The sequence below is a fragment of the Falco punctatus genome (assembly GCF_963210335.1).
Source record: "Falco punctatus genome assembly, contig: scaffold_128, whole genome shotgun sequence".
Lineage (NCBI taxonomy): Eukaryota > Metazoa > Chordata > Aves > Falconiformes > Falconidae > Falco > Falco punctatus.
Window position 1 is genome coordinate 132,815 of NW_027660213.1, and position 71,265 is coordinate 204,079.

Here is a 71,265-nt window from a genome sequence, read left to right on the forward strand (position 1 = left end):
GGATGCATAGCTGATTTATTTTGGAATTGTTACGGTGATATATACATTCCTGACCTATTTAATACACGACATCTTATTTTGGCTTTGCTTTGCTCTGCACTGAGTTTTCTCTCTCAGCACTGTGCTGTCCACAGAGGTGCCTGGAGTTTTTCCCTGAAATCAGCTCTAACTCAGAATATTTCATTTAAATATTAGGTCAGTGAAATATTTTTTCCAGCTTCCCTTAACTTATATTGGCACACAGAGAGCTCCATCTGCAATCACTTTGTGCCACTTACCCAACTTTTGGTTCATTCCTGCTCCCACTGAAGGCAAATGCCAAAACATGAATTAGATTTCAGAGCAGCAGCCTTTACTAGGGCCTTTTGAAGTTTTTCCCAGTCGTTCTCTATCTTACATAGATTTGGCTGCCTCACTAAACACTTCATCCTCTGGATGTGGTGCAAAAGCAAGCGGTGGTCTCGTCAATGGCGCTGAAGATTTCACCATTAAAACCAAATGAGCTGGACTCGATCATTCTTGGCTACCATATGTCTCAGCACTGATCATGGGGGATGTTCCTTCTGTGAGCCTTGCAACTCCTCTCACTGCAACACTGCTAAAAAATAGGTGCTTTCTCCTATGTTTTCTTTCACAACTTCATTTTTGTTCCTTGCTTCCTGCAGAACCAGTGCTGGTGCAATCACTGGGTATGTCTATAGATGTGTCCTCTCAGTAACTTTTTGATCTGTTTGCTGTTTTCACCAACTTCGGCAAGCAGACATTTCAAAATTAGTTCTGAAAGGTGTTTCTACACATTTCATGAAAAGTGATTTCTTTGGAAGTGCAGGGGTGATTTTATAAACATACCTAAAGGAAACAAAATCTTAGAACAATTCAATTGTTAGAAAGTTTTTGTGTTTGTACTTGCAAAATACAAATTCTTTGTATTTGCAAATAGTAGCTGTATTTTGCAAATACATGTAGGAAACAAGGCTTCATTAGTTACACTGCTTGTGGAACTGCTTATTAATCTTAGGCAAGGATTAATCCTGCAGCTGTTGCTGCCCAGTTTTCTTAACAGCCACTTGCAAAGGGCTTTATCCTTGTACCTTTGGGAAGGGCCAGTCAGTTACGTATCTGGGATTTTGCTTAGAGAAGTCTTTCCAAGAATGCTGAAAAGCTGGAGGAGAAAAAAAAATTACACTTACAGATTTGTTGATAGAATCTTGTTTACCATATTCAGACCAATATCTTAAAATACAATACCTAATTATTTTCCCAATTGTATTTGTGGGTCCTGATATAATGCTCAAGGTCCATAGTGCTGCTTTCTTTAGGTGAGATATCTGCAGTGCTGTTATTACATTATACTCAAACGTCCCTCGTTTTCCAGACTAGATGTTTTTAATGAAAAATGAAAATCATATCCTTATGTCAGAAGTTCAGCTGATTCAGTCTTCATTCTCTTAATGCCTCTGGACCTGATGAGTCTCCTCATATTACTGTTGTTGTTGTTGTTATACAATGTAGGCATAACAACTAATTATGGACAGTAGGAAAAACCATAGAGAAATAAATAATTTGGGAAGAAGGCCACAAATACTTCCAAACAGCTAACACAGTTCCCCAAAAGGGAGGTAATAACGCACAAGACCATTGCAGAAAACTCTCCAAAATTTCCAGTGAACTGAATACATCATGAGACCAACGTCTCAAAAACAGATCTCTTCTTGCATGTTTCTTCAGGCCTGCAAAGGGGAGCTCACACACTCCAGCAGCCCTTCAGCTGCCTGCCATACCGACTGTGGGAGCTCCGTGAGCGCCTAATGCTCAGCTGATGGCACTGCAAAACCCATGCTTAGATTTGGGCTTCTCCTTTTCCCTCCGAAGCCCTTCGTTGTAAGAGCTAGTTTCAGGAAGGTGGCTGTGCAGAGCTCCAGCAGAGCGGTGGGACAGAGACAACCCGCCCCACTCTGCAACACAGCTACCCCTCGCAGCCACTGAGCACTCATGCCCACCGAAAGCAAGAACAGGAGTTTTCCAGGGTAAGGATGGAGAAAAGCAGCTTGGGATCTGGCCTGTCGTAATAGCTGCTGTTACAGGATCCTCAGCAGCAATCGTTGTTATTGAGAAGGATGGAGATCGTTCTCTAGCATTTCTTTCTGCCTCAGCCAAATACTTGCTGTTAACTGCTTTTTTAGAGATTTTTTGTTAAACTAAATAAATCATTGAGTATAGACCCTCTACACATACTAATTTATATGCAGCCCTTTGTTGAAGATAAGGCCTTTGTTTCTGCCACCAATGCTTCTTCACTACATTAATGACAAATCACCCAGCATATTCTTTTCCATAAGACATTTATATCTATATTGTCCTACAAATCTTAAGACTAGTCCCTCTCTCAAGTACCTTTGGTCAGCTGCATCCTTTTTTTAAAAAAATGATTCTTGCTTTCTTTGCAAGATGATAATTTTACATGGCTTGGAGCAATGGTTGCAGGAGATATGCAATGCAATCCTAAGATTGTAAAACAACAAAAATGGGATAACTGAGCAGAGTTGAAAGTTATATCTGTACTGATTGTATGCAGTTCCCTTCTGTATAAGAAATTCCTCACGTCTGCTGGGCACCTGGGTTAGCTAAGCCAAGCCTGCAAGCCTCCACCACACTCACCTACCAAAACTCCACAGTGTGTCCAAGCCCAAAAGGGCTATCCTTCACATTACGTTCCAGGATTAACACTCCTAGCACGCAGTACAGCAGTACCCATATCCTAGAGCACAGAAAGGTCTTGTACACCCGACTTTCAGTCCATGGCCTGGCACACATGCAGGAGCTATCCCATTTTGTGCATCCAGGCTCTGAGCACAAGCTTCCAGAGCCTGCTGCCTGCCTCCCATCACCAATATCCCCAAGATTATCCCTGGGGTATCAGTGACCTAAATACACTGGTTTGGATTTGAAAGTTGCTTTTGTTTTTAATGTCGCTGAGTCTCTAAAACCAGCACGCGTAACAAACTGCCTATTTCCAAGCAGCGGTTGTGTAATTTTGCTCCCCACCCCCAGAGATGTTGCCTGCCATTCATTTAATGGGCTCAGTTTCACTAGGAAGTGCCTGGAGGAACCTCTTAGCTCCCTAATTAGCAACAGAAGGGGCCAGTCCTTGCCGGAGGTAGCAGTGAAACATTTGTGAGGTCTTCCGACAATAAGGGAGACAGAGAAGGGGCCATTTCCAGCTGGGAAAACAGTAACTTCTCTTCAGCATACAGTGCAGAGCAGAGGACTAAAGAGATGTTAGGGGGAAGGTATATTCAGCAATGAGAATGGGCTTTCTGCGCAAGAAAGGAGCATTTGTGGAGGGGGAGGAAGAGGTTGGAGAGATTGTCCTGGGCTCTCCCAAGCTGTTCATTGCTCCTGCAATCTGACTTTTATGTAATATACCATGGAGCAGCACAGAGGCCTCATGGACTGGCTACCGGTGAGGGCAGGAGCAAGGTGTTGCTGCCGTCTGCTCTCAGATGTTTGAGCTGGCTCTTGTTAGTAAGATTGAGGAACTAACAGCTTGGAGGTGCTTAGGAGCTCAGTGTTTCCTCCAGGGACGTGATCACTGAGGCTGAGCACAGAGCCTGCCATTCAGTGCCAGAGTAGACTTTGGTACCAAACAAATCTCCCACCAACCAGCTGAATGTCCTGAGACCTCACTGGAAAGGTGAAAACTTTGCTTGTCCATTGCAAGTAGGGTGATGTGCTGGGGGCTTTCCCTTAACCCCAAGGACACAGCCACACGTGGTAAGGTCTCCAGTTTTCCCCATCTAATCCCATCTCTGGGCATGGCTTTTTTCATACAATACCAGTTGGAAAGAGTTGCATGTGCATGGACAGTCCCAGCTTGGACCTGTTGGACCACGGGGACCATTTCCCTTCAGAAGTCATGCAGGGAAATACAGCATTCAGTGTCTTTGGCCTGTAGGAGCAAAGATCCGGCATAACACATGAAATCCTTGTTAGCCTTAGGACCTTCCTTAAAAGCAAAGGAAGAACATAACGTGCAAAGACAGAGTGATGCCATGGGGCAAGCAGGGTTTCGGGAACCTGGAAGAGCACAGGAGAGATCTGAAGCTTCCAGTTGTCCTGCCCTGCAACATCACTGGCCAGCAGCTCACTGGTAGTGGCCACCGACCAGAAAAAAAGAAGAGAGCTGGTCCCTGGTATAAGTCAGGAGACCATATTCACAAAGATCCCCTGTTAATGAGCACCATTTGCTTTCTAGTAATGCTTAAGACAGTGAACCTGATCTTGTGCATGCAAAAGGAAAGTTACGCAGCAATGCCTTCATGCTGTAAGATGATGGCTTGATGATCTTAAAAGGTCTTTTCCAACCTCAACAATTCCATGAATCTATGATTCTGTGAAGGGCAGTGCATTACAGTTGGGGCCATAAATCCCAGCAAGGGCCTTGCAACGGCTCCAAAGGTCAGAATAATCATTTCCAAGTTGCCACAGCATCTCAAGCTATAAAAGAGCTGCGTTCAAAGGTTTTGTGCTCCATTCTTACCCCTGTTCAATAGCCCATTTCATAATGAGAAGTCACCAGCTTTCCTCCCTGTGTTTCAGGTTTCAGTATTAATGGCATTGATGAGGCTTGGATTGTGATTACGTGAAACTGGCAACGAGAAACACATAAAGTCCAAAATAGAAAAAAGCCCAAATACACACAAAAAAAGTGTTATTACTGGTGCTGCGAGCTCCTCTTTCCCACAAGAGGGCACCCAGTGTTTGCAGAACTACTGCTTGGCCTTTGGGTGCTTTCTCCAGCAGCAGGTCACACTGTACCAGCAGTAGCGAATGGGTCTGGGAGAGCTGGCAGGTTGTGTTGTGTTTGGCTCCTCCTGCTTGTATCCAGCTGTTAAACCAGCTGAAAAAATACATTACGGTAACATTTCCATGTCTGTATTTTCTATCATTGCTGCAGGGGTGATCCTGCAGATCAGTGACAAGAGCAAGAGAAAAGCATAGGAAACAAGCTTTCTGTTAGTATGTGATTTGTGCAATGGGAACATATGAAATCCCTTTATAAAATGATGCCTGTCGCACAGGGACTGTGGGAATTTTAGACATTTGGAAGTTTAGACAGAGGTGCAATAGTGAGATTCAGTGTATCAAATTTTATTCTCTCTCCTTTTGGGTTGGTTTGTTTTTTTTTTTCCCATGCCAGAGTAGCAGCTGAACCAGCAAAAGCACAGCACTGGGACAGAGGCAGAATTTTTTCTAATAGTGCTCCGAAGGGGCTTTTTAAAAATGGGTTTGCTAAGACGTCTGTCATTAAGAATAAGGGATCCTGCCCCAATGCAGGGAGATGCTCTGAGACATTTTTGCAGGTCCTTTCCTGTGGGATTCCCCTTTCCATTTATGAGACATGCATCAAAATCTCGTGGGAGGCAGCCTTGCTGTCTCCAGCAAGCAGTTTCTGCCTGAATTTGTGCATTTTGGCCTCGAGAGGTTGTAAGAGAGGAGGGGAAAAACCCCTTGCTTTCCACTGCTGCTGCATCCCAGGATGGAATTTCCTCTGGGAACCCTTTGATCTCTGCTCACCAGCACTCACACAAAACTCCTGCACATCCCCTGCATTTCAGTAGATGGGATCCTGGCATCCCAGCTGTTCCAGATTTATCGGGGGTGAAGGTGGTGGTGAGGTGTTGCCTTTTAGCCCCAGGGTATTAGTGGCCTTGGTGTGTCACCTTGTATCTTAAGTAAAAGCCATTCTGACTTTCCCAAGCTTTTTATACAGAAAGCAGCAACTTCTGTCTTTTCTTTGTAGCTGTAACTAGCTCTGCTGGCTCTTCTCCCACATTCCTGGTATAGATAAATTCACTCACAGCTGTTTAAGCCAGTCCTTCCTCCACCAGCCTTTATGCTTTTTCCCAGTGCTAAGTAAGAAACAGAATTTCCTCGAGGTCTCTTTTGTCTACTGACGACATCACAGCCTGCAGTACCTCAACCTGGCTCTTTACAGGGTCCTCAGCTACCTTCCACATGGGTTGTAGTTCTTTCCCCTTGTTGGTAATAATTCTCTTGTCTGCTGACTATAGTCCCTCTGCAGTCAGGGATATCATCTTCCAAGAGGCCTCAAAAGAGCTGGTTTTGTTTGGGAAATAGAACCTTAAAGCTAAGTAATCCCAGACGGATGTAACCAGAAATAGCTGTGGTGTAGCAATAAACTGAACTTTGACCAAATGAAGGATTTACAAGCTTTTCTTCCTGATGACTCTTTTTTGATGGCACAGTGGCTGCATATGAAGTCACGGTATGAGACCTAACCATCACAGAGCTCACTGGTGATGGTACTTCGCTTAGAGCGTTGCATGGAGATAGGAATCATTTTCTCTCACAGTAAGATGTAGTTATTCCTGGACTGAAGCACAGCAAGGACACAATTTAGGAAAGAGAAGCCTTTACCTAGTAAGATTTTACTAACCATGAAGGAAATGAAGTCTAAAAATGAGCTAAAACAAAGCATTGATTTCTGTGGAAAATGAAAAGCAACTTTTCCTTTTTTGTTTGGGCTGCTGCAGATCACAGGTGCACATGGAATAGAGCCACACGATGCACAGGTCAGAAGGGACACATGGAGGTCAGCTCATCGCAGCTTCTGCTCAGAGCAGGTTCAGGTAGATCAGGTTGCTCAGTGCCTTGTTCCTGTCAAATTTTGATTGCCTCTAAGGATGGAGATCCCACATCCTCTCTGGGCCCCTGTCCCAGTGTCTGAAACCTCCATGGTGAACTAATTTTTCCTCACATCTAACCAGAATTTCCCTTCTTGCAATTTGCGTCCATTGCCTTTTGTTCTTGGTCCATTTTTCCTACACTCTCCACTAGGTAGATGCAGACAGCAGTAAGACCCCACCCTTTGCCTTCTCTCCTCCAGGCTGAACAAGCCCAGGTCTCTCTGTCTCTCCTGGTACATCACATGGCTCCAGCCCCCCAGCAGCCTGGTGGCCCTGACCACCGAGGGTGGGCAGCCTCACTCCAGCCCTTCCTCTGCCAGCAAGGCCAGCACTGGACATGGCACTCCAGATGTGGCCCCACAAGTGCTGAAGAGAGCGAAGGATCACCTTGCCCAGCCTGCTGGCTAACACGCTTGCTATCTAGCCCTGTACGCACCGGCCTTTGCTGCACCTTGTTGACTCAGGCTCAGCTGAGGACCTCAGGCCAGGCTCTGCAGAGCTGCTTTCTATGCATCTGGCGTCCAGCCTGTGCTGATGCACGGAGCTGTTCCCTCCCCGTGCAGGACCTGGCATTTGTCTCTTGCTGAACTTAATTTGCAAGCGCACGTTTAGGCAATAGGTGGCACTGACGGTTGATGTAGCTTGCATTGTCACCAGGAGAGTGTCGCTGCGGAAGAGAAAGCCAGCAGAGGAGACACCTGGGTTGTTTCGCTGGGAGCTGTGGCTAGGCGAGGAGGAGCGGACATGTGGCAGGAGATGCTTCCAAACGCCTGGTGAGATCTCTTTGGCACAGGGAGGAGGGACTCTAAACAGGGGTCCCCAGGGTTGGGGCAGGAGAAAGGCCCGGTGGGGTCCACCAGGCCATCGGTGGGTGGGAGCATGCAGCTGAGCTTTCCTGAGCATGGGTAGGGAGGAGGTTTTATAAGACTGAGCCTTGTTCTGTGCCACTCAGAGAGCTGTTTCTGGGACATGCTTGCTTTGTTAGCAGTGCCGAGTTTGTGCTGTTGCCGTGATAACTGGTTTCGTGCCTCTGACTCACTAAACTCCAGGATGTAAGTGCAGGGGGTTGTTATTACTTGTTGCATAAGCTACTCAGCCTCCAGGGAGGTGGAGGCTGACACTGTTTGCTCTTAGGAGCTCTTGGTCTTCTTTGTCTGGGAGTGGTTTCAGGAGATACTTCCTTAAAAATCACATAGACTGTCTCAGAGATCAATTACCCAATTGCCTTCACTACTGCTGGGGTGTCCAGTACAGGCACTGTGTTCTGCATCACAGGTAGCAGTGGGAAAGGGTACTAGGCAACAGGAAACACCCAGTGGACTTGGTTTTTCATGGAGTTTCCTGTCCTTTTTAATTTTTTTTTGTCTCAAGGCATCGTAATTATGACACCAAACAGCTCCCTCATCTAGCTGCAGAGTAACAAGACTTTCTCTGTTGCTTCTAACTTTTTGGTAGATTTTAGATTCTGCTTTTCTTGCAAGAGAATCTACCAGGCTAAAAGAGAACCAACGAGGATGTTTCCTTTTTCTTGCGGGCAGATGAGACCTAAAAGCTTGGTATCCAGTCAGGAGTAGCTGGAAGTAGCAAAGGTACAGCAGCTCACTGAACCTGAACAGGGAAGGGTCCCACAAGCTGCTCCTCATGCCAGCCCTGGGCAGGATGAGTACCACGTGGCTGGCAGCAGAGTAACCCTTGAGCTTGGAAGTCCCCTGCCAAGGCTGGGCACCTATCGCTACACAGCTGCCACAATAAACTATTTACTTGGCTGAAGTAACACAGCCCTCTGTAGGATGAAACACCGCAAGGACACCTACCCAGTTGTTCAGTGCCTTTTATCTAAATTGTGCTGAAGGCGGGAATATTATGGTGACAAACTATCTAGCTAAAACACAGCCCAGAAACACTGTCTCTGTTGCCAGCCAGCTGAACAGCTTGTGATCTCATGGCTGCGCGGTAAATGGTGCTGGCAGGGGATGTTCCTTACACCATCCCCAAGGGATGGTACCATTCAGACAACACTATCAGACCAAGAATCTTTCCCACCCCACCCCCACCCCCATTTTCTAGGGATGGCACCTTGTCCTGGATCAGGTAAGTGAAATAGCTGCTCTGTGCTGAGGAGTTCACTTTTTATTAGCACCTGGGCTGGGGCACAGCATAGTCCCTTCCATACCCTGTATGACAAAAAATCTTCATTCACAGTCTTCTTTGAGCCCCCTGCAATAGCCCCAGACAGCTCTACTAATCCCCAAGGGAAGCTGGAGAGCTTGAGGCACAGGTCAGGGGGACGGGAAGGGACACTACATTTAGGACTGATTGCTGAAGGGTTTGAACGGTTTTAAAACATTGCTGTCTGTCTGTTAAATCCAGCTCTGGCGCCTTAGCTCCTACACCTCAAGAAAGTCTGAAACTTTGCTGTCTAGGTAAGAAAAAGAGGCACCAGACAGACAAGTTGAGACCTTTACCTATGGACAGCTATGGTGGAGGGCTAGTGTTGCCCTAAAAGATGACTGAATCTGTAGGGGAGCTATGTATGTAGCACAGTCAAGGGGCATGTCTAGCACATCCAGCTGTCTCCAGCAGCTGAAAACTCTTGTCTCTGCTCCTCAGCCACTCTGTGCAGTTTTTATTCCTGAAGCTGTCCAGGTGCTACTATCCCATTCACTTCAGTACCTGCCTTAAAACAGATAGATCCAGATCCTACTGATCCTTGTCTCCCAGGGCACACCTGGTTCATAAGGAGAGGGACAGAGAAGCCTTGTGATTAACAAGTCCTGATCAGCAAAGGCTTAAGGTCCCTAAGAAACACTGGTAGATGTAACCCTGCCACAAATCCTGCCTGCGATCTTCAAAAATAACAGAAACACCCAGCCCCTGCTGACTGCATGGGGTTTGTTACTCACGTCCAACCAATGTGACTACAAGCCTCAGCATAGTCCCTTTACCCTTGACACTTCTGTTGGGCGCAAACAATTTTATGCCTCCCCAGGTCATTCGAATGTTCTCAGAGGAATGCAGTCCTGGTCCCTGTGGCCGCTCTGGGCGTTGGAGGGATGCTGGTTTACTGGCTGAGGTCTAGACACAAGATCAAGACTATTGAAATGGGCAATGGACGGTGGGGCTCAGATGAAAGACCTCTAAAAGGGAAAGAAGATGAAAGTATCTGTCCCTTCAAGACTGAAACACCTGACAAAGAAATTGAGGTGCCCGTGCCTGGGAGGTAAGGAGGGGCAGAAAGCTGCGAGGTGGAGCCAGTTCATCACCCACCTTACTGCTTTGAGGTGATGCCTTGGGGGCAATAGCCAGCGCAGGTCCGTTAGATGATGCTCTGGCTCACTGCCCTTTATGAATGGGATTTGAGCTCAGATTCACTGCAATGTCTTTACGCTTTCTGAGACCACAGACTCTCAATGCAACCTGGGGCTGCTCCTGCAGAAAGGCCATGCTTTGAGCAGCAGAATTTGACAGCAGGTCTGCAGTGGTGGAATGGGGTGGGAGGGCACCGGGATAGCAAAGGCACCAGTAGGGCAGGACTGAGGGGCTTCCGCAGAGGACAGGGTTGGAAGGGTGAAGAAGGATGGGGTCCTTCCTTCTGTCCCTACAAGCCTGTCACTAATTATCTGGCCAACTAGCAGTCGGTAGCACAGGCTGAGCTGCTTATTCTTCTCTCAGCTGGCAGTGCTGGCAAGTTCCTAGTGCCCAAAACCCTAAAGCGAGTTAGCAGTAAGGCAAGCGTAGAACCCACTACTCCTGGGTGCCCTAGGGGAACTGCTAACCTGTAGAGAAATATATTCTCCATATAAATGATTCAGGAAGTTATACAGAGTATGGCACTGCTTCAGGAGGGCTTGTGGTGTCCCAGAGAGAGACACAGAAGCCGGTGGAGCCAGGAGAGCCTGTTCATGCCTGCCTTAGCATAGGGCACATGCAGGCATCTGGCCAGCCTTGCAAGAGCTCCTGTCCGCAGGACCTGCATCGCCGCCTGGAGCAGGCCCGCTACACACCGCAGCTGGAAGGGGCTGCCTTCCGCTACGGCTTCACCTCCAGCTACCTGCAGAAGGTGGTGGCCTACTGGAGGAACCCGTTTGACCGACGCAAGCAAGTGGAAATCCTGAACAAATATCCCCATTTCCGAACCACCATTGAAGGTGAGGGGGTCTCTGTGGCTTGAGCAGGTCTCACTCTGAAATGCACAGAGAGAATGGGGGGCTTTAAGAGGTTACTCTATTAAGACAACAGTGTGCATAACAGCTTAATGAAGGATCAGTAGTGGAGGCTATGTTATTAGTAACCCTCTGTAGATTAAGATCATTGCACAGTGGTGATAAGATTAGATCTGCTTGAAGATGGGCTTCATCTGGCTCTGAACCTGCACTAAATAACAACGAGGTTTTCTTCTGCTATTGCCTTGAAGCCACCTTTGAAAACTGTAAAATTTACCCAGGCCCTGAGGTTGGAATATCCACCACCACCACCCAGTTTAGCCAGGTGAGGTTAGCCAGACTTTAGATAAGTGATCTGCAGGTTAAACTTATATCCTGCGCTTACTTTTTCCATGTTTCTCTTTTTATCACCCACACATTTTGTAATTTAGTCATGTTTTTGCACGTGTCTTAGTTGCATTATGCTATTCATTGAAGTGCAGCTGTACTTATATACTGTAAGACCAATTTCTCAGGAGGTGGATGCTCAGTCTCCTGTGACCCCAGTAACTGGGACTGGGATCAATACCTCTGTCTGTAAGTAAAAGATGAGACACAGGTAAAATACCAGGCATGTCCTTTCAGCTAGGCATCTTCTTGCCATGGGTTGATTGTGTACCTTCTGCTGTGAATGCTAATCACAGTTTTGCCACCCTCCTTCTTCAGAGTTTGGAACAGAAACTGTGATGGAACTAAGGCTTTAATTTATCTGTCTGGATGTGTGGCAGGGATTGATATCCATTTTATCCACGTGAAGCCCTCCTATGTCCCTCACAGTTGAGCTGTTCAACCTCTGCTGATGGTCCACGGCTGGCCTGGCTCCTTCTACGAGTTCTACAAGACCATCGCTCTACTCACAGAGCCAGCTGAGCATGGCCTGAATGAGGGTGACATGGTGTTTGAGGTCATCTGCCCATCCATCCCAGGATATGGCTTCTCTGAGGCACCACACCAGAAAGGTGAGCGATGAAAAGGCGCTGTTGGAATTGCCAGGTTCTTGGAGCCTCAGTCATCCCTGGCCCTCACCAGGGAATGCAGTTTGTGAATGCAGATGCTTGGCTCTGCACTAACACCCATGTGGCTGAGGCTCTGGGGCTGGCTGTGGAGATCTGGAAGGTAATGGTAGCTGGAAACCAGGTCTGCTTTCCACTTTATCCACTTTATCCACTTTCCACTGAATTTCCATCTTGTGTTCACTGTATTGCCAAGGAGCAAGGCAGAGCAGCATAGCACACTGTGCCTTTACACAGCAGCATAAACATGTGCCTCTGTCAGACCATGATCTTTGGCCAGGGGATGATACACCAAGACAAACAGGTTTCCTCTGTTTCTCTTTACCTACAGGCTTTGACAGCAAAGCAACTGCTCGGAAATTTCATAAGCTGATGAATAGATTGGGCTCCAAAGAATACTACCTACAGGGAGAAGACTGGGGATCTCTTATTACCACAAACATGGCCCAGATGCTGCCACAGTGAGTAGCAAAGGGAATCAGTGCAGAGAAGGTTTCTCCAGTTCTTACCCTACCTTCTGGCTCCACGGTCCGGGTCCTGCCTTCTGTTTGCCCTGCCTCTCATCGCCTTCTGCTTTGTTTTCTCCAGGGGTATCCCCACCCCTGTGCATTCAGTCATATTCACGTGCTTTGCATTGACAGTGGTATTTGCATTCTCACGCTTTCTAAATTTCATAGAATCATAGAAGCATTTAGGTTGGAAAAGACCTTGAAGATCATTGAGTCCAACCATAAACCTAACACTGCCAAGTCCACTGCTAAACCAGGTCCCTAAGTGCCACATCTACACACCTTTTAAATACCTCTACCACTTCCCTGGGCAGCCTGTTCCAATGCTTGACAAACCTTTTAGTGAAGAAATTTTTCCTGATATCCCATCTGAACCTCCCCTGGCACGACTTGAGGCCATTTCCTCTCATCCTCTCACTTGTTACCTGGGAAAAAGTGACCAACACCCACCTTGTTACAACCTCCTTTCCTGTAGTTTTAGAGAGCAAGAAGGTCTCCCCCAAGCCCCCTTTCCTCCAGACTAAACAAGCCCAGTTGCCTCAGCTGTTTCTCATAGGACTTGTTCTCTAGACCCTTCACCAGCTCCGTTGCTCTTCTTTGGACACATCTTTCTTGTAGTGAGAGGCCCAAAACCGAACACAGTATTCGAGGTGCAGCCACACCAGTGCTGGGTACAGCATCACTGCCCTTGTCCTGCTGGCCACGCAATTTCTGACACAAGCCAGGATGCTGTTGGCCTCCCTTATCTAGGGAAGAGTTGTACAGAGAAAAATGGAGTGCTGTTTGGCTTCTCTTTCACTAGGCATGGAAGTAAGCTCTGCTGCATTTTGATTTGAGACCTCAAGGATCATCATTCTAAATCAGGAAGGAGATAAATTTAAAATTGGCAGGGAGAAAAGGAAGGAGCTCAGCCTTTCAGCAGCTGATCAGTACCACGAAGTATAGGACTTTCCTGGATGGAGATGGCACCAGCTGTACCATTTTTAACTCTCCCAAATTTTTTTGGAAATCACGATAAATGTGAAGGGCTTATGTATTTGGCTTAGTGAAATGCTTCTATTACAGCTCCCGTCAGACTTATTTTCTAGAAAATTTGGAAACAGAAAATGGCTTGATTTAACCTTCTATTCATTAACCTGATTTCAGATCTGTGAATCTTATCTTCGCTGGCAGAGAAGGTTTGAGAAGGATGATTTCCGTGATGCTTGGGGCTTATATACCATGGCTCATAGGCTTTACTAGGGAAGATGTTCGACGTATGTATCCTTTCATCCAGAAGAATATACATGAACTATTGCGAGAGTCTGGATACTTACACATCCAAGCCACCAAACCAGACACTGCAGGTAATGAACCTTCTCTATATCACTATGAACTTTGTATACTGACTGCTTAAGGCGTATAAACACATAGTTGAACAAAAGCCAACCATGTTTGAGAAGCAATGAATTCTGGTGACTGAATGCAAGACATGGGGACAAGAGCTGTGTAAAAGGAAGTGAAAAGGAACCGCTTAAAAAAAGACGGAGACTACAAATATCACTTTTCAAGGTCTGTTAAATGGCATACCACTTCTCTATGGCAAAGAACCCCTTTGCAAAAAGCCTCTTAAAGTAAAGCACAGGACCCTGACATTGAAGCTTCTAGAAATAAATGTGGGTGAAAACAAGAAAAATACCATAAGCAAGTGCAATGTGAAACTTGCAGAAAGGTAGACACAGCCATAATACCTGAAGCCAGAAGCATGATGTAGTGGGACCAGTAGATAAGGAGTCTGAAGAAAGGTATGGCCATCTCAGAAAAGTTACATGATTTATTTGTATAATATTATCAAAGATTATGGGGTATTCCTTTATTGAAATAAACCCTCATCAGGAAAGACAGCAGAGCTGTCTCAGACTGGCATCAGGTACGGAGACCATAGAAGGAATAGCACCCCATCCTGGCATTTAACTGGAAAAGAGGAAACTCAAAGTGAAACGTCAGCTAATGCCTAGTCTGTTGCTTGAACTGATTGCAATATCAGAGAAATAAAAGGAGACAAACCAGATACCAGGTTGGGGTTTTTTGGGTTTTCTTTTCAAAAGCCAAACAATGAAGACAGCCCCCAGAAAAACAAAGACCAGTATGTCTAGTGTCTGATCAGAAAACTATCAGAAATGTTTTTAAAAGGAGAATTCATTTACAGGTGATAATATCACAGGGAAATCATGCTTCAAATATCAGAGCTCTGGCAGGATCAAGAAGCTGTGGATCTAGTAATGGAACATATTTAATTTCCAAAAAAAGTTTTGTTGAGGTTCCTTCCCCCAGTGTTCTTAAAGACATTAAACTGCCTTAAGAAAAAGATTAAGTTCATGGGTTAATAACTAGTTAACATGAGAATTCATGAATATAAATAAGTAAGCAAGTTCCAGGGGAGAGAGAGTATCACAAAAATCTGTGCTGGCACCCGTACCTTTCAATATGATCTTAATTTCTCTACAGATAAAAGTGAATGGTTAAGTGAAAATCTGACACCTATCCAGGGTTTGGTTTAATCTAAAGATAAATGGTTTTGTAACTCTCTGCAGTTAAGTGACTGGTTGATTAAACTGGCCAATAAAAACTGATGTCAACAAAGTCCAAAGCAATTTAAGCAGAGGAAGAAAATCACGATGGGCTCTAGTTTGGTTGCTGCTATGTGAGAGAATCCAAGAGTCAAGGACAGTGCTTTGAAACGTCAGCCAGCTCAGACTTTAAGAGAATCTTACAAACTCTTAAAGAAAGCAAAAAGAGAGTAAGACAAAACACTAAATCCATGATATTTAGAATCTGTTCCACCCCTGTTTCATTAATATATTTTATAATCAAAAGAATACAAGAAGGGGAGAAAAAGAACCCTAAAGTGACCAAGCAGCTTCCCTACAAGCACTGTACATAGTCTAGGACTCTTTAACCTGGAAAAAAAGAAGAGCAGGGATTTTGTAGCACACTAAAATTGTGAAAGGTAGAAAATAAATAGGGGGAAAAAATACATATTCCCTGCTTAGTCTCAAAAAATATCTATATTATCAGTTTAGTTCTCATTAGGCAGGTTTAAAGCAAAGCTACAGTATTTTCACTCACCAGAAGCTGTGGTACCTAAGATGTGTACAGGTTGAATCATTAGTAAGCTGCAAACAAGACTGGTATTTCTGAGCATCCAGTCCATGAAAGTTGAATACAGTGATTCGGAGACAGCTTTCAGCTCAGAAAATGCTCACCTCCAGACGGGTCATATGTTAGCTGGCACATTTTAGCCTGCCCTACCTTTGCTGGTCAAAGCATTTACATGACTTTGATGTGTAGCAAATCACTTTAGGCCTGACAGCACAGGGAAACTGTTGTGCCAATGCACAAACTTACTTTGCATTAACTATGTCCACTATTAAATTGAAATCACATTGTGCATCATCTTCTACGCAGTCATTCAGTGCTAAAGTCACACTAAAATACACTTGAGAGTAGGCAATTCTAAGGATACTGTAAAACTACAGCCTGGAGTGTGGTACAGGAATTTTCCCAAGGCAAGCTCTACCACTGCTGAAGTAATCCCCACCCGTTTTACAGGTTAAAACACAGATATAATATGCTGTGTTTATAATGTTTGTTAGCATTCCCCAAAGGCAGAAGCAGATAGCAGATACACAACACTCCACTGTTGTTTAAATTACATAGAAAGTGAACAGCACTCAGGGTCCCAGTTAGCCATCCTAAGCAGGACAGCGCTCCCAAACAGTTTATCTGAAATTTCTTTTCAGAGTGTAATCCCTTTACATCTGAATTTGCTCTTTCTGCCACACATTACCAAGAAGCCCAGAGGATTTTCTTAACTCCTATTTTCTTTTGTATAGGAATTGCTCAACTTTATAGTGCTGTCAGTTATAGCCAAAATTCCATTGGGGTGAACTTTTCAAGAATAAAGTACTACCAGGGCTAGTAAAACGCACTCTTTACTGAATTCTCATAGAAAACTCTGAAGAATTGATGTAAGTCCAGTTTAACTCCCACTGAAGTATTTGCAATGCCAGGCAACTGCAATGGTTCTCTTCTTCTCTTGAATTAGGTTGTGGACTGAATGACTCCCCTGGGGGGCTTGCTGCATATATATTGGAAAAATTCTCTACCTGGAGAGATAAATCATTTCTGCATAAAGATGATGGAGGCTTGGAAAGGTAAGAAAACAGGTGCTCTTCCATGAGAGGACTCATTAAAAGAATGAGCAATGGTAACTAATGAGGAGATAGGTAAAAGACTGGCCAAAGCTGAATTTTGAGCATGAAAGGTTACACATGACAAGTAGTAGTGTAAACTCACAGCAGACTGCCTGCAAACTACTGCTTCAGCACCGGGCAGTTTTGCTCTGGGCACATGGGTGCCAATTAATTTGCTGCTTGAAAACAAGTGGAGAACAAGAACAACTGTTCTTCAGGGCATGAGCCCAATATAGCGTATTGAGAAACAGCTTCCAATGAAACGTCTTCATCTTTTTCTATCAATAGCAAATACACTCTTGATGAGCTTTTGGCCAATGTGATGATTTATTGGGTGACATCCTCCATTGTGTCCTCAAAGCGATTCTACAAGGAGAACATCTCCAAGGACCCTGGTCTAACAGGTGATGCCAGGTAATGAAGTGGTAGGTGTAAGAAAGATTTGCAAATGAGATTGAACCACGTTTGCCTGTATAAACATTTAGATTACTTTAAAACAGCAAACTTAAGTTGTTAAAAAAAATAATCTAAGTTCTTATTTTCTTTTGATAAAAATAGTTGAGTCATTTTTCTTTTGAACCTGTAATTCACACAAAGTAGCTTGTAGCCAAGACAATGCAGCGGACATATCAAACTATATTCAGTCTTGTGTTCAAACTACAGGTCTATATACTTAGTCACCAAACAAATGTGATCTCTGGCTCAGTTCAGTTAAAACAAAACAGAAAATCAGGAGCATTTCCAAGAGAGACGTTTAAACTGAATTAGGAAGCATACGGCTTAGTGGTGGATAAAACTAACGACTACAAGTGTTAAGCACAAACTTGGGGAAGCAATTTGGAGAGCAGTACCTTCTAACAAACCAAGCACCTTCTAACAGCCACTGACTTTAAGATGACTATAAGAGAGGCTGACCAGAAAATGCTGCAGAACGGAATTCCATGTGATTGATCACACAAACAAATAGAAGAGTCTTTTCCTTTGTAGACCGAGCCAGCTTACCTTTCCTCAACTCATTCGTTACGCTGGTACTATAAATTCTAAAGTAAACTTGAGCAGGCTCATTTCTGACTGTCACAAAGAGGTGATGCGTCTTGCCATTTATCGCAAAACTGTAAAACAAGGTAAGTTTAAAAATAGGAAACGTTTCAAGATTGAACCGTGTGCGAAGTTGGCTCTACTTTACGTTTTTGGGTATAATATTCTCATACTCAAGGAGACTCAAATACAAGCAAAGCTTTTCAGCAGAGTACAAACCACAAAATGTGTCGCTGCGGTGAAGCTCTGCCAGCTGACTGTGGCAATTACTAGAGTCAGGAGGTTTTTATAGAATTTCCCCAGGACTTTTTTCAAAAAGGCACTTAGTTAATGTCCTCTAGGTTTGCAGTGTATGTTCCCACAGGGACTGCAGCTTTTTCCTCAGGAGCTAGTACATACACCACGGGTCTGGGCAAAGGAGGTCTTCAAGAACATCATCACTTACTCTTACATGCCACGTGGAGGGCATTTTGCTGCCTTTGAGGAACCAAAGCTTCTGGCACAAGACATCATGCACTTTGTCAGAAAGGTGGAACAGCTGTGAACATGCACTTTAGATACATATATAGAACAGAAGCAAGTTGTTCTGCCACCAGCAGAACCTTTACTTTGAGGGATCAAATAAATCCAATGTAATCACATAGAGAAAACAACATTTCATTTTGATAATCGTTACAGTACTAAAATTGTTAATGAAGCTCTAAAGCTTTTCTAAAGAATAAAAGAAAAAACCCCAAAGTAAGCAACTTGTCTTCTTTCACTCCCGGCACCGTATCATTGCTGCACTCATAGTTCAAGTGTAACAGAATACATGAACGGTTTACTGCAGAAACACTGCACTCATCTGGGGAAGAGAGTAGAAAGAAACCAGCCCCTTGATCCTTAGAACGAAGGCTTCTGTTTAAAAGCTTCTTTAAACACTCGAGTGCTAGCGTCTGAAATATGCATCACAAGCAGCTTTGGTGGAAGTGTAAAGGGTTTTGATCTCCTGAGCACAAACACTCCTACGTTCAAGTTATGTTTCATTCAAGAGACCAGGAATTACATATTCAAGTGGGCAGCTGCACACAAGGCAGCTTTCTTCATTCTAACAGGTTTTCCCCCTACGGCTAGCTTTAGCAGCTACTACACTATGTAAACAGATGTTTAATGGATAACAAGGCAGAGACAGCGTTCCTAGTGTGCTCCAAGCTCAAAAATACCAACTTAATTTCCTCTTCGTTCTTTATCATTCCATTCCAAATGGTAAAGTTAAAATATGCACCAAGCGTAGCAGGTTACTTCAACCTTTACCCTCATTTCAAACGATTCTTATCACACCATCGTGCAATTTTTGCTAGCAAGAAGCTGCAAGCAACCTTGCTACCAGTAGGCTCGAGTTTCTCTTCAAATGGGATAGAGCTGTTTGGAGCTGTTAAGCTCACTACATTACAGACACTTCTAAGTAGCTGACTGAAGGTTAAGTCCAGCAGACACCTAGTTTTGACACACTGTTCAAAGCTCTCAAGTGTTTCTCACCCTCCCTCCTTCTCCCATTCTGCACTAGACACCAGGCCAGAAGAAAGGGCTCAAGTTCTGCTCCCAAGTAATACCTTCTGACTTTGAACAGGAGTTTGACAAGTAAAGATAGTGCTGAACTTGATCACACTCGCCTCACCGCCTCTTCACATTTCATAAACATTGAAGAGTCTAAGACTTAGAAGTAAAAGCAAGCAAGAAACTAACTTTTATTGTTGTTGTCTTAAGTGAGAACAAGCTAGCATATTGGGGCAGGAGTCCTATGCAGGAGCGGGCTGGAAACTAATGGGAGAAACAGCTAGGTATTGTGAAGGAGAATAGGAAAGATAAACATGGTTATCTAGTGTTTAATAGGTGTCTGCATGCTTGTAGAGATATATAGCTGTGCAACGGCATGAATGATTCCTGCCCTGAGCCTGGTGGCGCATACAGCTGCGGTTTGTGTCCGGGCTCAGAGATGTAAATAGGGGCTTCTCTGTTTTGGTGGAAGTGTTTCTCTTTGCATAAAAAAAGAGGGAACGAAGGGAATGACCCCAGAGGTATGTTCAGAGAAGGCACACTATGTTTCGAACTTTTTGACTGAACCAGTTCTTTTTTGGTGTGCCCTTCCACCTATGTATAATGTTAATCCAAAAGAAGATGATACTGTTTACACTTTGAATGTCGATCATTGTCTTTCTGTAGATGCTATATGTAGTAGGAGGCTATGATGGGAACGTGTCGCAGCGGTTCTTCTCTTATCCGGAGTAACAGCAGGGAAAGCATTAAAGAGTTAAATCACCTTGTTTGGTAGGCAGTTAAGCATGTGAGTCAAAATTGCCACTGCTTTTTGTTGTTGGTTCAAGGACATGGCTGTGAGGATTTGGATGGTATGTGCTGCGGGGATTTTAGGCGCCCCATTGCAGCAACATGGTATCAAAATCTGAGAAAATTTCAGTCTTTTTTGGCATCCATTCACTCAACTAGCAGTATTGTTTGTTTGCTATTACCTTGGTTGCTGTCATGTTTGCAAGGGCCCTGCAGAACATGGCAAACCTGGTCCTAGCTGTTCAAAAACAAAAAGGGGCAATTGTCAAATTGTACGGAACAGAGACAGCGGGTTATTTTGACACTGATAATATGTCTCAGTTGGTTTTTTATTTGTTCTATTACTTATACCTTGTTTTTACTCGTTCGGTTTCAAAGGTTCTTTTTGTGCAACAGGAAGGGGGAGATCCAGGAGCGGGCTGGAAACTAGGACCATGCGTGGCAATCCATTTGCTGAGGGGAATGTGCTCGAGCTTGTCTGGACAAGGATTAACATGATGAGGCATGTTTGCAGAGCACAGGGGAGTGGGAGACGGATGGCGCCAAGGAAAGGTAACCCCTTGCTGTTAATTGATGGCAGCTAACCACCAATCGGGGATTGCCTAGTATGCAAGGCTTAGCTTCAAGAACCAATCTGTTTCAAACGCGCAGCTTCTGAAAGTGTATAAAACCTCGTGCTTCTGTACAATAAATTGACATTTGCTTGCATCAAGCTGCGTCCCGTCTCTTCATTCGCCGCAGTCCTACTTCCTCTGAAGAGGGTTAGAGCAGAAACCGCTTGCTTTTAGTTCTAACTGTATATCTAACTGACCGTCAAGGCTGTTGGGCTAAAGGTTAGTAAAAAAATAGGAAGACGTGCTTCCCCACTTCCACAGGGCCAATCAATCTCTTTTTGTCACTAGTACAAGACCTCCCAATTACTCAGAAGCCCCACTCTTTGTTTGGATTATTAAGTAACTGAAATTGAGTTATAGAGAATTTTATCAAATTATCAAATAATTTTATCAAATAGATAGGCAAACACTCGAGTACTCACTCAAGCCTGATCAGACTACAAAGGTCTCCTTTTACGGGTAAGAATGGCTATAGCCTTTTTAGTAAAGGCCAAGTGTATTAATAGTCATGTACATTACCCAGAGAGAGTCCCAAGCAATCAGCTAATTTAGTAATGGCCGCATTAAAACTCGGGAGGGAAAAGGTTTATCCAGTATTTGCCAGTTCAGCAAGTACACAGCAGGAAAGTTTTACTCCCAATGCGCCAATTAGTCTCCTGTACCATAACTCAGGTCCCCAAAGAATCACTGTATCTTTGTGCAGCTGTGCCTTAAAGGGTAATTGCTTTCAACAGCCATTCAGGAGATGAAAACAGATGGACACGGTTCAACTACAGGAAGGTAGTAGACACCCTGAATAAAGGATCCAGACAGACAAGAATACACAGTTGTATTTGATAAAGTTATCACTTAAAGCGGCACCAAAGGTTATTCGATATTCCATTGAAGTTCTACAGAGTGTGGGTCATTCGTGAAAGCCTTTGAGCGCCGCTGGTGCTTGAAACCAGACATAGTCCTCCCAAGTAGAGGTCACATGCTGAGGAGCCGAGGCACTTCTGTTGATGTCTCCATCGCAGGACAAGTTAACAGCTAGTTTCCTCCCTCGAGTCGGCACTTTATAGTTGAGCTTGGGCCGGAACCAATCAACACCACAATCACGGTGTCCTTGGAGCGTAACAACAGTGCCCATGACAGGGAGAGCCTTCAGCTCACTGAAGACATCCGCAACAAAGAGTGAGTGAAAGAGCTTGCTTGAATTTGCTCAGCTTGCTTGAATTTGCGCGCCCTTGGTGGAGCAGGAGACTCCCCGGCCGCCCAGCGCTGTTTTGCTTACTTGTCGCTTGCTTTAATAAATCACATTTTCTAACTGGCCAGTCTCTGGCATTTCATTGGACAGCTAAACTCTAACAATACCTCTGTCACGACCGATTTCCCTCCAACAACGAACAACGGTAATGCTGGGGAGAGGCAATACAGTTCACCGACTTACACCCAAGCTGGTATTTCTCCTGCAGATGCCTGCTCTGTTTCAATCATGATTTCATGCCATCATACCTCAAAAGCATTATTCTCCGGAAGCCAAATCACGACCAAACACACGCAAAAACTACGCTGGCCTTAACGCCGAGCGGCTCTGCCTGCCGGTAGGCAAGCTGTAGCGCTCAGGGCTGTGCCCCCCCGACCCCAGACAGCGCGGTGCCCCCCGAAAGCCGGGCTGCAGGCAGGAGCCGCCCCGGGGCCAGCAGCCACCGGCAGGCGGGCAGGAGCCTCCCTGCCTGCAGAGAGGGGCTGGGGCTCGCCCGCTCAGCGCCTCGGGGGGCAGCCAGGGCAGGGGGAGCTGAGCCCCACCGGCCTGTGAATACGGAGCCTCTGGCAGGGGCCTGCGAGCTGCTGGAAGAAAACGGGCTGCTGAAGGGGTAAGGCTCAAGGACACCGGGGTACAATCACTGTGGTGGGGGAGATCCCGACCTCCTACTCAAATGGCCCCCCGAAGAGAGTGAACCCCCCCGCCCGGGGAGCATGGGGAGGAAATTTAAAATGAACTCTACCTTTAAACTGCAGCGAGAAGGCAACTAACCCATAATTATCTCGTAGGTGTAGGCTTTGGGCAGAACTAACCAACTTCACTGTGTAAATAAGTATCGTGAGTAAAACTACGTGTGCAAGTTAGGAGGAGCGACCCCCCTTGCACCCGGCACCGCAATAAACACCCCGCTTTATAACTTACCCCGAGTTACAGAGTTTAATTCCGCACGTCAGACGGAATAAGCAGCCTTTTCACTAAGCAATTAGTTCTTCACCTACCATTTCCCCAGCTGTTCCCTCGCCTGAATACGCTCAAGTATCGACCTGCAGTAAATATCCAGTTTTCAGGCAGATACAGTTGACCAGAAAAGCTGGTCATTCAGCCTGTGCTGTGCACAGGGGAGGTGTCACAGCTCTCCTGCATCCACATCTAAGTCTTATCTTCTAAGCAAAATTGTGGTGTCCATGTTACATGATGGGAGTGATGGCGCATATCAAATTGCATGGTAGGAAGCTGCCTGCATTTTTCTGTTTGTGACCTGAGTGAACATTGGTGAAGTGACAGAAGAAGTCTGGTAAGCGTACCTTCGTGGAAGGAGAGTAGGAGGAACAACCGTTTGCTACAGCACGTGCTGGAGCTGCCTGGCTGGAGAGCTGCTTTGCTGGGAATAGCCAGAGGGTCTTGGCAGAAAGTGAGCTGCGAATGAGCCAGCAGGGTGCCCTGCCGGCTGAGAAGGTTAACGGTGTCCTGGGCTGTATGAAGAGCAGCATAGCCAGGGGACTGAGGAAGGGGATTGTACGCTGCTACCTGGCAGTCCCTGGGTTGTGTCCAGCTCCCTGGGTATAATTTTGAGGCCCCAGTGCAAGAGAGAGTGGTCTTTCATCCGTGAGCGAGTTCAGTGGAGGGCCATCAAACTTTGCCAGGAGCAGGACTACTTGCCTTTTGGGGAGAGACTGGGGGAACTAGATAGAAGAGACCCCTCTAGCAGCTCCAGGTTCCCAATATCTTATTCCCCAGGTTCGTCCTAATAGCCATCCGTGGTCATTAGGCTGCAGGATTTCTAGTACATAACAAGCTTACAGTTGCCAAGATGGGGGTCCTCTACGTGTCTATCCCAGCTAGGAGCTGGCGGATTGCATCCTCCGGGTCCCCATGTTATAGTTAAGAATCTATTTTTAATGGCTACGTCCCAGTTTGAAGCTATGGTTTCACATCCCCAGTATGCACAGTAATAGTGATTAGGGAAATTGCAATAGCTTTTCCCTGGATTCGAACTGGGGCAGAGATAAAAAGGTTTTATTGTTCTTTCTCATCGACCGGGTGGGTCTAGTTCATAAAAGACTAAATCTTCCAATTTAACTTGGAATTTTGGGGATCCGGCTGTCACGTTGTACCGAACTTCTATTGAATCTTCCCATCAACCTAAGGTCCAATTGAAGAGTAATGTTCATTTTTTTTTGTTTTTTTTTAAAGTCATGGTAATCAATACCATTAATAGGATACTAGCTTTCATTTCCCCACTGTTCAGTACCTCTCTGCCTTCCTCGTCTACTCTTTTGCAGAGAGCAACGGGATATCAGTATCTTCTCGGCAGCAGCAGGTAGTCTTGAGGGGAATTTTGCTGTTATCCTGTCAATAATTTCCAAGGTCTAAAGAGTTAGTTATCTCTTAAATATATTTCCACCTGTTTGGTTGTTGTGTCCGTTTCCAGGCGAATCTTATAGTACACTTCTTAAAACTCTGTACCAGTCTGTTTCATGTACTTCCCAAAGTTCAGGTACTGACAGTTCCCATCCACAAAATAATTTACAAATTTCCACTTGATCCTCTGGTCCCCTGGTACGTATCGAATCATTGTGACATTTCATACAGTAAGGTTGTCTCTTAAATGAAACACAGGACCAATCTCTATTACAATTTAGACATCGGCAAACAACCCAACATACATGTCTGGAAGTGGGGTGTTTTAAGCAGGGTATTCCCCGGAGATCTCCTATTCTGGGTGATTCGGGTATCTCCGTCTCTGTGTTGTTTTGCGGTCAGCCAGCAATGGTGAGACAGATAGCGATGTCCCAATAACGTCCTTCACACCGCCCCGTGGCTCAACATTGCTGCTCCGTGGGTGGCATAGATAGAGACAGAGAAAAGATTCTGCCAACTATACAAAGGAGGTTAACAATCTTTATCTAAGCATTAAACCCATTTACCATTATCAATAAACAATAACAGGCAATAACTACAAATGACTAACAAGAACTATAAATCCCTAACAAACGTTAGCTAACAACTCAAAACTCAAACATGTCATAAGCTAATTTCAAAACATTATCATAACAGGATGACATAACAAAGCACAATAAAACATTTCTTAGCATATATAAGGTTTGTTTGTGGGGGTTAAGAATCAAAAGCCAAGAGGTGGGCATTTAAAGGGGTAAATTTTCATGCCCCTTTAAGGTTAGGCTGTGCATGCATTTTCATTGTGCAGTTTTGGTCAGGGCGTTAGCCTGAATCTTGACCAGGAGGGTCACGGACCAATTTGTTTGTCTCACCACAAACAATCCTTATCATTTTGGAAAAGATGGGAGCAGGAGACGACACAGTCTGTACGGTTTTGCTGTTCAGCCTTTGTCCCATCGTGACTACAGTAACCATCAGTATGTGCTTTTGTGAGTGTTTTTGGTCACGCCGGTACAGAAGAGTGCGATCTCTTCCTCGCAATCCGCCCCGAGAAGTGGAACCCATGGGATACCAAAGCAGAGTGCGAGAGACTGTTATATAAACAAAAGAAAACTGTTGACCTCCAGCAGTTACCATGTGACTTGTTATTTGTTTCTGTTCATTTTCGTTACCTCGTGAAGAAAAATACCAAGGACCAGAGACAGACTATCGTGGAGGGAACAGATGGAGTTACCACCCCGACATTATTCAGGACCGTGCTGGACTCACGAGTGAAGAAGCCTGTTTTCACCTCACATGAGACTTTGCTGGACTGTTATTCTGTTATTCAACTTCTAGTTCATGTTTGTTAAGAAATTGTTATTTGTTGTTTACTGGTTGTCAAATGATTCATTGAATTTACTTTACATCTAACACACGGTTTTCAAAATAAATCAAAAGGGTTGGGCAATACATATAATAATAACCTACAAAAACAAAACCTAAAAACAACACTTAAAACTATACATTCCACTTAAGTAATAAATGAACTATAAATACTATAGTTTCTTTAAGCATTTTATATATATATATATATATATATATATATATATATACATACATATATGCGTCACTACCATGGCTAGACTACAGGGATTTCGCATGCGCGGTCTTTCCAGATTGTTCCAGTACATTCTGTGGGGTTTAAAATTGCGCATGCGCATGTTCAAAGGCATACACGATAAAAGATGGCTGCTGAGTGTCCAGATGAAGTCTTGGACCCATTTCCCGAGCTTACCACTCCGGTAAGTTTGTTAATGGTAACATTTATGGCACTATGGCCAAATGACAGGTCCTTGCTTTCAATGCAGTGTTTTCTCACCATCAGACCGCCATGTCACCTGCCAGGGAGGAAGGGTCTGGAGTGCGCATTTCCCCCTCTGAACATCCCGTAAGGTGAGTGTTTCTTAAACGTCTAACCTGTATGGTTCATTATAAAGGGGAATCAAACCCCCCCCCTTTTTTTTTTTTCCTCGTTGTTTAGGCAGAGGATGCGTTTTTCTGCTGTCACACGTCAAGAACTTATGGCGGAGGTGGAAAAGTATAAAAGATGTTACCACATCCCCGTCTGTGCGTTCCTGATGGTTGTTTTCTCTGCTATTCTACTTGTATTCTTCATCAGCCTACATTGTTGTATGAATTGTTAATAGTTAATTATTCCCAGATTCCTGTTTGCTGTTAAATTGTTATTGTGTTAACTATATAATCTGTATTGTCGACTGTACATTTCGGCGTACTACTAGAATTTGTTTAATGCCATTGGGTGAAATCATAATAGCAAATTGCATGTTAGTTACAACGTGTTGAATTAATCTTATAAAACATGGAACAGCACATGGCAAAAACAATAAGGTGGCTAAACCACATAACAAAATAGGATTCGTTTTACCCAGGGGCTCCCGAGAAGCCAGGAAAACAAGTCAATATTCCAGTCTTTCCGAGTTCGGACGGAACATGGGCTAACTTCCCTGTCTCTGATGTGATTTGTTTAACTCCCTCACCATTGCCATCAATTTTCAAATAACAATTGGAAACATTTAATTTACCACAAACACTTCCTTCTTCGGCTAGCAGGTAATCCAGAATCATTAGAATAGTTTGGCTCCTGATCTGTACTTACAGTTTGGATTTTACCATCTGGTATTAAGGATAATTCCTCCTTTCCTACCTCCTCTGCTGCTGCAGAGTGTCATCTGCACATCCCATAACAAGTCACCGTCATGGTAAAACACACAGATTTACATTAGTAGAACTGCTACAGAGTGTATTTTATTTGAGTTTTTCTGCCAATATTCCCCATAGCCTTGCTGAGCAAGGGATATTGTTTTACCTGAACTAGGCAGACCTTCCCCTTATCATTTTTACTGTAACAGGTAAAGCATTTTTTCCTTACCTGGAATTTATTTCCAGATATGCCTGGTTAAAGATTTCTTTTCCACTTAAAGATTTTGGTGAATTTGGCATTCTTACTTGTTTTCTTAGTTTGTACTTTAAAGGTTTCAGGATGTTTTCCTGGTGGCCAGCAGCTCCCACAACTGTAACAAATTCTTTTCACTGAAGTTTAACACCAAATAAGTTGGTTTTGTATTCACCAACTTTTCTACATCACGATTACCTTAGTAAAAATCAACTCGAACCTTTATCCAGTCCTATTCACAACTGACTTTCAAACATCTAAATTTCCCCATCAGAGATTCACCTTTACTCTCCTCAGACCCGCTGCCTGCCCTAGAGGGGCCGTTACCGGTCCTGTTGTGCTGCAAATGCTGCAGCAATCGGGGTGACATTGTCAGGTCCTTCTGCTCAATCGTCAGCAACAGCAACCCCCTCCTCCCCACCATCAGGAGGATTCGGGGCAGGAGATGCTCTTCCTGCTCTGCAGGTTACACAAGCCTGCCTCTGCAGCAGCACTTCTATTTTAACTCTTTCTTACCCTGAATGCACATCTGCTACTTGTTGCTTTAAGTCTGTGTTATTACATATCAGCCTTCGCAGGCAAATAGCAAACACCCTGCCATGCGTCCAGCGTGACTCAGCCGCACCTTCGAGAGGATACGGGGCTTTGTACAAACTCACCCCAATACTTTTAACACTTTCATAGGGTTTTTTGACTCTCCACCCCCCCCGGCTTCAGATCTTACATACATTAGCACAAGTTTTTTATCTTACAACGTGTTTCATTCTGGTTGCTCCATAGAAGGAACCACAACCTCCCCTCTGATCCTTTTCCATTGCTAATATTAAGGGATCTTGTGGAGCTAGGTTAATACCACACTCTTTTGCCACTCTGGGTGATTCCTCAGAGTGAAAAACATACCAGCATATATTACTTCATCCCATTTTTCCTCTCGCCTTAAAAATAACATTAATTTTAGCAAAACATTATAATTCAGTGTGCCGTTTAAGGGCCATTTTCTCTGTCCCCTAACTTATACAGGGGCCACCACTGATTGCAGTACTTAGCCAAAGTTCTCTTATTCACGCTTCCCCCAGCTGCCCCCCCCATTTCCTTCCAGTGACCTTTCTTACTATTATCTCAATCGCTATCCCAGCCACAGAGACTCTAATTTCACTTACAGCTCTCTCTCTTATCCCAAGGCGTCCAAACCTTACAGTCAGGGCATTCAATTTCTTGTCGCCACCATACATATAATAATTCTTTACACCATATACACTTTAAAACATACAGAGGTTCACATTCACCCCTCGGGTGTTCAAGACAATAACCACATACCAACATTTGTAATATACTGAATACAGAAATGTTCTCACATTTCCAGCATAAATGAGTATAACAATTATTAATAACCTTGTAATTATTAATTAAAAGGCCACTTTTCTCCACATTCCAGCTTATAAAGCGGCCACCATTGATTACAATATTTTATCAATGTTTTCCTATTCACATTTCCACCAGCGGATCCTCCAATATCCTTCCAATGACTCAAAACACACCCTAGTGGATTTTTCTTTAAAATCCCACCACTCTGCTTTCCTCCCATTTTTCCCAGCTTACACTCACAGAACACACTTATCACTTACAGAATTACTACTTACAAAATGCAACACACAGGTATCTTTCTACAGCAACACCAAGAGCTCACTATTATTATCAAAAATATAGCCAAAATCACAGTAACAATTATCAAAGTCAAATTCCACATTCCATAAATCCGGTAACCAAAATAAGCAACACTGCAGCAAATAAGCTTGAAACAATGAATATTCCATTAACGCCTATACATATTCATTACCTGAACCCGCCTACCCTCTCTTCGTATGCTAATTAGCTTATCAGTCTTTCACGCTTGCGCAGATTCTTCCAAAAATTGTGGGCCGGGGTCTTTAGAATGTGGGCAGTGGTCTATGGGAGGAAGGCTGTAGGTCTTCCTCATGGTGTACTTTTCACCTTTTGCTCATTTGCAGTGTTCTTATCAGTCTAAGGTAATTTATGCCCTTGCTGGCCATCTGCTTTTCTTGCTTAATTATTTCTTTCACCCTTATCTGTCCTCTCCTGCTGAAGTGTTCCGCTAAAGTTTTTCCCATGATTTTGCCACAAACTGAGTTTTGAGGAGCGCTTGCCCTAAAGGGTTGTCTGGATTTACCCCAGAGTACAGCTGAAGGGCTTTCCTCAGTCGTTCCAGCCACTCAGTGGGGCTCTCATCTTTCTTTTGCATTTCATTAAATGCTTTATTGATATTCTGGCCACGGGGTACTGCTTCTCTAATCCCCTGAATTACTATAGTTCTCAGGTCCTGCATATGAGTTCTATGCGCCGGATCCTGATTATCCCAATTAGGTCTTTGGAGTGGCCATTTAATATCTGCTTGGGGTCCCTGGGTTTCCTCGGTAGTAAATAATTGACAAAGGATAGATTGCATCTTATCCCAAGTATAAAGATTTGGTCCCAGAAATTGATCTAATCTTTCTGCCACTCCGAGTGGGTCCTCAATTAAGTGTCCCATCTCGGTCCTTTTAAAATCTCATAGGTCAGCCGAATTTAGAGGCACAGAAATATATCCGATCACAGGTTGAGGTCCCCCCCCATGGGCATTTCTCTTAGCGGGTATATTTGAGCTGCCCCTTTTTGACTTCTAGTTACGCGTTTAGGAAGAGGGGGAGACCCTTGTTCCGACTCTGGTGGGGGAGTGGGCGCTCTGGGGACCTCTGCAGGAGCAGGAGGAGAAATGTAAGGAGGGGGGGTTAGAAGGGTTTCGTCTAACTCTCCCTTCTTTTTCTTTTGTTTAGTTTTTTTATTTCATTCAGCGGGTAAAGTCTAGCTCCCGGTTTTTTAGCCACACCTCCGCATATTGACTCTCCTCCGGGTTAAGGGGTTTTTTTTATTATTAACCCAGAGGTTTAATTGCTGTCTTACCCAATCTTCTTCTGACCCATAGACTGGCCAAAAGACATTTTTAGAAATCTTCTTCCCTCCCCATATCTTAGTACAATGTTCTATCACTTTCTGCTTATCTTTCCCTAGGGTTCCAGGGAAATATCTCCAATTGTCCAAGATATATGCCAGAGGGGTATTCTTAGGTACAGTGGGTACCCTTCCCATGGGATTCGAAGGCTTGCTGCCCTTCGCCCCCATCTTCTGGAATATCCACAAACACACACTCACTCGCTCCCCTTGTTCCTGGCCCAGTCCCTCGCGGGAGATGGGAGACGCAGTACTTAAGAGTCCGCACTCGCTTGGTTCAGTATATCGAACCTCTCACTCGTTATATTCCAGGAAACCCAATCCCGCCCGAACGGCAAACCCGCGAACAACTTCGCAATATACTTACGCGTCCTGCGTCTTCGTCCGGACTCCCGTGCACAGAATTTTTATGGGATTTTACCGGTTTCTCCTTTGCTCATTATTCTAGAATTTAGGTTCGTCGGTAAGGTTGGAGTAAGCTGTTGGTCGCGGGGCCGCGAAATGTCGCGGGGCGCCTCCCCGGAGGACCAAAGCCCACTGTTCCTTATCCGAGTCATGGCACCAGAAATTGTTATAAATTGAGACCACAACGGATCATAATCCAATTAAAATTGTATTAATTATAGCAAGTAGAATATGATCAAAGACAGCGCTGGACGGCAGGGGAGTCTGCGCTCCACCAACTGCCGCCCTGAGCAGTTCAAACAGTCCCTTTTTATACATCTTTACCCGTGTTCATGAAGTAGTGGAGGTATTGACCCTTCACTCATATATCCTTATGTGGGGTTGTCTGTCTTGTTTCTGTCGGTTCCTGGACATCTGGCGGTTATCTTATCTTTCACAAGCAGTGTCTGGTAGCTGTTTGCATAAGCGTTTTCATATCTTTTGTTGCCTAAACTTTACATTGAGCTTAACATAAATCTTAATAAACAATACCCTAGTCCATAGTTTCTCACACCCACGGTGGCCACTGCCTCCCAGCAGTGCCTGCCAGGTGGCCAGGGACACTGGCCCTGAGGGATGGAGGCCAGACTTCCCAGCCCAGGGATGGATTTCACGCTCTGAACACTCCGAGGTTGCTTTTAAAGAGGACACTTCCTCAGCAGAGAACTGGGATTATTTATTGTTTGTTTTCCTCCACAGCAGCCTCCTGCGGGGACAGGCACAGCCATCCCTTGGGGTGCGTGGGGATGCCACCTCCTCAGCCTGACAGAGATGAAGTGTTGTAGGTTGCTTTCTTCAGGGTGTCCAGGAAGAACTGCTCCTTCTCTAAGAAATCATGGTCCTAAGAGAGGGATAGATGGCACGGATATCAGAGTGCCACAGAAATGGGGTCACAGGCCAGGGTGCTGCTCACGAGTGATGGGAGTATCCCAAACCCTCCTCCGTGCGGCGAGCAGCGGGCAGGTACCCATCTGTGGTAGCCCCTGGGGTGTATGGGCTCCCCACAGAGCCCATAACCTCACACCGAGTGAGGCCCACAGAGGAAGGCTCAAAGAGCATCCCTGCCTGGGGAAGGACCCAGCAGGGAAGGAGGGGGCTGAGGATGGGGACATCATGAAGCCAGAGCCCAGCAGAGCTGGCTTCTGCCACCCAGGGATGGGGCAACGCCATCAAGCCAAGGATGTTATCAACCAGCCTGAAACAAGCCGTGAGGACGCACCAACCCTTGCTGCTGGTATCACTCTTCTAGGTGCCCACGGCTTCTGCGAGCCCACCCAGCCCAGCAACGATCTCACACCCACCCTGTGGCCGTCAGGCTCAACCCAGGCTTCACCCAGCCCTGCTCCCACCCAGCTGGTCTGAAGCCCTTTCCAGCCCTGGTTTCCCACCACCTCACCTGCTGGGCCCTGTGCTTCAGCAGCAACAATGTGGCGTAGAGCTCGGTGGGGCCAGCCCCAGTGTCCCTGCTACCCCCTGGGCTATGCCAAGGGAGCGCGCTGGTGGGAAGTGGAAAACCTGGAACAAGAGCCCAACCGTGTGGTACCGCTGCCGTTAGAGGAACAGCAGACGGACAAGTGTCCCTTTTTTTGCTGCCTGCATGTCCCTGCAGCAGGGTCCTCCCCAACCTCCCACTGCAAACGGCCTTTAATCCACCTGCCTCTCCCTTCCTGCCCCCTCTGCCCCCTCCTGGCACTGCCCTGGCTCAGAGGTCTCTGCTGAGCTCCTTCAGAGGATGTGAGGAGGCCAACTCACATCTGAGTGTGTGATGAGCCCCCAGGAACATCCCAAGCCTCCTGAGAAGTGGAATACAAGTGCAACTGGCCCCCAGCATGTCCCGTCCCCCCCCTCCCCCAGCAGCGTGCAGGAAGCCTTACACGGTGTGCTGGAGAGGCCTCTCCTAGGGGCACTGAGGCCCTGGTTTGTGTTCAGCAGCATCGCAGAGTTGGTGGGCAGTTCCTCACGTATCTGTTCGAGCTGTCTCCTCTGGCGAGCCATGCTCAGCCGCTCCTGCCCCATCCCCGGGAGAAAGAGAGAGAAACTGTTGGCAAAGGTTCAGGCCCTTGGCACAGCGGCCCCAGGCCAAGAAGGAAAGGCAAGGGAGTCTTTGCCTCGTGAAGACGCTGTTCCTGCTGCTTCAGCTGCTCCAGCTGCTGCTCCATGACCTGCAGCCTCCTCTGGTGCTCGGACTCTATCCTGCACGCCTCTTGCAGGGCTTGCTCCCCTTCCTTGTACTTCTGGGATGAGAGCTGCAAGGCAGAGCAGCTGAGGAGGCTGGGGACAGGGACCCTCGCTGCCCTGGGGCAGGGCTCCTTTGTGCACCCCCTGTTCCCCTCCCAGGACAGCGCTGGGATTCAGCACTCAAGGAGGGATGTGAAACCCCAGCTGTGAATTGCAGCGCAGATGCTTCACTTACCTTGGTCGTGCTTTTAATCTGCTCCTCCTGCTGCTGGATGCGCAGTGTGGCCCTGTCCACCTTCTCCTTCTCCAGCCTCAGCTCCTGCCAGGACTTGTCCAGCAGCTCCCTGTCCCTCACCAGCTGCTCCTCCCTGGTTTTCAGCTCATGGCTCCAGATCTTCAGCTCTGCCTGCTCCTAGGATGGGCATGGGGAAAATCAATGCACTACCTGCCCTATCCTGGACACTATCTCATGTCCCCCCAAGTGATGGGAGAGATCTGCCCCTGTTTTCCTTCTTGTGTTTGCCAGTTTGGGGTGCAGAGCAACACCACCAGGTACCCAACCAATGCTCTCATCCACCCACCCTTGGGCACCAGGGTTGGCAGAGCTGGGATTGTACAGGCACACACACACACACACACTCCTTCCCCAGAAAGGACGGAGCCCCTCACCCATGCTACACACTCTAAAACATGCTCAAGGCTTGGCAGTTTGTCAGCAGTGGAAACACCCAGCCTGAATGGTTATTTTCCACCCTGGTAGCCCTCAGAAATGCAGCCCTGCCACAGTCTGTGCCACATATCTCCTCTGGACAGCTCCAGGGGGGAGAACTGGCTCCAAACATGTCCCCATGGCATGGGGAGGTTCTGTTTAACGCACCATGGGGGTTTCCTCTCACCAGACTTACAATGGAGGCGGCTGTGCCTGGTCTGGCTGCCCAAACTCCTCACAGGCAAAGGGGAGAGACAGAGGTGACTGATGCTTCAGTCAACATCTAAAACAGGCTGGTGGAGGCTGCTCCCGGAACAGCCCGATTCTCACCACCGCAGTGATGTCTCTTAAAACTTGTTTTAAACACCTGAAGGCAGGGCTGAACATCTCCCCGGTGGGCAGGACCCATCCGTGAGCTGCCAGGTGGTGCTGGAGGCCATGGAGAGGGGCTCTACTGTGGTACCTTGGCCAGGCTCATGATGGTGCCCTCTCTCTGTGAGTCCATCTTCAGGGCTCGGTCCATGTTGCGCTCCATCTGCTCCTTCCTCAGCTGCTGCTGGGTGTGAAATTCAGCCCACTCGGCTGCCAGCTTCCGTTGCTCCTGCGAGCACTTCTGCATCACGGACTTCTGCTCTTCCAGCAGAGCACTCTGGGGAGCGTTGCCAGAGAGGGAGAGAAGAAGCACTAAGTCCCATTCGCCACAGGATTTTTCTCCTTTAACCCATCTCTGCCGTGCAACATCTAGGGGCTGGTTCAAGCCCACGGTGCCTGGTGTGAACCCTGTCACCGTGAGCTCTGGTCCCGTGTTCCTCAAGAACCAGCACGTGCCATGCGCACACACCGCGGCCTCCTGCATCCGTGAGCCAGAGGGCTGGCCTGACTGCGATTCCCCCTGTGTGAGGCTGAGGAGGCAGAGAGCTGCAGAAGGATGCTGCAGCCCAGCACCCAGCTCTTGCCTCCACCACACAATGCAGTGCAGCCCTGGAGATGTCTGCCCCACCTCACCTTCGCCCTCTCCAGCTCTGCTCGCTCCATGGACAGCTGCTGGGTCATGACTCGCCGCTGCTCCTCCAGTGAGTGCTGCAGTAATTCCACTTTGGATTGCTCTGCCGTTGCCCTCCATCGCTCCTGCGTTCAGACACAGAGGTGACAGATGCTATTCACAACCTCCAGGCCAGGAACCTCCAGTTGGTGAGACACATACCCCATACCCAGACAGGAGGGCCGACCCGGGCAGAGGACACAGTGTGGGCTCACCTGCTCCAGCAGCCGAGTCTGCTCACTCAGCCTGGCCTCCATTTTAGCGATCACCTCCTGGAGTCGGCTCCGCTCCTCCTCCATGTCCCTCTGCTGCTGCGATAGCCTGTCCTGGAGCACTTGGGGAGAGGCACGAGCAGCATGAGGCGGGAAGTTCTTCCCTTCTATCCACACCATGTTCACAGAAAAACTGTGTGTGTTTGTGCTCATCACCCCTGGCACATCCCCAGGACACTGCTTTGTAAAGGGAAGACCCCGAGATGTCCAGTGACCAAGGCAGGCAAGGCTTTGCCAGCCTCAGCTCCCAGCCTCTGGCTGACTCAGAGCAACTTCTCCTTGTTTTCTGGGTACCCCCAGCTCCGGTGGAGACCCCGCAGCCGTTCCGGCACAGAGGAACAGCAGACATACCCTTGAGCTGCTCGTCCCGCTGCCGTACCCCCATGGCCAGCTCCTGGGAGGTGGTGTGGTGTGTGGCCTCCACCTTTCGCGAGAGGTCATGCAAGTTGCTGGAGAACTTCTCCATCCGCTCGATGATGCCATTCAGAGACCTGCAGAGAGAAGTGAGGGGAGGGTCACCCCTGTGGGACACACTTCATCTCACCGCAATGGAGAGGGGGATATTTGGTGGCCCAAAGGCCGGGCAGCCCTGCCCTGAACCTCTCTGGGTCACAGCAGAGCAGTAGGAAGATGCAGCTCCTGCTTCCGGGGGGCACTGACGGGTATTACACAGCTCAGCATCCCCGCAGGCAGTGGGTGGGAGAGGGGATGGCCCCTGTTGCCATGGTCCAAGCCTGGTTCGTGTAGGACAGGGAATGCTGTGGCCAGGGACCAATGTGGGAACACAACTGTCAGTACCTGGTGTACGATGTGGCGCTGGTCACTGCATCGATCTCCTGGTCTTTCAGCCGCTTCAGCCGCTGGAGCTGCTCTTCGTGGTCTTTGCGCATCTCCTGGACAGACACCCTGCGGGACACGGGGAAGGAGCCTGCCACAGGCTGGCACAAACCAGTGCTCCCCATGATAGGCATTGTGGGAGAGGCTTGGTTGTGGGGCTGAGAATCAGGTGCCAGGAGCTGAGCTGGCATGGGGGTCTGTCCTGGGGCATTCCACCGACAGGCATCCACATTTGGGATGGGCCCAATTTTGGGGTTATGAGCTCCTCTACCAAAACCTGATTTGTCATTGACCCAAACTATGTGGACATCAGTAACTCACTGAACTCACTGACCTGAATAAAAGAGATTTGGGGGAAGATAAAACATTGGGTTCAGCATCTTTCAAAATACAATGCATTCACTCTGAAACCACGTCTCCAGTCAGATCTCCCTGTGTCCACCTACAAAGCAAATCCCCGTTCCAAAAGGCACCAAGCTGCCCACAACCCAGTGCTTCTGGAGTCTGGTTTCTCCTTTCACCATGTCCCCAAACCACTCCCTGGTTCCTTCGCTGAGACTGTGGGTACCAGCCACACGTGTGTGCCACTTGTGCCACTCTCACCTCTGCAGCTCTTGCAGACGCTCCATCTCCAGCTTGTTCTGCTGCTCCAGCGTGGCCAGGCGCTGCTGGTGCTGCGCCAGCAGCTCTGCCCGTGCCCGTTCCGCATCCTGGCTCTGCAGCAGGAGCTGAGCCATCAGCTGCTCCTTCTCCAGCCGCAGCCTCTCCTCCCGCTGCCCGTAGGTGTCCTCCACCACCTTCACCTGGTTCCTGCCCCGAGAGGTCACAGCCAGGAAGAAGTGTTGCTTCCACAGCAATACCCAGCACTCCCCCCCCCCCCCCCGCAGAGCGCACACAGGGGTTTGCGAGCAGATCAGTGTTGCTGTGTGCATGGCGAAACACGCAGACCTGAGCCTTGAACCCTCCTGCTACTGCCCACTGTGCTGCCTGGTTGGGGGTGCGCTGGCAATGGGACCAGCCCCTCCTCCTTGTCACCCAGGGGACAGTGGTGGTGAGAGTGGACTCCCATGTTGGCTCACCTGTGGGGCTGCTCTCTGCCCCCACCACGTCCACATCGACATGGCTCTGCGCCCACCTGCCCCAGGGGCAGATTTGGGAAGCATCCCAGCACTCCCACCCCAGGAGAGACAGAGCTGTAGGCGAGGAGGGAAGCACAGGTGAGAGGCTGGTACCTGTGGGTGCTCTCAAGGAGATTCAGTTCCTCCTGGTGCCGCTGCTGGAGATTTTCCAGCAACAGTTTGTGCTGTGTCCGCTCCAGCTCCAGCATTCGGACCTGCCAGGCACCCGGAGAGAAAGTCCTTGTGCTGCCCTGGGGACAGAACTCCCACAGCAGCACTTGGTGGCCATAGGCGTCTCTGGACAGGGAGGTTTCACCTCTCTCCCCTGTCACCCTGATGCTATTGGGGACAGGATATGGCTCCTTCTCCTCCCTCTGGGTCACCCGTGGTCCCCCATTCAGCAGGCAATGGGGCTCACCTGGCTCTCCAGCTCTGCCACACGGGCCTGGGCGCTCAGCAGCGCTGCCTGGCAGCCTGATGCATCCTCATGGAGCTGGGCTGCGGGAGCCCCCTGCCTCCTCTCATGCTGCAAGCCCGGGGCTGAGAACTCTGCCTACAAGGATGGAGAGAGAAGATCGAGGCCCTTCAGGATCAGTGGCTTTGTGGTGCGGCCATCAGCCTCCAAAAGAAGGCACCTGCCTTACCTGCAGCTGCGGGGCAGCCTGGACATGTGCCCTGGGTGCAGGAACCTGCGGAGACACAGGGATGCTCTCAGGGAGGTAAAGCCCTGGGGAGAACATCTCTTCCTAGCCTGGAAACGGCGATCCATCTCCAGCCTACTGCAGTACCACCTCCACCCCCTCCCCAGCCCAATCCCCGTGCTGGCGTGGGTCCCTTCTCCCCAGGTGACACTCGGCAGCCCCCACCCCAGACACAAGCATGCTGCGCTCTTCCTCCTCTGGGGGCAGAATCAAGGCGGAGACCACAAGCCCTCTGGGAGACAACATGTGTCCCACCACCAGGGCAGGGCAAGGAGCCCAGCTGGATGAGAAGGAGAGGCTTCAAAGACCAAGCAAGAGCTGCCTTCTCTGTGAAAGGCTTCAATTCTCCTTCAGTTGTCTAGAAATAATCTCAGAGCATCTTCAACACTATACTGGGGAAAATCAACTGAAGAAAAAGTCCTTTATCACCTGGAGCCTCTGTTGTCTAGTTAATATAATATGTATATATGCCTGGGGAACTGTGTAAATGCTGCTCAGGCCATGCAGGGCTATAAACACACATGATTTACAAAGCATCCATAGCACCCATGCTTTGGCCTGATAAACGCAACTTGTGGCACCTCGGGGAGCTCCAAACTCTTTGCCTCCATGGACACGGCTTCCCAGAGATGCAAAGTGGGGCACATCCTTCCTCAGGCCGAGGGAGCACGGACAGAGCAGGATGGCGGCGAGTCGGCAGCGGAGGGCTCGCGATCGCTGCCCTGATCCTGCACCGCTCGGGGCACGGACCCAGCACACCTACCTGAGTGAGCGGGGCAGGGCCTGGTGCCTCCTGCTTTCCTGGGAATGAGCCTGTAGAGGCTGAAAATTGGACAAGTCCATGATTTGAATATAGCAATGGGAACCATCCCCTCCCAGCAGGATGAGGGCCTGGGTCTCCTGGGCACAGCGATGAGGGTCGCGCTCCGCTCTGGGAGCTGGCAATGAGGGCAGAGGGTCAGACAGGCTTGTCCGTGTCTGCATCCCCACTCCACACACAACGGTGGGACTCTGCTCTGCAGAGTAAATCAAGGGACAAAGCACAGCTCCTCCTCCATCTCCATCACCTAGGGAGGAGACTGGGTCCCCTAAGCCACTTTCAGCGGCCTCTGAACTGGCGCACAGCCACAGCCCAGAGCAGAAGGGGGTCTTTCCAGCACATAGCACTGGTGGGACAAGTGTGGGGGCAGCAAAGGGAAGACAGATGGGGCAGCGTGAACTTATGCACACCCATTGCTCTGGCAAAGCGAGTCCCTCACAGCCTTCCGAAACCCCAAAGGCAGCACTGCGGAGCTCAGTGTGCCCCAGCACACCAGCTGACATGGGGATGGTGGGATCCTGCAGCTCAGCAACCTGCTCCGACAATGGCTGGTCAAAGCCTGGGCAGCATTCATGTGGCCAAGGGAAGTGCTGTGGTTCCTGCCTTTTTTTGGGGGGTTGGTTTTGGTTTTTTTTCAGGGCAGGGAGACCCTTCTCCGCATACCAAACTGTACAAATCTCTGCTGCCCGAACCGTACAACCACAGGAAACGCACCCAAGGCACCGGCATTTCTGGAGGGATGCCCCTTCGCAGGATCCAATGGTTGAACCGAGGCTTGTTTCGTGGTGCTGAGCCAGGGGACCGGCTGCCTGCGTGGGCACAGAGACACAAGTGACGCACAGCAGTGTCACAGCGCAGGGAGAGGCACGCAGACATTATCCCGCTTGGCATTTTTGCAAGTTTAAAGCTTGGCTGTCGCACTGCGATCGAACAGGCAAGGGCCCGACGATCCTTCAGCGCTGCCTTCCTTCCCGGTTACACAGGTCCCAGACCAAAGTGGTCACGGCTGGCTACCAGCCCTCCCCGCTCCCCCACCTACACATGCAGCCGCTTCCCACAGGAATTCTCCCTTGTGGAGGTGTCTGAAAGGTGAAGGAGGCCTCACCTGGAGCCATCTGCACTCGCTGCCTGGTCCTGCGGGACAGCTGCCTGCTGCGGTGCTCCTGTGGGGCTGGCTGGCTGGCTGCAAGCAAAAAACATCCCATGGGGGAGAGCCCAGGAGGCAAGGAAAGACAAGATCCTTTCCCTCAACACCAGTTCCTGCCTTGCAGGTGAAAACCTATCCCACTCAGCTGCGGCAGGATTCAACCTGTTGGCTTCAGAGGGAGCAAAGACACCTCAGAACCTCCATCTCTGGAGGAACACCAGTTCCTCCTTGCTGCATCCACCCCCTTCCCCTGGGCAACATGCCCCTGCCCACGACACATGCGGCTGCTTCTCTGCAATTCACTTCTGAGTCCCATCCCAATGGCACAAGCCTGAACCTGTCTGTGCCAACTCAGCTGGAGGAGGTGGTTTTCCTGGAACTAGGAGGAACGAAGGGGAAAGAAGGCAGGAATGAGGAGCATGCGTGGAGCTCGTGGGGGTATGCTGATCCAGGACAATCCCACAGGACCTGGGGCAGCACGTGCAATCTCAGCCATGACTAGAAGGAGAGCCCAGAGGTGCGATGGCCCTGCAGGCTGCACCAGTGGGAGAAACCTCTGCGTTATTAACCCAACCCGAGGCAAGAGAGCACTTAAAATGGATTTCTTAAATCCGAGCAGAGGATTTCTGAGACGTCCTGTTGGAGCAGCTGCATGATGGGAGCCCTGTGGCCACCAGCTGTGCTTTTACCTGACAGGAGCGTGGGGATCCAGCCCTCCTTCTGGGGACTCCAAGGGCTTGGCACTTTGCTCCTGAGCCTTCGCCTGTGCTTGGGCTTTCTTGCGAGACAAGGCAGCGCTCAGCCAGTTGTCTTCCTCCAGCGGGTCAGGTTTAGCCAGCGCTGCCTCTGCAGCCGGGAGCTGGCTGGTGGGGCCGGGCTGCTGGGCTGTGCCAGGGCTGGGGTAGCTCACTGCAGGATTGGCTTTTGCTGCAGATGTTGGCTTCGCATCCATAAAATCCTCATCTTTCAAGCCCAGCCAGTCACCTCGAGTCCGGCTGCTCCGCACAGGGCTGTGCCTGGCTGAAGGAGGAGATTTGGAGCGGGGTTCTGGTTTTGGTTCGCTGCTGTTCTTGGCTGGAAACCTGCTGCAAGGAGAAGCAGTCACATACGTGCCTGTGAGAGGACCCCGGGGACCCTGCCCGGGGACCCTGCCCGGCGACCCTGCCCGGGGACCCTGCCCGGGGACCCTGCCCGCTCTGCCGCGGGGGCAGCGTGGCTGCTGGCTGGAGCTCCACACGCAGAGCACAATACCTCACAGGCTGCCTCCTCGCCGGCTGGCCCTTGGGCATGGAGGCCACCGTCGGCTGGTACGCTCCAAAGACAAAATCCTCCTTGTCCCAGCCGTCTTCCTTCTCTGTTCAGACAAGCAGCTTTGAGTCAGCGCCTAGAGGAGCGGCTGTTTGCAAAGACACCAGCCCTCCTCCTCCTCCCCTGCAATTCTCACTGCGATTGCTGCCTCTGGGAAGACACAGCTGGAAACATCTTCCCTGGAAACCTGCAAGCAACGTGTCTCCTCCACGTGGCTGGGAAAAGTTGCTTTGCTGAGAATCAGTCCATGTCCAAAGGCAACTGAGTTACAGCTGCTGTGCAAATGCCCCCAGGCTGCCTCGAAGGCAGGGTACAACACTTTTGCATCAGTCACCTTTGCCCCAGAGCTGACTGGGAGCCCATTAGCCACCCTGCTGACCACTACAGAAAGGGTATTTCCCCTTCAAGGACATTAGAAATCAATCTCGCCCTCCCAAGCCAACGCCATCACCTCTGCAGACCTTCCCAGCATCCCTGGCCACGCTCACCTGGCTGCTTTTGGTACTTCTTATCCAGTTTGAACTCTCTGCGCTCTCCTGTGCCTGGCTGTTCCAGGATTTTGGCCACGGAATTTTGTCCCAGCAACTCATCCAGCTTGGAGCGGGCTGGCCGGAGCACCTCTCTGTTGGTGACACAGTGGCAGATAGGTTTCCCTGGGAGGCAGGGCTGTTTCTTGTCACACAGCCTTGCCAGGGTGCTCTGGCTCTTCTCTGTGAAACGAGGCTGCTCTTGCCCCTTTCTGGGACCCACAGGCAGAAGCTCCAGCATCCCCCCCCCCCACAGCATGCTGGCACCATCCCAACGCACAAGCCATCCCCTGCTTTACTCTCACTGCCTCTTCATTGCCCTTACTTTTCTGCCTTCTTTCCCTGCTTCTCAGCTCCTTTTGAGCCACTGCCAAGTCCCAGCGCATGCATCAGGTCGTCATCAGTATCTTCAAAAGTGAGCTCAGCCCTCCTCTGGACCGGGGCCACGGTGTGCAGGGGCGTCTGGGGTGGAGGTGGCTCTGTGGATGGGATCACACATGGTAAAGGTTTGATCAGGGCTTTTTTTTTTTTTAAACAGGAGATCAAAGCATCCCTGCCTGCTCTTATCTCTCAGGACCATTTAAAAAGTAATTTTTAAGATCAGCGAACAGATCTCACAGCAAGTAACACAGCGGCAATGCACTACTGCCTGGTCTGCAGCCATACATCCACTGCTGGGACACTGCTGGGTGCCACTGACACTGGGGTTTCCAGCTCTGGATAACGCCAGGAGCTTCTTTAGCTTTGAAAGTTTCCAGTCAGATCTAATTCCTGTCCCCTTTTGCCTAAAGTCCCTCTCTACCAACACACCTTAGACCTTGCCCTAACCCACCAGCTGCTACTTGCATCCAGAGTAGATTTATCAGGGTGAAAGGTGATTTTAGGGGACCCTCAGACCCATTAGCATCCCTGCTGCAGGAACAAGAGGGACAAGTGCCTGTAACACAGCCACAGCTGGATCCCACCCAGAGGTGCCCCAGTTGTGGTGTGGCACGGACTGGTGCTGCTCTCAGACACGCAAATCCTGACCCAGAAAATTTGTTCTCATTTGGCAATGCGTGCAGAACGGGCTGGATGAGGTCAAAGGTAAGATCAGAGCCTCCATTCCTGGAAAGGAAAGCTCAGCTCCATAATCTGCGGCGCACTGCAAGTATCAAGCACTTGGTGAGCTGTGGCACAATTAACCCTGTTACCAAGCTGCTCTATAAATTACGTTACTGGCTAATAAGAGGTAGGACTAGGTGGCTTTCAATGTAATCATTTTGGATCTCACACAGACTAATCCATGCTGCTGATTTATGTAATACAAAGAGGATGCACTGAGCAACCCCACTTACCTTTCTCTTTGCTCTGTTCTGGTTTTTCCTCAGAGCTGCTTTTAGCACCTGTTGGAGCTGGTTTCTTGGGAGCATCCTGCTCCTCATCAGACAAAAGTCCTGCCAAAGGATCATCTAAATCTGGGAATTACCCAGCAGGTACAGGAAAAGAGAATAACAAAACAAACAAACAAACGCAACGTTATTTAGAAGAAGAGCTCTGCACTACGCCAGCCACTGTTCCCCACAACGTGCACGTGGGGACAGCAGAGTGTATCTGCCCAAAGCCATGAGCGCGGGTCCTGCAGGGACCTGGGATACCCTTGAGTCTCCCTGAACTTCAAACACTCAAAGACTTAGATTTCCGTTCAGTTTTTCCACGTTTTCATCCTCCCAGAAGAAAATAACTCCAAAATTTGGGTGCTTTAATGCCTGAACACAGCTTAGGCAAAGAAAAAGGGGAGAAAGGCCACCTAAATCACCTAAAGCCCATTAGGGTTTTTGTTTTTGTTTTTAACAGATTTTAACAGATCCTGATCTTTGTTAAAGCACAGGCTTTGAGAACCAGATTTCAGCTGTGCCAGGAAACCACTCCCCTGTTCAGAAGCTGGACAGAATCCCCCCTGACACAGGGGCTCCCAAGTGTTACAATCATTAAAAACCAAAGCACATATAAAAATGCAAATGCCCCCAGGAATCACCCCCCAGTCCTGTCCTGGGGAGGGCCTCGAATGCAGAGGTTTTTTTCCCTTTGGTCACCTCTGAAGGATTACATTTGCACTAGCATCATAGGGGTGAAGGACTCCGTATCTTATTAACCAGTCAAGCCTCCAGCTAACCGAGGAGGCAAAGAGCACGGGCAGAGCCCCCAGTGCCCCCCCGCAGCCGCGTGAAGTGAGATCCCACCTTCAAAGTTAAATTTCTTGTTGTGTCGGGGAGCGGCAGGGGATGAGAGCGCCTTCTTTTCCATCGCAGGCACTTTCTCTCCTAGAAAGAGAGGCCACGGCTCTCAGAGACAAGGTACTGCAGAAATGCCCCGGTCCCACCCTAGCTAAGGGTCGCTTTTTGGGTGGCAGCCCCCTAAAAGCACCCGCTGTGATGGACAGACCCCCCCACAGCCCTGCCAGGTGCACATCTCTCCGGAGGGGTCTCCTTGCAAGCAGAGGAGAAAAGGGCCAGGGGAAGATCAGGGCACTTTAGGGGCTGGCAGATCTGAAATGCAGCTCCTCTGGCTCTCCTTGCCCCCAGAGCAGGGGGCTCCCCACCAGAAACACTTTGCACCGCCCCAGGGAACAGCCGAGTGGTGTTTGGTGGGAGGTGGCAGCGGCTGCTGGTGTGAGTGACGTCCAGGGATCTCCTAAGGGATAACACATGGCCAGAATAACACTCCTGCAAAAAGCAACCAGGAAAAGCATTTTAGGGAACAAATCCACTTTTTGCTCCGTATCCCAGATAAGGATAGGAAAATATCCCTGCTCGTTTACAATCAGGGTGTGAAAAGAATAGCAGAATCTCCTTTTTACCTTCCTCAGGAGCTACCAGCTTCCCTGTGTTTTTTACTCCTCCTCCCAAGAAGTCACATTTCCCAGGACCTTTCACAGTTGCCTTCCCTGGCCCAGAACTGGGTTTCGGGATTCCCAGGAGATCAGCTTCCATGTCGTCCATATCCTGGAAAGCAAGAGGACAAGGATGGGGAGCAGGGTGAGAGCTGCTTCTCCCTTCGGAGGCTGGTGCTGGAGGCCATGGCAGCGCGCTGGGGCAGAGATGGAGGGGATGGATGGAGATGGAGGGGATGGATGGAGATGGAGGGGATGGATGGAGATGGAGGGGATGGATGGAGATGGAGGGGATTTAAGGACTTGCCTTCAGGGTCTGCAGCACAGCTTGTGGGTCTGTGTCGGAGACACTGGATCCCTGCATGCCAGGGAGGGGAGACATCAGAGGGGAAGAGATTTTTGGAAACTCCTCACCCCTTACCCCATATCCCTTGATATCCGTTTTATGAGATAGAAGAATACATGCCCAACTCCTCCTGGTGTCCTCCTCTCTGGAAACCCCCTGTGCCCCAATTCCTTTGCTGAGATCCTGCTGCCTCTAGGAGAAGCATCAGGAAAACCCAAGGCCGTTGCTCTGGGTGAAGGTCCTTCCTACAACACTTTACCCAAAGTGCACGCAGGAAGGCTGGGCTGCAGCAGCACGTGCCCCCCAGCTTTGCTCCATCTCACCCAAGGCACCAGGAAGCCCTTCTTCCACCACCACCCCCGCCCTGTCCTGTCTTCCCCACCCCACTGGGATGCTGGAGAGGGGTTACCTCTTCAGCCAGACATCACAGCTCATCGCTGGCACGCCACTGCTGACCTGGCCGGGGTGATACCGCCGCAACCTTGGCCCGGCTCAGCCCCAGCCCTCGGGACTCCCAGGCTCTTTCCTGAACCTTGGACTCACCTCTGCAGAATTTATGTCCTTCGCAGGGAGTCTGTCGAAGAAATCATCTTCTAAAATGGACCTATGACACAAGCCCGGGGGTTAGCAGCACCACACGTGAGCTCGGCCAGTGTGTCCAGGGACAGCCAAGCCAGGCCAGGCAGCGGGAGGCAGAGGAGACCACACAGGGCTGCCACACCAGCCGCATCGTACAACGCAGAAAATGAGGCTAAAATAGCACTGGGATAAAGGACGGCAGTGCTGGGACTGCTCTATTTAAGCAACTGTTACAAAGCAGATTTACAGAAGATGTACAAGGCTGGGGGACACCCAGCTCTTGCTGGAAAGCTTCGGGCTCTGGGCTCCCAGTTCCCAAAGGCATCGCAGAAGACAACTCGCCTTCGCAGGCAATCACTGTTGGGGCAGGGAGGGAGGTGGAAAAGCCAAGGATGGGGCAGATCAGAAGGATTTGGGGAGGACAAAGAGATCTTCAAGTGAGATCTCTCACAGGAGAGGCTGTGTCTGAAAGGCACTCACTTCTTTCTGGCCTGCAAGCCAGTGTCCTGGGCTCTCCTACTGCTGCCCACAGCCGGCTGGGAAGCTTTGGCAGATTTAACAGAGGTTTCATCTGGAAACAAGACAGGGAGAGATGAGGATGATGGACACGGGCATATTCCTGACCTAGGCACTCCAAAGGGGGATCTGCTGTCTACCCCGGGGCCACAGAGGCTTTTAATCAGAGGTGAACTTCACTTTGCCTCCCCAAAAGCTGATGTCCAGCCTATTCAATGGCCTCTGACTCCGAGAAGCCCTGCTCCCTGCTCCATCCCCTCCTCACAGCTGGAGCCCCCTTGCAGATCAATGGCTGTTGCACCAGCACCTCCTGCTCCCAGGAGGGGAGTAAGAATAGAAGGACGCTGCCCTTTCAGCTGAGAAGAAGGTTCGTTTTACCATCATAGCCCAGGAGGTCACCAAGCACATCATCGATGGAGCCTGAAATGAGACAAATTAAGCTGTTGAGGCAGGTGAGCTCACCAAGCAGGCATAGGAAAGCTCCCAGTTTCAGTATGGCTTGCTCTTTGGAAATCTGCTAGAATAAAGTTTTGGTCTTAAGCATCATCAGCGTCAGGCCTTCCTTGTCAGTCTAGAGAGAACTGCCAGGACCTGATCAGTATTTTGTGGATAAAAAATTTAGCTTCACTTAGCCAGAAATGGGGTATCTTTATCAAATGAACCAGCTGCTTTGTATTCAGTTAGTCACTGGCCACAAGCAGCACTTAACCTGTGAGCTCTCACCCCGCAGGATCTCGAGTCCCTGGGCAACCCCAAAAGCACTGCTTCAGTATCAGGGGCTGCAAGAGGCCTCCAAACAGTATCCCTCCAAACAGGGATAAGGTGATGGGAAGAACTGAAACAAATGCTTATATTCTCCCCTGAATTTGGGAAAGCCCACAAGAAAGGAATGTGGGACCTCAATAAACAAATCCGCTTGATGTGAGAGGCAGGTGAAAATTTCTGGTTCAGGAACGACATGATGATGCACTCAACCATCTGCAGCTTTCAGACAAGGATCATGAAACATTTCAGTAGCCAGGACTGCCACCTGAGAGTGTCGTCCCCCCCCCCCGCCCCAGGCATTCCCAGCAGATCAAAGCACCTACGGACAGCAAAAGGAAAGCCTGCAGCATATGTACGTACCTCTTAAACTTTTCTTGGGTTTTGTAGCCTGGGGAGAAAGAAAAATTCCCTCATTAGAAAATGAAGCAAGTCTGTCCTGGACTTTCTCAAAACACACTAAAGCCAGAGGCAGGTTTCTCCAGAGCATCCCATAAACAGCAGCGAGGCCCTCCTCCTGCCCGTGCTGTTTGGGAAATGACACGTGAAATGCAGAACTACAAAGGTATTTCCAACTTCAGAGACACGGGTGAGCACAGCCCCTCCCGACTGCCAGCTGGGCAGGACCCTCCAGCCCTTGGGATCACTTCTGCCTCCAGGCAGAGCTGCCAGAGCATCAGATCCGGATTTCCCAGCCCCGCCTCAGCCCCGCACCGCAGGGCCACGCTCACCATCAGCGTCCGTTTACGGATTCTTCTTCCACGTTGCAGGGGGACCCGGCACCACTGGTCACATCCACACCAACCTCCTGCCTGAAGGGAGAGGAGGGTTCCCCGATGTGCCACCACGGCCGGAGGCACCTCTCCCACAGAGATGTCCCTCTCCGGCTCGGGGGGCTGCAGCCTGCCAGGCTGGCTCCACGCCGCACCCACCCCCCGAGCCCCTCTCAACAAGGCTCCATTTGAGTCTGAAAAACACCCCCCCCCCGCTCCCCAAACCGGCTTCGTGCTCCTGCAGCCCGAGGGGGACATCACACCCCCCCCAGGGAACCAGGGAGGGTGAAGGTTCCGGCCGCCCCCGACCCCAGCACAGCCCGGGGGGTCCCGCTTAGCCCAGAGCCTGCGGAGCAGCCAGGGGCAGAGGGAGGGAAACCCCCCCCACCCACCCCCCCTTGGGTCCGGGGCACCCGCGGGGACCTGGGACAAGCAAAGCGCTGCTGGAGGCGAGGGGTGCGCGGCCCGGAGGCGCGGAGCCCCCCACTTACCGCTCAACCGCTCCCCGGCTCCGCCTCTGCGCATCCCGTTGCCATGGCGCCCGCTGCCCCCTGACCCCGGCGCCCCGTGCCAGCACCCGCCAGACCCCGAGCCCGCAGCCCCCCAGGGCCGAGCCCGCAGCCCCCCGAACCCGCAGCCCCCTCACCCCCAGCCCCCCGAGCCCGCAGCCCCCCAGCCCGCACCGGTAGCACGCCGGACACCCGCCCCCGGAAGGCCGCGGCTCACCCGGCACGGCACGGCCCGGCCCGGCCCCTCCCCCCCGCGGGACGATGGGATGTGTAGTCCCCGCCGGGCCCCCGGAGCTGGGGGTGCCCCCAGCGCTGCACCCCCCGCACGAGGGGCTGAGAGCGGCTGCAGTGCCCCCGGCCACCCCCAGCACGTGCCCTGGCACAAAGCGGGGCTTTAACGCCCTGGCCTGGTGTTTAATTGTTGTTAATTGGCGCCAACAAGGAGCAACGCCAGCCCTCCTTTCGAGACCCCCGGGCACCAGCGGGAGCACAAGGAGCCAGCCCCAGGCCAGGCACCGGGGGATTACAGCCCCCAGCCCCGCCATGGGGCACCCAGCGCCCAGCCCCCTGTGGAGCACAGCAGGCTGGGCGCAGGAGACCCCGGCAGCCCCCCCGTTGTTATAAATTGAGACCACAACGGATCATAATCCAATTAAAATTTTATTAATTATAGCAAGTAGAATATGAGCAAAAACAGCGCTGGACGGCAGGGGAGTCTGCGCTCCACCAACTGCCGCCCTGAGCAGTTCAAACAGTCCCTTTTTATACATCTTTACCCGTGTTCATGAAGTAGTGGAGGTATTGACCCTTCACTCATATATCCTTATGTGGGGTTGTCTGTCTTGTTTCTGTCGGTTCCTGGACATCTGGCGGTTATCTTATCTTTCACAAGCAGTGTCTGGTAGCTGTTTGCATAAGCGTTTTCATATCTTTTGTTGCCTAAACTTTACATTGAGCTTAACATAAATCTTAATAAACAATACCCTAGTCCATAGTTTCTCACAATCCCCCCTTTTTCTTTTTATCCTATTGAGCTTAACAAAAATCTTAATAAACAATACCCTAGTCCATAGTTTCTCACAATACCCCCTTTTTCTTTTTATCCTATTGTTTATTAGACGCTACTTTCATTCTCGGCACTGCAAGTAAACCTTTTTCCACAATCCCAACATTTATCATAACACTCACAAGGTAATACGTCACAATTACAATAGGCATAGCTGGGTAATACATATAATAATAACATACAAAACCAAAACTTAAAAATAAAACTTTTTCTTAACACATTCCCTTTTTTTTTTTTTTTTTAACATGCGTCACTATCATGGCTAGACTATAGGGATTTCGCATGCGCGGTCTTTCCAGATTTTTCCAACACATTCTGTGGGGCTTTAAAATCGCGCATGCACATGTTCAAAGGTATACACGGACCATTCGCGTGATCAACAATGGCTACTGCGTGCCCAGATGAAGTCCCAAACCCACTTCCCGAGCTTACCACTCCGGTAAGTCTGTTAATGGTAACATTTATGGCACTATGGCCAAATGACAGGTCCCTGTTTTCAATGTAAGGTTTTCTTACCACCAGACCACCACGTCACCTGCCAGAGAAGAAGGGTCTAGAGTGGACATTTCGCCCTCTGAACATTCTGTAAGGTGAGTGTTCTCAAAACGTTTAACCTATATGGTTCATTAGAAAGAAGATCAAAATTTTATATATATATATATTTTTTTTTTCCTGTTGCTGTTTAGGCAGAGGGTGCGTTTTTCTGTTGTCTCACGTCAAGAACTTATGGCGGAGGTGAAAAAGTATAAAAGGCGTTTCCATATCCTCGTCTTTGCGTTCCTGGCGCTTGTTTTTGTTGCTATTCTATTTTTTTTTTTTACTCAGCTTACATTGTTATCTGAATTGTTAAGAGTCAATTGTTTCCAAATTCTTGTTGGCTATTAAAATGTTATTTTGTGTGTACATTTTGTCATACTACTCGCATTTGTTTAACGCCATCGGGTGAAACCATAATAGCAAATTGCATGTTAGTTATAACGTGTTGAATTAATCTTATAAAACATGGAACAGCACATGGCAAAAACAATAAGGTGGCTAATCCACATAACAAATAAAATAGGATTCGTTTTACCCAGGGGCTCCCGAGAAGCCAGGAAAACAAGTCAATATTCGTCTTTCCAAGTTCCGACGGGAACATGGGCTAACTTCCCTGTCTCTGATGTGATTTGTTTAACTACCTCACCATTGTCATCACTTTTCAAACAACAATTGGAAACATTTACTTTATCACAAACACCTCTTTCTTCGGCTAGCAGGTAATCGAGAACCATCCTGTGTTGATAAGTTGCATTTCACGTCAAAAGCTTTAGCTGTTTGATTAGTAATAATTTCCAAGACAGCCTGTAGACGAATGATATGATTCAGGTTGTAGATAGGTTCTTGAGCACCGTTAATAAGTTCATTAGGATTCCAAGTTGCAGGTTTATAATACTGTATGATACGTTGGGGTGTCCATTCATTTAATAAATATTGGTACCCCCTCAATTCTTGGGAGTCTGGAAAAATCAACTTGCCATTGTTGCCCTGGCTAATTTTCAAACACATTTCACATCGCTGAGTCACCTGTTTTATTACAGTATACAAGTTCTGCCCTATCAATTTCTGATTTAGACTTTTATATAAATTATCAGCTCCCCAATGCATCCTATTATGTTCTATTACGGCTGTGGTCCATATTAAATTGGATGGTACCACTATACGACCATCCCTCAAATAAGTCCACTTATTTATTTTGTCATTCATGTCCTGAATGACCTTTAAGTTTTCTTTAGAATAATTTGGCTCCTGATCTGTACTTACAGTTTGGATTTTACCATCTGGTATTAAGGATAATTCCTTCTTTCCTACCTCTTCTGCTACTTGTATGGCTTCATGGTCGGCCAGGCGGTTTCCAATTTCCAAATCAGTGCCTTAATGGGCCATCTTATGTTCTTCCTTCCTGGACGACCCTCTTATAACAGAGGGGGCCATTCCTCACATCAAGGTCTGGCATGGCATATGTCCCCACCGCTCAACGCCTACTGGGTTGCAGCCAGCAGCAGAGCTCAAGATCCTTCTTGGTGGCAAACACAGAGGCCAACCCAGTCTTGCCCTTGATTGTGGTAGGAGGCACTTGACCAACCTTATTCCTTGTACTTTGTTGTCAATGCAGAGTTTCATCTGCGCATCCCATAACAAGTCACAGTCATGGTAAAACACAGATTTACATTAGTAGAACTACTACAGAGTGTATTTTATTTTAGTTTTTATGCAATATTCCCCACAGCCTTGCTGACCAAGGGATATTGTTTTACCTGAACTAGGCAGGCCTCCTGTTTATCATTTTTACTGTAACAGGGAAAGCATTTTTCCCTTTACTTGGAATTTACTTTCAGATATACCTGGTTAAAGATTTCTTTTACTTCAGGGAGGTCCTCTCTTCCACTTTTCTGTTGAATTAAATGACGTGCGGAATTAGACTCTATAACTCGAAAGTTATAAAGTAGGTATGTTTATTGCGCGCAGATGCACGGGGGATCGCTCCTCCACAAGCCTGCATACCCGAAGTGACGAACCATCCCACATTTATACAATGAAACAAATGAATATTCAATTAGCGCCTATACATATTTGTTACCTAAACCCCGCTTCGTATGTTAATTAGCTTATCAGTCCGTTTCCTGGAATGTGGTGGTCTTGCAGGTTTGTAGGTGATTCATGTTCTTGTGACCATCTAATCTTCTTCAGCAAGGAAAGGTGATTCATGTCCTTGTGACCATCCAATCTTCTCCAGCAAGGAGACTTAGCACTCCCTTCCTCTAGATAGCATTTGAATGTCTCTCATCTTCTCTCATTCTCTTTTAAATAGCCCCTTTTGTTAGAGAAAGAAGGGCAGGCGTCTCCCCGTCTCCCCTTTGTTAGAGGAAGAAGGGCAGGCATCTCCTCAAAAACTGTAGTTGTCTCCTCAGAGCCTATGTGATCAGACACCGCACCCATGACTAGTCACCATACCCACATTTCTGAGTAGACATATACAATCACAGTCGGTGTTAAGCGTCCCCATTTCACACTATTTCTCCATATCATAAAGATAAGCTCAACATCTTAGTTAATTGATCATTTTAAACTTTTGGTTTCATTTCCTCTTCTTTAAACGTCTAGATGTTCTAATAAATCTCTTCCCAACAAAGATTTTGGTGAATTTGGCATTCTTATTTGTTTTCTTAGTTTGTACTTTAAAGGTTTCAGGATATTTTCCTGGTGGCCAGCAGCTCCCACAACTGTAACAAATTCTTTTCACTGAAGTTTAACACCAAATAAGTTGGTTTTGTATTCACCAACTTTTCTACATCACGATTACCTTAGTAAAAATCAACTCGAACCTTTATCCAGTCCTATTCACAACTGACTTTCAAACATCTAAATTTCCCCATCAGAGATTCACCTTTACTCTCCTCAGACCCACTGCCTGCCCTAGAGGGGCCGTTACCGGTCCTGTTGTGCTGCAAATGCTGCAGCAATCGGGGTGACATTGTCAGGTCCTTCTGCTCAATCGTCAGCAACAGCAACCCCCTCCTCCCCACCATCAGGAGGATTCGGGGCAGGAGATGCTCTTCCTGCTCTGCAGGTTACACAAGCCTGCCTCTGCAGCAGCACTTCTATTTTAACTCTTTCTTACCCTGAATGCAAATCTGCTACTTGTTGCTTTAAGTCTGTGTTATTACATATCAGCCTTCGCAGGCAAACAGCAAACACCCTGCCATGCGTCCAGCGTGACTCAGCCGCACCTTCGAGGGGATACGGGGCTTTGTACAAACTCACCCCAATACTTTAACACATTCACAGGGTCTAGATAGCAGCGGGAGGGGAGTGAGGGAGGTGGTAAGAGCTGGGGGGGAGGAGGGCGGTGGAGGTGTATACGGAGGGGGAGAGGTAGGGATCTCATCCTCACTTCTATTCTTCTTCTTTTTCCCCCCTTGTTTTCTTTTAACGGGAACACGAGGGCCCTAGTTTCAGACCCTACCCATAAGGAAGCATACTCACTTTCCTCCAGGCAAAAGGGGTCTTTTGAATTCACATATATATTCAAAGCCTGGCATATCCAGTCTTCAGATGCCCCGAAGACCGGTCAGTAGAGGTGGTCACCCCTAATTTGTTTCCCACCCCAAACTTCCATACAGTAGTGTATCAATCTTACTTTACTCTTACCCTGCCTAGAAGGGTACGCATCCCAAAATTTTATCGTTAGTCCTAGCGGACTCTCCGGTGGTATCTGTGGGAGCCTAATCTGGACCCCAGAACCACCCATGGGATCACAGGGCTTTGCTTTTCCTCTGTCCCGTCTTCCGAGGCGCCTTCTTTCACTCACGCACTCGCTTCCCCTGGTTCGTGGCGCAGCCCCTCGCGGGGTCTGGAAACCGCACTACTGAGGGTCCGCACTCACTTCGCCCTCCCTGGGCGTCTCACACAAGCACGCTTCAGGATACCCAACCCCAACCGAACGGTTAACCGGCCTATACTCACGCGTCCTGCGTCTTCATTCAGGCTTCGTGCACAAAGATTACGGGGTAACCGGTTTTATTTGCTCACTGTCACATTTGAGGTTCGTCGGTAAAGGATTTGGCGTAGAAGCACCCCGACAAGGGCCGCTTATCCAGCGGGGCGCCTCCCCTGCCACGGACCTCAGGGCAGATTGCCCTTATCCGAGTCACGGCACCAAAATTGTTATAGTTTAGCTGTCCAATGAAATGCCAGAGACTGGCCAATTAGAAAATGTGATTTATTAAAGCAAGCGACAAGTAAGCAAAACAGCGCTGGGCGGCCGGGGAGTCTCCTGCTCCACCAACGGCGCGCAAATTCAAGCAAGCTGAGCAGCTCTTCTTGTCTTCCCCGAGGTCACTTCTGACACCCTCAGTAGCCCCTCTGCTGCTTCTGTTGTGGTGGTTTCTTGTCAGACAGGACGTTCCCATGTTTGGTGTAGCAAGATCACATTGTGGACATGTCTCTTCTTGTTAAACAGGAAGTTCTTAAGACCACCACGACGGGTTCGTTCCTCTTGCTTGCCTTGGTCGATCAGCAAATTACCTTGAGTTACTTATTACAGTACCAGCCCAGGAGAGAGGGGAGGCTGCTGCAGCCCCCGCCCCGGCTGCGGCCAAGGAAGTGTGTTCCAGTGGGCACACGCGTGCCGAGCGGGCATGCCCACCGCACACACGTGTGCATGCAGTTAGGGTCAGCGCTAGGTTATGCGGTGTGCATACCCGCACAGGCAGGCAGAGGCAGCCCCCAGCCCCCGGTGCCTGTAAGCACGCTGCAGGGGGCTGCGCTTTTCCAGCCCCGGGTGGGCACCGGGGCCCGGGGGGCAGCGATCTCCCTCGGGCTCTCGGCAGAGGAGCTCGGCAGCAGCCCGGGCTGCGAGAGGGGGGCGGCTCGGGGGGCGGGGGGCCACCCGGGGCGGGGGGCCACCCCTCCCGGCCGGCGGGCGGTCCGGCAGGTGGTGCCGCGGGCTGGAGCGACCCCGCCCGCCCCTCCCTCGGGGACAGCCGGCGGCTGGAACCCGGTGGTCGCCCCCCGCCCCCCCGCGCCGCGGTGCGCTCGCTGCGGGGTGCGCCGGCGGGGCCGCTGTGCCCGGGCCGCAGACCCCGCACGGCAGCCGGGGAGGGCTCCGCCGTCCCCCCCCGCCCTGCCCGGGGGCGGCTGCGGGAGCGGCGCGGACGAGCCGGGGGAGCTGCGGGTGACGGGCGCCCCCCGAGCGGTTGCGGAGGACGGGAACGGCCGCGGCAGAGGCCGCGAGTGCGGCGTGAAGGTGCCGGTCAGCCGGAGCCGCCTCCCGCGGGGGGCCCGGGCTCGCTGCCGGGTCTCCGCGCGGTCGGGGCTGTCGCTGCCGAGGTTCGAGACGTTTCGCCGCCGCCCCTCGCCCCGGCACGCTCCTGCGACGGCGGCGCTGGCCGTGCCCGGCTCGGGGCAGGCGTTTGCCAGCCGGAGACCGGACCCCTTTTCCGGGAGAGGCCGGAGCGAGGCGGCGAGCGCCGGGGAGCGCGCAGGGAAGGGAGCGGGCAGCCCTCCGCAGGGGGCGAGCCCGGGGGCTGCGCTGCGGCTCCGCACTCGCGGCTCCGCCTCAGCCGCAGGCAGCCCCCGCAGAGCCGCCCCCGGCCCCGCACCGCGCCGCGCCGCAGGCAGCCCCCGGCGCCCCGGGAGGCGCTGCGGACCGACGGCTTGCACATCGGTGGTCAGCAGAAGGCAGCTCTGCGCCTTAAGTGGCGACGTAGAGAAAAGATGTGTCTGCAGCGAAGCACAGGAGAGGGTCCGGAGGACAGAGCGTGTTGCAGGCGCTTGGCAGCACACGGCCTCGGGAGGGGGAACAGACGCCATGGGTCAAGCTGGGGCATAAGGTAAGCTCAAGGAGAACCAGTTGGTTAATGGGACCAAACAGAAATGACTTGAACCGTGCATGAACACTTGAGTGAAAGTTAAGACCGCTGTGCCTTTAAATGGGGACGAGGCTCGTAAGACCCAGTGAGGATTAAGTGTGACTAAAGGTCATCGTAAACGGTTTTTCCAGGTGTATAAAGTATTTTCCTGTCGCGACGAGCTGTGCTAGCTTTGTGGGTTTGCCCCCCAGCTCCCATCCCCGCAGAGACGCGTGCCTGGACCCTCGGCCGTGCGGGTGCTCGATCCGTTGCACGGCGGGCGATGGGATCCGGCCGTTCGACGGCAGCATCAGGTCCCGAGGAGACGGTCGCTGCCAGCCCCGGCCGGCCTCGGCGCTCGGCGGGGCTGCGCGACGTCCCGGTGCGACATGTCCCTTCCCGGGGCTCGCCCCCCGTCTGGGTGCGAGGGGGGTGGCGTCCCGGCGGGTGGCGGGCCTGCCGGGGTGGGAGATGCGGCTCCAGGTGCTTTGCCCGCCGGCCCGGACGGTGCTTTCGCCTCTCGTTATGCGTTCGGGGGAGGCAGGAGGGTCGCCGTTACCGTCAGCGAGCCCGTGCTGCCGCCGCTGCCCGGCGTCGGGGCTGTGTGGCATCCCGGGGTGGTGGGGAGCGGAGCGATGCGCCTCGTCTTTGCAGGGTGCTGAGCTGCCCTTCCCTGGGGCCAGGGCTCGCTGCCGCTTCCAGCTGCACAGGATTTGGTCCCGCAGCCTCAGTGTGAGGGCTGGATTTTCGCGAAACGAGGAGGAGCTGCTGGCACCTTCTGTACTGACGGGCGGCTTGATTTCTTGCTGTGCTTTTCGTATATCTTTAATAGCCCGGTGGAGTACAAATTGTAAAGGAAACTTCATACGCAGAGTTTGAGAGTTTGAAGAGAGATTATTCACCCTCTAGCTGTCGTGAGGTTTCACCTCTCCTTCCTGGCCAGACTGATCTTCCAGTTAGAAATGAAACAAGGTCAAACGGTTAAAAAAAAAGGCTTCCTTCTGTCAGGGTGAATCTAAATCAATCAAATTCCCAGGCACCAAAGTGTGTTGTGTAACAAATGGGAGTGCAAAGGTAAGCACGTAGCTTTGCGTGTGCGAGAGTGGTTGTGGGACTTCTCTGTAAGTTCTAACACCTTGCTCTTTGCGCTCTTCTGCAAATTTGCCTGGATTTTAAGTATGGACAGAAGAGGGAGAGAACGAACATATGCATTTGATTTGCTTAATAGAAAATATCTTGGCAGAAACACATGCTTGTGCTGTGTATTCTGTTAGAGCTTGGCTTTTTAAAATATTCATATGTTCTGTCTAATGAAAAGCTGGTAGTATCTCCCATTCACCTAAGAATATGTTCAAACATAGCTTGAGATATGCTGCTAATCACGTTAAGAAAAATGTATAGCTTAATATCAAACTAGCTAAAGTGCAGTCACTGGGGAATATCTCGGTGCTTGTAAACTTTAATTTAAAGAGTGCTATGAGGCTGGATTACCCGATAACCAGTACAATTGAAACAGCAGTATACCCCCTCTTTTTTGAAGGAAGACTGTAGGTCGTTTTGAACAGCATAGAATCATAGAATCATTTAGGTTGGAAAAGTCCTTTAAGATCATTGAGTCCAGCCATTAACCTGACACTGCCAAGTCCATCACTAAACTGTGTCCTTGAGCACCACATCTACACATCTTTGAAATGCCTCCAGGGATGGTGAGGCCACCCTGAAACTTCCCTGGGCAGCTGGTTCCAGTCCTTGACAACCCTTTCAGTGAAGAATTTTTTCCTAATGTCCAATCTAAACCTCCCCTGGGGCAACCTGAAGCTGTTTCCTCTTGTCCTATCCCTTGTATCCTTGTTGGATCTGGTAGAAATGATCCCCAGATGGCAGTGTGTAAAGGATTAATTTAAATTCCAGATTCTGGTTGCCTGGCATTAGCAAAAATAAAGCTTTTGTGTTATTTCTCTTAACAGTTAAAAATTAGATGCAGGAAAAATAAAGAGAAACACTAAGTACTGAATTCCCCCCCCCCCCCCCCCTCCATTTACATTTTGGTAAGAGGGAACTAATTTGCTCTCCTGTCTGCTGTGCATCCTGGTGCTGAGCTAATCTTTTCTATGCCCTAGATTGTTATTAGCCTTGCTTGCTTATTACTGAAAGATTTACTTTCTAGGACTCCTTTTAATTCCGTTTGCTGCTACACTGCCTTTTGTCTTAAATGTTATTTTTTTGTAGTGTCCTTTGAAAGATTCTTGGCCTTTTCTAACCCGGGACAAATTTATAGTAGCCTGATCGAGTTTTCCTAATCATGAATGATCTTCCCAGCAGGATATGTTCTTTGTCTTCTTCCTAACATGATTCAGGACACACTCTGTTTTAAAGTGCCCTTACCCTTGAACCATTATGCTGGGATTTAGTGTATTGACCCAAACTCTAGTAGATTTTTCTTGAGGCTTTTCTGTGTCACTTTGCACAGCACTCGTAAGATACCCGCTGTCAAAGTGCTTGCACATTAGTAATAACACCTTGGCATTGTTAAAGTAAGTATGTTTAAATTTTCCTTTGGCCGACTCATCTGTTTTAATTCCTTAAGTATTCAGATTTGTTCTGAGACTGACGCGCGGAAAGCAGACTCCACAATCTGTAAGATTGTAAAGTAGGTATGTTTATTCAGCGCTGGGCAGCACGGGGACGGGGGGTGGGGGTGGGTGGGTTAGTCCTGCCAAAACCGTGTGCGCCTGACACGAAAACTTGCTCTGTTTTTATAAGGCATCTCATTACATATTCATAATGTGTTGTAATGCGCCTATACATATGCATTACCTATCCCCGCTTCGTATTAAAATTAGTTCTGCGAGCTATTTCCATATTTTTTTCTCGACTGAGTTTGCGCAGTGTCCCCTGGTGGTGGTCGTCAGGGGTCCTGAGGATGAAGGCAGGCGAGTCTTGCTAGTTACCCCCACATCTGGCGCAGGCTCAGTAGCGTCCTGGTTTTTGTCCAAACCGCAGAACTGGCTTTAGCTTGTTCTTGCAAGGTTGTAATTGTTCTTTTGACTTATATGGTCATAAAGCTGGACTTATAAGGTCATAAGGCTCTTTACTCCCGTATACCTTATCACAACACCCAAACAAACCATGTAAGATCTGGCAAACAGCTAAGCAGACTATTATAATCGTTAAAACTTTACCCTAAACGGCCAAGCAGACTATCATTACCCTAAACAGCTAAGCAGACTATCATAATAATCGTTAAACTTTACTCTGTCTCTTAACCTCTTCTCTCTCAGTCCCCCCTTTTCAAAGAAATTAGTAAATTCTTTTACTCAGACTCGAAGTATTGATTAGATTCTAATTTTTGTCGCAGTTGATTTCTCTTCCATTCACTATAGGAATTTCCAGTTCCCTTAAGCCACCAAAATCCACAACGGATAGCTATACCAATAATTAAAAGTAGAAAGACAATCACAATGATCATTACAAATAATTGTTTTAACCATGTTAGATTGGGCAACCAGGATGTCAATTTCTCCCATAATTCAGAAAAGCCCCAAGAAGTGTTATCTTGTGTCACTTTATGTAGAATATTTACTTGTTTCCTAATTTCTTGGAGGTCCTCTGTAATTCGCCCGCTTTGATCTGCATACATGCAACAATCTACATTGATCACAGTGCATACCCCCCCTTGGAAGGCTAATAGCAAATCTAAAGCCATACGATTCTGTGACACTATTTTTGATAAGTCAGTAACTTCCTTCTGAAGTGCCAGGAGAGCATCAACTGTCCTATTTTCCACTGTTTCTATTATAGCTGAGATGTTTATTATTGCCTTTTCCAACTCACTAACCCCTAAAAACGGAATGAACCATCGCGCAAAACTGTGGAAACTCGTTGGTCTGTTTATGAGAGGGTTATTTACGATGTTCTGTTTTTTCCTTATGGGGGGTCGTGTTGACCCGTCAATGATAGTAATATTGGGGACCAGACCTCCCAGAGTGCATGCTCCTCGCCATCCTATGGGCAAGACTTTACGAGCCATTGTGCCGCACAACCAATACCACCCTGTCCCTCGTGGGGTCGGGAGACCGGTATAGTTCAATTTCAAAAATCCCAAATCTCTACCTGTCATATTTAATGTATGACTTCGGTTACAATTTGGGTGTTCTCCCACGAACAGTCCTTTTCCCGAACTTACCAGGCAGTTATCCCCCAGTGTGCTGGTCTCTTCGACAGTGATTTTTAATTCTCGTCCCCACTTAACCTGAGGGTCTGTGCTCCAGATTGTATTTCCCCAAAAGGAGCCGTCTTGGCAGTTCGTCAGGGGAACTGGCAGTGGGATGCCTATTAACGGTATCTCATAACCAGAATGTCTTGGCATTTGGGTACAGATCCAACAATCTGTCTTATTTAAAATTTTGGTGATGTTTTGAATCGCCTGAACATACCAGTTCTCTCGCCAGGCCGCTGTGTCTATCACCTGTGAAATTATCAGAATCATATTAAATTTAACCCACATCCTATCTTTTTAGCTTGAGCTTTAACGGCCCTTGAATTTCTGATGTCCAAAGCTTTTGTGGCGACTTCTTCACACGGGTATGATGAATCCAGGCATTCTGTTCTTTAATTTTGACTGCTGTGAAGGAGGTGAGGAGTACTTGGTATGGTCCTTCCCACTGTGGTTTCAAGGTTTTTTCTGCAAGAGGCTTTACATATACATAATCTCCAGGTTGGATATCATGTACAGGCCCATCCAGACCCCTTCCTCGGGTCCCAATTACATGTTTTCCAATTTTATTGAGCTGCTTGCTCAATGCCACCATATAGGAAGTCATAATTTCATCCCCAATTTGCATTGATGTCCCCTTTTGTATTCCATAGGGGCGTCCATACAGAATTTCAAAAGGGCTCAGTCCTTCCCTCGCCCTCGGTCTTGTCCCTATACGCAAAAGGGCTAAAGGGAGAGACTGAGGCCATGGCAAGTTTGCTTCTTGTCCCAACTTTACAATTTGCTGTTTGATTAAGTGGTTCATTTTCTCCACTTGGCCACTCGACTGAGGGCGATATGGGGTGTGAAGTTGCCAATCTATAACTAAATGGTGGCTGGTTTGTTGCACTATTTTTGAAACAAAGTGTGGTCCTCTGTCAGAGGATATGGTTGCTGGAACCCCAAAACGCGGTATTATTTCTTGTATTAGTATTTTAGTTACCTCCCGAGCCTTGGCAGTTCTGGTTGGGAACGCTTCTGGCCAACCTGAAAAGGTATCAGTTAATACCAGCAAATATCGGTACCCCCCTTTTCTTGGAAGTTCTGTGAAATCAACCTGCCATTGTTGTCCAGGCCCATTACCCTTTCCAATCTGGCCCATTTCTAATTTGGGAGTATTCTTTGGATTAGTCTGGAGGCAAAGGTCACACTGTTGAGTCACCTGTCTCACTGTGGTATATAAGTTTCTAGCTACAATATCTTTTATCAGATGCTTATACAGAGCCTCCATTCCCCCATGTCTCTTCCTATGTTCTTCCCGTATTAAGTGCCACAGTAAATATGAGGGGACAATTAACTTTCCCTGTGGGGTATAAGCCCATCCCTCTTCATTATATGACCCTTCTAAGTCTGAAATAAGTTTCTGATCTTCCCTAGTGTATTTTGGTTTATCTTGTAGGGAAATATGCCTATCGGGGATTAAAGACCCTGCTACTTTTATTTTCATTTTGGCTACTTGTTTTGCCTCTCTGTCCGCCAGTTCATTCCCTTTTTCCAAACCTGAGCTCACTTTCTGGTGTGCCTTAATATGTATAATTGCCACTTTCTCAGGGAGTTGGACAGCTTCTAGTAACTTCAGAATTTCTTCTGCATGTTTGATATTCTTTCCTTGGGAGTTCAATAAACGTCTTTCTTTTCAAATTGCTCCATGTGCGTGTACAACTCCAAAGGCATATTTTGTGTCTGTGTAAATGTTTACAGTTTTGCTCTGAGCCAACTCCAGGGCTCGAGTTAGGGCAATTATTTCTGCCTTTTGTGCAGAGGTGTTCATGGGCAAAGGTCCTGACTCTATTACCTCTTGACTGGTGGTGATGGCGTATCCTGCGTGTCGATTGCCATTCAGGACATAGCTGCTCCCGTCTGTGAACCAGTTTTCTCCGTTTTCTATGGGGCTATCCTTTAAGTCTGGGCGACTTGCGTATGTCGCTTCAATAGTTTCCAAGCAGTCATGATGCACTGGTTCTCCTGTGTTTCCACTGAGAAAAGAAGCTGGGTTGACAATGTTAGTAACCACGATTTCCACATCATCCTGTTCCACTATTACAGCTTGATATTGCAGGAATCTTTGTGGAGATAGCCAGTGTCCACCCTTTGCCTCCAATACTGCCGACACTGCATGGGACACAAAAACAGTCATTTTCTGGCCCAGGGTGAATTTTCGGGCTTCCTGTATATTTAGTATCACAGCCGCAACTGCCCTTAAGGCATCCAGGCCAGCCCTTTGCAGTCGCGTCTAACTGTTTAGAGAGGTAGCCAACTGCCCGACGATACGGACCTAGCTCCTGTGCCAATATTCCTAGGGCAATGCCCTGTTTCTCGTGAGAAAAGAGGAGGAACGGCTTACCCACATCCGGGAGTCCTAAAGCTGGGGCAGACATCAGAGCCTTCTTTAGTTGTTCAAAAGCTTGTTCAGCCTCTTTATTCCATTTGAGGTGTTTCTGCTCAGTCGCTGTCAGCGCATATAATGGTTTAACAAGCAGTCCATAATTGTAGATCCACAATCGACACCACCCTGTCATTCCCAGAAAGGTTCGCAATTCCTTTACCATCTGGGGTTTTTTAGTTTGGCATATCACCTCTTTGCGGGCCTGCCCCAAAGTTCTCTGTCCCGCACTGATCTCATAGCCCAAATAATTCACTTTACGCTGCATTACCTGGGCCTTCTTCTTGGACACCCTGTATCCTTGAAGCCCTAAGAAATTCAACAGACTCACCGTCCACGCCATACAATCTTCCTCTGTGTTGGTAGCAATCAGGATATCATCCACATACTGTAACAATTTTCCTTTCTCGGACAGGGCTTCCCAGGATTCCAGGTCTCTCGCAAGCTGATTGCCGAAGATGGTAGGACTATTCTTGAATCCTTGCGGCAACACCGTCCAAGTGAGCTGGGTCTTTCAACCACTTTTAGGATTTTCCCACTCGAATGCAAACAACTTTTGACTGGCTTCGTGGAGAGGGAGGTAAAAGAAAGCATCCTTTAAATCTAGAACAGTAAACCAGATTAATTCAGGTGCCAATGCAGTCAGTAGGGTATACGGGTTTGCCACGACTGGGTAGAGATCCTCAGTAATCCTGTTCACTGCGCGCAAGTCTTGAACCACCCTATATGACCCATCGGGCTTCCGAATAGGTAATATAGGAGTATTGAATTCAGACTCACATTCCTTTAATAGTCCTAGCTGCAAAAATTTTTCTATCACTGGCCGGATTCCTTCCCTGTCCTCTTTCTTTAGAGGCTATTGTTTAATCCTTACTGGTCGTTGACCTTCCTTTATCTTAACTTCAACAGGTGGAGCATTTTTCGCTCTTCCAGGCACATCAGTAGCCCAGACTCCTGGATACACTTGGTTCAGAATTTCCTCATCGATTTTCCCTTCTGAGGGGAGACTGGTTAGGACTAGACTTAATGCCTGTGTATATTGTCGATCCTTTACCTCCAGAGTAATTTCCCCTTTTTCAAACGTGATCTTTGCTCCTAATTGTTCCAACAAATCTCTCCCCAAAAGTGCCTTTGGGGAGTTGGGCATGTATAAGAACTTGTGGATACCCCATTGCTTTCCCAATTTATACTTTAAAGGTTCGCAAAAATACGCCTTTTCACTTTGACCAGTTGCTCCCTGTACTACAACGTAATCATCTCCTAAAGGCATTAAGGCTTGATTCAAAACCGAATATGTCGCTCCTGTATCTATCAAAAACTCCACTTGTTGCTGCTTTTCCCCTAGCTTAATTATAACCAGTGGATCCGCTAGGGTAGATTCCCCAGATTCCCGTCAGTCTTCTATTACATTGGCTATCTTCACATTTGCCGAGGTTTTCCGACCCCCTTCCCTGTTTCTAGGACATTCCCTTTTCCAATGACCAAAGCCCCTGCATATAGCGCACTGATCCCTTTCCAATAGAGACGAATCTCGCCTACCACCTCTCCGTTCCCCTTTTTCTTGAATGGCAGCTATCAATTTCCTTTGTCCCCGCCGATTTTCTTCTTCTCTATTACTAAACACCCTCCATGCTTCATCCAACAATATTTCCAAATTTCTACCTTCTGTAGAAAGCGGCTTTTGAAGTTTTCGCCTTATGTCCCCTGCAGATTGACCCAGGAATAAAGAAACTAATTGCTGGATCCCTACCTCAGACCCAGGGTCCAGCGGCGTGTTACGGCGCATCACATCCCTCAGCCGATCCAGGAACTCAGAAGGGGACTCAGAAGGAGTTTGCTTAACTGCATATAAAGCTGACCAGTTTATAGTTTTGGGAATTGCTCTCTCCATTCCCTTCGAAATCCATTCCTGATATTCCTGTAATCTTTGCATATGTGCCGATCTATTAGCATCCCACTTTGGGTCTTGGAGGGGGAAATGTTCCTTAACATCCCCTCCTGTAATTTTATAATGGTCTTCGGCCAAATTTCCTGCTGTTTTCAAAACTAGCTGTTTCTCAGTTTCAGTCAAATATTCCAATAATAATTGTATATCATTCCAATCGGGATTGTGTTGTTTTATGATAAATTGGAAATGCCTGGCTGCACTTATCGGGTCATTTCTATAATCCTTTGCAATCTTTCTCCACTCTCCCAAATCAGCAGTGGAGAAAGGCACTTTAAGTAGCACTGTTCCACCATCTGGCCCCACCACCTCTCGGATGGGTGCTTGTAAAATAGACTTCTGCCGAGTGTGGGAAGATACAGGGCTATCAGGAGGATTTGAAACTCCTTCCGAGTCCGCATCCTGGTCCCGTGCCCAGGGGGGAGGTTTAAACAAGTCATTTAAGTTCTGGGGCTTGGTGAACTTTGTCTGCCTTTGTACACCTCTGCCCAATGCTGCAGGAAGAACAGCATCTTTTCAGTTTACTTCTACCCCCTTTATTTTCTCGCTCCAATGCGAGTACCATAGGGTCCTGTGGGGGTGTTATCCCACAGTCCCTTTGCCACTCCGGATGGTTTCGCAGCGTGAAAAACATATCTGCATATGACACTTCATCCCATTTCCCTTCTCTTCTCAAGAACAGCATAAGCTGTAACAAAGTATTATAACCCAATGTGCCATTAAATGGCCCCTTAACTTCGCCCTCTAACTTATACACCACTGATTACAATATTTAATGAGGGTCTTTTTACTTTCTGTGCTTCCCTTCCCAACAATATCCTTCCAATGGGCGAGTATACAACCCAGAGGACTCTTTTTTAGTATCCCTCCTTGGGTGTTACCCATTTTCAATATACTCTTAAGGAATTTAAACTGACTTTTAAATTCTCTTTTCACCCCTGTCAGCCACACTCTCACTTATTCTCACTCAATTCCACTCTCACAGACGTCCATGCACTCAGAGAAAATCACACACACATCACTTCACACAAACACTATGGTTCGACAAATTCAAATCGGTAGTCTATTCCAAATGCCTTATTGCCATAACCAAAATCAATACCAAAAGAAATCTAACATAGCATCGCTCCCGTTAACAACCTTTTAGCAGCTGCAAATATTTTGTGAATTACAAGAGGCCCGCTTACCCCTCTCCTGCCTCTCCTGGCTCCCAACAACAAGATACAGCGGTTACCTCGAACTCAGTCGATCTATCCCCGAGATTGCTACCGGTCGCTCTACCGGCCAGCGAGTTTCCCAATTGCAGTCCCAAACCCTATAGGTACCCAACCCACGGGCACTATGCTGCACGCCAGACGTCTCTGCGCGATTTATCAGCAGCCCCGAATGTGCGTACGCTCAAGTCCCTTCGTTAAACATACCGTTAAATCCGCAGCTTCAAGAGGCTGTTGTCCACTCCCGCGGTGATCAGCCGGCAGCGGAGACTCCTCCGAGTAAAATTCTCGGGGCGCGCCTAGGAGCGTCTGCTCCGCAGTCGGTCCCGCAGCCGAGTGGAGATCCTCCTGGCTGGCTCGCCAGAACTGACGTGCGGAAAGCAGACTCCACAATCTGTAAGATTGTAAAGTAGGTATGTTTATTCAGCGCTGGGCAGCACGGGGGGTAGTCCCACCAAAACCGTGCACGCCTGACACGAAAACTTGCTCTGTTTTTATAAGGCATCTCATTACATATTCATAATGTGTTGTAATGTGCCTATACATATGCATTACCTATCCCCGCTTCACATTAAAATTAGTTCTGCGAGCCATTACAATATTTTTTTCTCGACTGAGTTTGCGCAGTGTCCCCTGGTGGTGGTCATCAGGGGTCCTGAGGATGAAGGCAGGCGAGTCTTCCTCGTGACCTCCCACATCTGGCGCAGGCTCAGTAACGTCCTGGTTTTTGTCCAAACTGCAGAACCGGCTTTGGCTTGTTCTTGCAAGGTTGTAATCGTTTTTTTGACTTATATGGTCATAAAGCTGGACTTATATGGTCATAAGGCTCTTTACTCCCGTATACCTTATCACAGCACCCAAGCAAACCATGTAAGATCTGGCAAACAGCTAAGCAGACTATCATAATCGTTAAAATTTACCCTATCTCTTAACCCCCCCCCCCCTTTCTCTCAGTCTAGTGGAGTCAACCCCAGAGGTCTTAAAGCCTCTGAGGTGTGGCAGACGAATTTTATGCTCTGTCAATTACTAAAACCTCGAGCATGGCTAGCAGTAACTGTAGAGACATATAGCGGGGTGATTGTAGCCACACAACACCTTAAGACCGATGCTAAAGCAACCATCCAACATTGGTTGACAACCATGGCGTGGGTTGGTGTCCCTAATCAGATCAAAACGGACAATGGTCCGAATTTTGTGTCTAAAGCAGTCCAGGCATTCGCTCTGAAATGGGGTATTACTCTAATACACGACATCCCATGTAACAGCACAGGACAAGCCATAGTCGAACGGGCAAATCAAACTCTGAAATCTAAATTAGAGGTATTAGCAAAACCAGAGGGTTTTACCAACACCATTCCCTCAGGGGACCAGGCACGCTTACTACGGACTGCCCTATTAGCACTAAACCAGTTCCCCAGGGGAGACGAGGTGAATAGCCCTGCCCAGAAGCACTGGGCCACTCGAGCGCTAGAAGAAGGCCCGTCGGTCATGATCAGAAATGAGCTAGGAGGGTGGGAACAAGGGTGGAAATTAGTTCTGACAGGGCGAGGGTATGCTGCGGTCAGAAAAGACAACAGAATTAAGTGGTGTCCACTTAAGTCTATCAAGCCAGACCTTCAGAATAAAACTAATGAAAACCGTGAGTTTTTTGTTTGCAGGACCGGATCATCGGACACCCCCGTGTCCCGTACATCCCACCGACGAGAGAAAATGACAAGTCGACAACTGTCCTGTCTAAACTTGGGAATCCTGCACCACCCAGATTCGGATAACGACCAAATAGCCTCCAAAAAGGGGGATGCGATGCCTTTGTATGAACTTGATTCTAGGACTTGTCATTGCAGGAAAGACAGAATCAGATTATAATCACCATCAGCCATTCAAGTGGGTCCTACGGGACCCCATAAGCAGTCGAGTGATAAAGGAGAATATAACAGCGGGTACCCCGACTTTTACGTTTACAGTCAATGATTTATTTCCCGGACTGGGAAAATATAGATCTAAAGTGCCATGGGGACGTATTGGTGCCCCAGTTCAAACTCAGGAAAAAGCTATTGTAATATCCAGGATATTATTTTTGTGGATATTGGGGATGTGAGACCATTGTAACGAGTGATAGATGGAAACCAGAAAGAGAGGACGAATTTCTGCGCGTAATGTGGGGGCCAGATAGGTGTGACCCTCCAAAATGTGGGCCCAGTGGCTATTATCTTCAATCGTCAATCAAAAAAAGTACCTGTACACATTTAAATTTGAGAATTCAAAACCCAGCTGACATGGGCTGGGCAGTGGGGAGAATGTGGTCAGTATTTATACACTCCGACAATACAGACCCGGGGGTAGTGATACAAATTATCAGGATTGTGCTACAAGCACCCCAAGCAATTGGCCCTAACCCGGTTCTTAACCCACAGACACCTATATATAATACTGAAAACGAATATTAAAGATACGACCCCCGGCAACACCGAAGCTCCGAATACCTTAGAATTTGACCTGCCTCCTCTATGGAGGCTGATGAATGTAACGTATCAGATACTGAACTCTACTAATCCCGCCATGACAACAAACTGTTGGCTTTGTTATGACATAAGGCCCCCTCTTTATGAGGCAGTAGGTATACCCTATGAACCGGAACTCGTTAGGGGGCCCAACCCCATACATTGTGTGTGGAGCTCCGAGGACAACCCAGGAGTCACGATGCAACATGTATCAGGGCGGGGTAGATGTGTCGGCAAAATACCCCTTGAAAAAAGGCCTCTGTGTTTGAACGAGTCCACATCAGAAGAGCTATCGAAAGCTGATTGGCTAGTTCCTGTCAAAAACACCAAATGGATATGTTCAAAATCCGGAATTACCCCATGTGTATCTCTTAAACTGCTCAAAGGAAACCATGAATTTTGTATACAGGTAAGGATTATTCTGAGAATCGTATACCATCCTGAGGAATACGTATATACTCATCAAACCCTTCCAGCTTCGCATCATATCCAAAAGCGAGAACCCATCACCGCTCTGACTACAGCTACCTTGCTAGCCATAGGGGCCGCAGGGGCAGGAACAGGTATAGCCTCGTTAGTCGAACAGAACCAGAAGTTCCAGTCCCTCAGAACTGCAGTGGATGAGGATCTGGCTTGCATTGAACAATCGATCAGCGCTTTGGAAAAGTCACTGAGGTCGTTGTCCGAAGTAGTTTTACAAACTCGTAGAGGATTGGATATCATGTTTTTACAACAAGGCGGGTTATGTGCGGCATCAGGAGAAGAATGTTGTGTGTACGCAGATCACACTGGGGTTGTCAGAGATACAATGGCCAAACTTAGAGAAAGGCTAGAAAAAAGAAAGAGAGACAGGGAAACCCAACAAGGGTGGCTTGAATCGTGGTTTGCCCGTTCACCGTGGTCAAGCACCCTGATATCTACCTTGGCAGGGCCGATTGCAGTGATCATCATGGCACTGATCTTTGGACCCTGTATACTGAATAAGCTCGTGTCATTTGTCAAGAGCCACCTAGAGAAAGTCGACGTTATGCTGGTAGAACGCCATCAACTGCTTTAACTTTTAAGTCCCATTTGGTATTACCCTTAGCTACCTCTAGCTTACCCTAATTCATACCTTGGTATTATCAATTACCCCTTACCTTCCACCTGACCACTGTGCCTTATGTTTTTTAGTCAAGTTGATACAATATTCTTTTAATATTTTTACAAACCATAGAATATAAATTAAATTAAGATTTTGATTGTTATATTTTAGCTGATTCAATTATCCATAAGGAGGGGGGAAATGTAGGTAGTTAGGGCTTGGCGGTCGGAAGATGTCGTGCTGTACGGAAATATAGAGCCCCTCTCTGGATAGCCAATAGCATTTAGCTTATGACGTAAGCAGACGGAAGGGACGTTGTAAACCCAAGCTCTATAATGCCGCGCCACTTATCAATAAACACCATTTTGCCATCCACCACATTGGTGTCTGCGTGCTGATGGACCGAGCGGCCTGGGGTTGGCCGCCGTGCCGTTCCTGAACCAGGTCACCGCGCGCCTGCGAAGGCAACAGGGGAATTGAGAGGATGTTAGAAGCCTTGAAAGGGCAAGTTCTAAATGTACCATGACTGGGAAAACAAAAAGCAGAGTGAAGAAGCATGAGTTATGCCTGAAGAAGTATCTTCACATACCCCCAAAGACCTTTCCCAGGGCTGACAAAGCCCAGGGGATTACTGGCAAATAGACTTTTTCCAAGTTACTGCAGCAAAATGGGTATCAGTATCTTTTAGTCATGACAGATGCTTTTTCAGGCTGGCTGGAAGCTTTCCCTTGCCGCACCAATAAGAAGTATCATAAGTGTAAGTTTAGACATAATACGGAGATTCGGGGTACCCATAGGACTTTCTTTGGGTGTTGGGGTCCACACTTGGTAGTAGGAGCCCTTCACCTTTTAGCTAAACTAGGAGGGGTAAAATGGGATCTCCACACTCCATGGAGACCTCAATCAAGCGGGAAAGTAGAATAAATGAAGCTAAGCCTGAAAGGACAGATGAGTAAAATCTGCCAAGAACCTCAGAGAGAGTTGTCAGATGCTTTTCCCTCAGCGTTGCTACAGATACAGGATCCAGCGTAAACGGAAGGAGAGACTTTGGAAAGGATACATGGTAAACCTTGCCAGGTGACAGAAATGGCAGTGAATCCCAAAATAATAGAAGGGAAACATGGCTTAAAAGAGTATGTTCAGTCTCTAGGAAAGGTCCTGTCCTCTCTCCAGAGGTACCTCACTGTGAGCGCAGATCTGTCCCTGGACGTGCCTGTACATCACTACCGACCGTGAGATTGCGTGTATCTTAGAACGTGGATGGATGAACCGTTGAGGAGAAGTGAAAGGACCTTTCCAGATTTTTCTCAGCACCTACGCTGCTGTCAAGCCTGAAGGAGTCACACCACGGACGTGCCATAGCAGGGTTTAACCAGCCACATCACCAGAATGGACTGTCAAGCAACAAAAACCTTTATGCTTGAAACTACCTCCAGAATCATGAAGTTCTAGGTTCAGGATCTTGCATTATTGCCAGACAGCATATAAGTGAATGACTGAAATGCGACCCCAGATAAGACTGGGCTGTCTACAGGGAAGCTGGAGTCTGCTACTTGTCTCTCCTTTGTAGATATATGTTGAAACATGTTTTACAGATGTATAGAATTTGGCCTGTGATGTGGTATGCTAAATCCTCAGCTTGGGTGGGATCAGGAGGAGTCATGGACATGGAATACTCATTTGAAAATGGTGGAAGGATCGATTAATGTTTTTAAGAAGAATGATTGTTGGGTTTGTACCCATTTCCCTGAATGTCCTCATGCAGGAATGCCTGGTATCCCCATCCCATTTGGGACTAGTGGGCATAACTTGTGGCTAAGACCAAAATACACTCATTGGAACGAGACTGACCTCCAGACCTGGCAATACTGAATCCACACTCAGTGTGAAGTGTGTTACTAAAATGAAGCCAAGACACACCAAAATGGAACTCTGCTCTTTGTGGAGCCCTACCCACATTGTGATTGCTCAATGCAATTCATGAAGCTGTCAGAACTAACTAGCAGTAGGTACTGGAACGTTCCACTGGGCACTGGGTGCTGCTGGATATGTGCCGGTTTAGCACAAAAAGCGTTACCACCAAGATGGTTGGGTAGATGTACCACCAAGATGGTGGGATATTTCCTGATATGACTGACTGAGACACTGGACAACAGTCGGTGGGGAACAACTTACTTGTGGAGATACAGGCAGAATCAACCAGCCCTTACAGAGAGACCCACTGGGTTTCACTCACTGCTGGGTGGTTTATTCCTTGGCGAGGGGCTGCTGAACTGGGGAAGGCAGTGATAAAGAGATCCACAGGAGTGGAAGAGATGGCCAAGGACACTGCAGGTGCCATAAACTGCACTCTGTACGGCAGAGGCAATGCCTGTATGCAAGGGGACAACCCTTGGGTTCTCTTGGTGACTTCCAGCCTTGCCCGTGCCCTTTGCCTTCCATCTCACGTCCTACGCTGTCCCACGGCTGCTGCTTTTCCCCGGCAGGCTGCAGGCACCCATCTGGCTTCCCCACCTTGCTCTCACCCTGCCCTTGCCACACATGCACTCATGTCTGCCCACCCTCACACGCTGTTCCTGCAAACACACACACATGGACTGATCCCACACTCCTTCTGGACGACGTCTCCCACCACAGCACAAGCCCTTGAGTGACATTTCCTCCTCCTGACCTCCAGTCTCCACTTTCCCAGCTGCACTGGGTGGCAGTGCTTC

General features: G+C 48.5%; 1 protein-coding gene and 1 pseudogene across 2 annotated transcripts; one reads left to right on the forward strand and one right to left on the reverse strand.

Moving 5' to 3' along the window:
- Nucleotides 1-10,301: 10,301 nt before the first annotated feature.
- LOC308057592 (epoxide hydrolase 1-like) lies at nt 10,302-12,760 on the forward strand (annotated as a pseudogene). The gene is made up of 3 exons: nt 10,302-10,858; nt 11,641-11,871; nt 12,257-12,760. The product of its transcript is annotated as an epoxide hydrolase 1-like (transcript).
- Nucleotides 12,761-31,355: 18,595 nt separating this feature from the next.
- LOC308057586 (fas-binding factor 1 homolog) lies at nt 31,356-47,333 on the reverse strand. The gene is made up of 30 exons (XM_080411660.1): nt 47,164-47,333; nt 46,796-46,823; nt 46,049-46,090; nt 45,635-45,725; nt 45,119-45,179; nt 44,537-44,587; nt 44,197-44,341; nt 43,580-43,660; nt 42,695-42,814; nt 41,683-41,836; nt 41,319-41,452; nt 40,774-40,876; nt 40,212-40,607; nt 39,481-39,558; nt 39,039-39,184; nt 38,319-38,506; nt 37,499-37,543; nt 37,273-37,407; nt 36,969-37,069; nt 36,340-36,546; nt 35,698-35,805; nt 35,251-35,390; nt 34,843-34,961; nt 34,591-34,713; nt 34,049-34,234; nt 33,112-33,288; nt 32,807-32,944; nt 32,573-32,705; nt 32,095-32,213; nt 31,356-31,539 (listed from the first exon to the last, which is right to left on the reverse strand). Exons 1-30 carry the CDS (start codon nt 47,164-47,166, stop codon nt 31,456-31,458), a joined length of 3,636 nt encoding a protein of 1,211 aa, XP_080267786.1. The 5' UTR covers nt 47,167-47,333; the 3' UTR covers nt 31,356-31,455.
- Nucleotides 47,334-71,265: the final 23,932 nt, after the last annotated feature.

Bases quoted from the DNA above. Each gene is read 5' to 3' on its own strand.
- LOC308057586 (XM_080411660.1), bottom strand. The intron at 40,608-40,773 runs GTATTGTGCTCT...TTCTCCTTGCAG, and splicing joins GCGAGGAGGCAGCCTGTGAG to CAGGTTTCCAGCCAAGAACA. The intron at 34,962-35,250 runs GTATGTCTGCTG...CCTCTCCCCAAG, and splicing joins GCGGGACGAGCAGCTCAAGG to TGCTCCAGGACAGGCTATCG.